General features: G+C 49.9%; 3 protein-coding genes across 3 annotated transcripts; all 3 read left to right on the top strand.

Annotated features, from left to right (window-relative positions):
• The first annotated feature begins 16,470 nt into the window (after positions 1-16,470).
• On the top strand, positions 16,471-51,858 carry LOC136497279 (uncharacterized). Its single transcript, XM_066493078.1, has 16 exons — positions 16,471-17,087; positions 18,393-18,494; positions 18,622-18,688; positions 19,358-19,539; positions 19,640-19,900; positions 38,166-38,246; positions 38,349-38,396; positions 38,497-38,561; positions 46,952-47,000; positions 48,374-48,605; positions 49,466-49,587; positions 49,797-49,877; positions 49,957-50,031; positions 50,952-51,073; positions 51,178-51,328; positions 51,425-51,858. The coding sequence occupies exons 1-16, from the start codon at positions 16,713-16,715 to the stop codon at positions 51,605-51,607; spliced, it is 2,196 nt and encodes a 731-aa protein (XP_066349175.1). The 5' UTR covers positions 16,471-16,712; the 3' UTR covers positions 51,608-51,858.
• A 7,420-nt stretch (positions 51,859-59,278) lies between these two features.
• LOC136495659 (uncharacterized) lies at positions 59,279-61,466 on the top strand. The gene is made up of 5 exons (XM_066491533.1): positions 59,279-59,418; positions 59,737-59,795; positions 60,062-60,176; positions 60,218-60,603; positions 60,916-61,466. The coding sequence occupies exons 1-5, from the start codon at positions 59,279-59,281 to the stop codon at positions 61,464-61,466; spliced, it is 1,251 nt and encodes a 416-aa protein (XP_066347630.1).
• Positions 61,467-61,468: 2 nt separating this feature from the next.
• Positions 61,469-62,576, top strand: LOC136495658 (uncharacterized). The gene is made up of 3 exons (XM_066491532.1): positions 61,469-61,853; positions 61,944-62,062; positions 62,166-62,576. The coding sequence occupies exons 1-3, from the start codon at positions 61,469-61,471 to the stop codon at positions 62,574-62,576; spliced, it is 915 nt and encodes a 304-aa protein (XP_066347629.1).
• Positions 62,577-70,841: the final 8,265 nt, after the last annotated feature.

The following is a 70,841-nucleotide window of genomic DNA, read 5'->3' as shown; positions in this document are numbered from 1 at the left end:
CCAAAGGCACGATGAACCGCCACCTCAACTTAGATCTAATTCCAATTATATAAGTTATATGAATGGTTAAGCATAAAGTCATGTATGTTAATCTCATAACATATAAACTATAGACTAGTTCATATGTCAAGATCATAACATAAGGACTATACTCTAGTTCATGAGTATGACTATAATTATAAGATGAAGGCAAGACTTTGGAAGAACTCATATTTCTATTCATACCTAAGAATCTCTTCTTCCAAGGAGCCAAGCCCTCTAAGGTAGCTTTGCCTTGCTCTAAACAACTACTAAAAAAGTAAAGTGCAAAGGTAGGAATGAGGAGTTGCTCAAGAGGTGTGTGTGTGTGTGTGTGTTGAGATGGGAGCTCTACCCCCCTATTTATACAAGGCTCTAAGGTGGTAAGAAGGAGATATTTGGTGGGAACCCCGGTCTCCACTGCCTCTGCATTCCATTCGAACACCTCCATATGAAGTTGTGGCTGAGAGGTGCTAGGTGGGGTGCGCCTACACCCAAGGTGCGGCCACACCCTGACCAATTTTGTTCACCGCCGCCTTTGCATGGTGGATCGTTGAGTGGACCTAGGCTGCTCCTTGGGTGGTTTTTCGCCCTAATGGTTTGCGTGGATGGGCCTTCTTTATTTTATTTGCATGATTTAGCATTACGCTTTGTCAGAAGCACCCTTTTGGTATATTTTCTCATGTATTTATGTTTATGTCCTGCAAAAAAATCTCCAAATACATATGGAACTTGGTCAATAATAAATGCATATGTGCTTAAGATTGCTAATTTCTCCTCTTTTATGTCTTAATTGGCGGTCAAATTGATCATTAAGGACCGCCAACATTGGGTCTAGTTTTTAAAACATAGGGCTCGTTGTGCTTTGTGCCTGATGGAATTCAGGGCAGGTACGCCCCTCATACTAAGCACGTTCTTACTATCATTAATTCACCTTTGTTGCTTAAGATTACTTGCTCTATCTCTTCCACTCAACTATACTACACTTCTAGCTACCGCTGCTTGTTGTGACATACCCTTTTACTTTTTTCGTCCATCATCCATACTACCTCCATCAACCTCATGTTGCTAAACACATCTACCTAGCTTACCTAACCACAATCCCCAAAACACACCCATCTGCCTTTCCTTGGGAAAATATAAATTCGACACTTGGTTCTCACCAAGCGAAGTGCTACATGATAGTTCTGTGCGCTTATGTAATCCCCTTTCCTATATACACACATACAAACTGTTAACAAGCATTTTCTAGTGCCGTTACTAGGAAATGCAACTGGTGCATGTTACTAATATGTCGTTAGGTTCTGCTAGCTAGGTTCTTAGCCTTTGTTCTAGCAACCTTCTTTTCCCTTCCTATTTTTTTTCATTTACCTTTCCTCTTCCTAGCACGGTTATGGCCAACAAGACCATCCATGAGTTTTTTACCCCTTCAGCTGCTAATGTAGCCATAGGTCCCAACGTCATCAATGCGAACACTCACTTCGAGCTTAAGCCCACATTGATCATGATGGTGCAAGCTAGTCCTTTCTGTGGCAAAGCCCATGAGGATGCTAATGCGCATCTCCAATACTTTTTGGAGATTTGTAGTACCTTTACCATTAACGGAGTGACCCAAGAGGCCATACATCTTCGTCTTTTCCCTTTCTCTCTGTTGGGAAAAGCGAAACAATGGTTCTACTCTAACTACAATGTTGTAGATACCTAGGACAAGTGTTCTAACGCTTTCCTAGTTAAGTTCTTCCTAATGGGTAAGACCAATGCTCTTCGCAACAAAATCTTTAGCTTTCAATAGCGAGCTGATGAGTCGATTCCCGAAGCCTAGGAACAAATGCAAGAGTATGTCATCCTCATAGCCTCTGTGGATCATCATGGACTAGCGTTGCATAGGCTTTCTAGCCTAGAGCTCCTTCGTCGCGTGTAGCTGCTGTTGCCTATTGGGCTGTCGGCCTACCTTGTTGTGGCAGCGGCTCTGGTGGTGGCAATGTCCATAGTGGTGTCGCCATGGCCAGCGGTTGAACCCAGGCTAGAGGTAGGAGCTGCAGTTGGCTCAGTTGGATGGGGACGATGTACACTGGCTCGGTTGGATGGGGAAATGGGAGGCAAATGCAGCTCGCTCCATCGATTGAGTGGTCCCGTAGGCTGGAGATGTTGCTCACCATGGGGAACAAAACCTCCCATCACACGCTGCCATGCGTCGGTCGCCTCTCACTACACCTACATGTCTGAAATTCTTAGTTGTAGCGCTAGATGAACACGCACACGAAAGACAACTAAAGAAACAATGAGAAGATAAGGCCACCATTTTTCTATAACCATGTGGGTCCCATAAAACCCAAACTTAAACCAAAATAAAGCCAAACATGGGATAAGATCAACTCTAACAGCTTGGCTAAAATTAGTAGCCAACCCATTATTTAGTCATTTTGTAAACTAGAAAACTTCTCAGAAAAGAAGAGGTCAACAATAGTCTTGCTATTTTACAAAGTAGCACTCGTGGTTGGCTTTATATGGCCACCAAAAATCAAGGGATAGCCACATTCATATTTCACGAAGTCAGATAGCCTATCTGTTGGAACTTACTTTTGCTATACAAATTCTAAAATAGCCACCACAATAGGAATAGTCCATTGTTGGAGTTGAGGATACATGCCTTGTTGATAGAATATCGTCGGCAGTCCTCTGAGGGGTATCCCACGAAGGTAGATTGATCAACAGAGAAGCGTGTGATCAAGAATAAGAAGGCAACAGAGACACACGAGTTAGACAGGTTCAGACCATCAGTATGACGTAATACCCTACTCCTGTGGTCTGTTGGTTTGTATTAGCTATCGTATGATATTACGTGAGTTTGGAGGGGGTCCCTGCCCACCTTATATAGTCCAAGGGGCAGGGTTACAAGTTCCGGTGTCTTGCAGAAAGTAATAATAGATTACAAGAATCTTGGGATCATACGTATCCTAACAGATCTCATAGTATCTTTAGGATATCTTCCTGGTGTCTTGCGGAAGGCGCCGAGCAGAATTGTGCCCTGCAAGGCCTCATCTTGTGGGCTGGGCCACCCCTGGGGGCATAGCCTATATGGTCTACCATGGGTATCTAGGGTCGTACCCCCATAGCTAGTCCCTGAGCGCCTTGTACCCATTGTGTAACGCCGTCTTGAGCTTGTCTAAGCAGGTGCGAATGAAGCCAAGCAGTCAAACTCATGGTCCAACCACCATAATGAGTTGCCAAGCAGTTGTGAGCAGTTGCCGAGTAGCATGAACCATTGCCGAGCAGCGTAAACTATCGCCGAGCGGCGTGAACTATCGTCGAGCGGCGTGAACAGTCGCCGAGCAGCGTGAACCGTAGCCGAGCAGTATAACCCAAGTATGGCTTGCCATAAGAGTGTAAGGAGCTCAAGTTCAGAATTGAAAATTTCTTCGTAGTGGACCAAGTGTGCCCACTTAGAGTCTGACCATGAGAAAAGGAGATAGTCTTCTTTAGCTTCAAGAGGTGCGGAGTCTTCTAGAATAAAGCAAACACATTCACAGCGAGGTGAAGTGTGCCCACTTTATCCTCGAGCCTGATAGTAGATGACATAGTCATGTGGTGCTAGGGTCTAAAATAGAAGAAAAGTAGAAGACCAGCTGAGTAGGCAACCAGTCCCCGGAGGTAGCCCCAAAAAGCACATTCATCGTAAGGTGAAGTGTGCCCACTTAGTCCTGGAGCCTGATAGTATGTGACATGGTCATGTGATGTCAGGGTCAGAAACAGTAGTCAACTTGAAGAAAACAGAATCACGGACAAAACACCAGAGTAATGGTTGTATAGTAGTAATTACTGAGTCATAACGGTTGGCGGAGTTATTGGCGAATATTCAGTGAGCCATAACAAATGGTGGAGATAAATCAGCAATATAGGCCAGGGCTGCGCGAAGGCCTAGGTAATGGCCGACCTTTAGTTACGGGGAATTCAGAGAAACGCAAATCATGGGAACGGTTTCCCAAAAACCCTCAAATGCGAAAAGGTGGGGGAATGCTTTATAACTGCGCCGCCACACCCCACGCTCATACCTTTGCCCTTTTGCCATTTCATCTTCCTCCTCCACTATCGCATTTCTAGATTCACATCTACTCCTGCTTCTGCCACCAAACCCTAGCCAAATCTGAGGGATGGCGTCGAAGAAGGGAGGTGTGAAACCGAAAAAGATGAGCCCCTAGAAGGCGAGTGCCAAAATCTGGCATGACTAAGAGTGGGTGCAGTCATGGACAGGAGAGGCGGAGCTCAACAGATTGGTGGAGGCGAGCATTCTGCCTAATCACGTCACCATCGGATGGCGACTAGACCTTGGTGAGCCCTTCCCCATGCCTCATACCAACGAAGTAGGTGTATTTGAGGACTATTTTTGGCATGGGTTGAGATTTCCTATTCATCCATTCATGAGGGATCTGTTGGAGCTCTAGGCGGTTAGTCTGTGCAACCTCCACCCAAATACCATATTGCACATATCTATCTTCATCTATTTCTATGAGGCGTATCTCATAATCCTTCCACACTTCAATCTCTTCCGTCACCTGTTCTTGCTGAAGAAGAGAGGCGGTGGTGGTTCCAAGGTGGTCGGCAGAGTGTATCTTCAGCTACACGATGGAATGGCAGGGGAATACCTAACTATTCCACTAGGCACATCGCTGAAGGGGTGGAACACCATGTGGTTCTACATGAAGCAGAGCCATCCTACAGTCCGCTGCAACATCGACCACATACTGGAGAGCTAGAGGAGCTGGTCGGAGATGCCAAGCAGCGCTGATATGGAGCAAGTGAGGGAGCTCCTTGGCTTAATAAAGGGCATGAAGACCAACGGTGGATTAGTGGTGGCAAGCTTTATAGTGCGTCGTATCTAGCCCTATAAGGAGAGGGCCCACCCTGCCTTTGAGTTCAAGGGGGAGACCGATGGTACCTAGGAGAGGTCGGAGATGCTGTCAAGGGATGTTGTGAAGGAGCGGGCCGTAGAGCTGTTCTCTCCACTTGCCTCATTCAACTTGCTAGGGCAAACGAAGCCTTTTCACTACAAGAATCTGCCTTCTCAGGTAAATATCTCAGTTGTGTATTCCTAATGCTTTTGTATCTTTTGTCATTGTCGAGCAGTTGACTGATTTACTCATGCAAAGATCCATTCGTAGGAAAGAGCAGTATACTTCTTGAGTGTGTCGAGGAGCGATTGGCCGAAGGGAGTAGATTCTCGGCCACCGCCGCAGCCTAAAGAGGAAGCCATTGGCATTTCATCAGAGAGTCCATCCTTGGTGTTAGAGAAAATCTAGGGTAAGAGGGCAGCGACAGATGAGCCAGCCCAAAAGAAGAGAGACGGCGGTCACCGCTCCCCTCAAACCAAAGCGCATCTCGCTTGGTGGCGACCAGACCACTCGAACATGAAGGACCATAGTGTTTGAGTAGTCAGATGATGATGAAATTCTGGTGGCTGCTCCACCGAGCACTGAAGCACCTCCACGCAACACGCGCGTAGAGGAACAATAGAAGAGAAGCGAAGAAGTCCCCGAGCAATGGGCGAGGAGAGTCCCCATGTAGCAGACGATGGGGGCCTCCACACAGTAGGCGATAGGAGTCCCTAAGCAGTAGGCGGAGGAAGTCCTAGAGCGGTAGGTAGAATAGAGGCCGATGGTGGACGAGGCAGGACCTCCACCCTAGAGGATGGAAGTTGACCCCACGACTGCGCTTGGGTGCTCGGGTAGGCGTCACCGGTTCAAGAAATTATACTAGCAGACCAAACCATAAGTATCCTTGCCTTAGAGTTACTTTGCTGCCGTTTCTTAGCTTTTTGGCAACTGATGAGATGATCTGATGTAGTGCAAAGCATGTGGAGGAACTGGCCCCGCCAATCTGGACTGTCGAGCAACCGAAGGCTAGTCCTAGAGCAGAAAAGGTGCTGGTAGACCCCATGCCGAAGTCCCTAGTTGCTCGGTGGCCTATGGAGGAGTCAACCACAGCTGCTGATGGGCTTGGCGGTGGCGAGAGGTTGGCTTCGATGGTTGATGGGTCGGCGATGGTGTCGGAGGTGACGACGGAAACCACTGGATCTTCAGGGGCAAAGGCTAGAGCTGCCGATGCCGCGCCGGCATTTAGAGCAGAGGGGCCTGCAGTGCTGGTGGAGCAGACGGCGCTACATAAGGCATCAAAGGGCATGGTCAGACACACTATCCAGCGACTGAGCCCCTAGGTGGTGCCTCCAGCTACAGCGGAGGAGGACGAGGTGGAAGAGATCGAGCGTGCTGAACCTCGACCCTAATCTATCTGAAACCTCCACAAGTGCGGCGACGAAGTGGTGGTTGTCGAGAAGGAGGACACCACCAGGGAGATGAGGAGACTAAAGTCCACCCTTGCCGGAGTGATGAAACAAATCGAGGTCAGTACTGCATCTGGAGAGCTTGTCTTTGATGTTGGAGATCAGAGTTCATCGTTATCATTGTGCATTTGTAGGGGATAACTTGGATTGTCGAGCAGCGGCACCAGTTGATAAAGAGGATGGAGCCCCTCACCGAGGAGAACGAAAAACTCAAAGCAGCGATGAACCTCATGGAGAGAAATATCTAGAGGGCCCAGTGCGAGCAAGACCTTGCGGAGTCCAACATGCGAGACCTAGAATACCAGAAGGGCACCCTATCAGAGCAGCTAGCGGCTACGTCCGAGCAGCTGGCCACTGTCTTCGAGCAACTGAGGGGTGCCTCCGATTAGTTGGAGCAGCTATGGAAAGTCTTCGAGCAGAAGAAAGGTATGTCCGATCGACAAAATTGCTTGTCGTTGTGAAAGTATCATTATTACTAACAACCGTTGTGCTTGTAGAGCAAGATGTGGAGCTCGGCCAGCTATGCTAGGACATCGAGCAACTCAAAGAGGAGAAGACGAAGGAGTCCAGGTGAGCAGACAAACTGGCCGGGGAGCTAAAAGGTGAGTACTTCCTGGTCGGAGTTACTATTGAAGTAGTTTCCTTGCTTAATAGAATCTTGTAATGCTTGCAGACTACCGTCGGAGGTTCAAGGCACAGTTTGATGTGCTGGTGTAGGAGGCTAGGACCTAATGGGAGAAGTTCGACACCGTAGTCGTCAGAGTTAAACCGGTGCTCGACTATGTTGACCTAGAGGTGGCTCCTTAGCCCGACGATAGGCCACTGCGCTTAGACACTATCATCCAAAGGTGTAGAGCGGCATGGGAGAGCTTTAAGAGCTTCAACCGCGACGCTGTTGTTACCGCCATTACGCATGCCCTTGCGGTGGTTTGGTCACACTATCAATCCATTGACCTTTAGGCAATAGGAGCTAGATTTGCCAAAGGGATGGGTGAGGCGGAGACCCAGCAGCTGGAGGATGAGGTGGAGGACACGGTGAAGAAGTTGGCTGGTGACATAGACCTGTTCGGCGAGACAAACGGCGATGGCGGAGCTCGGTGATCTGCTCGGATAATATTGTCTGTAACATCTAGAGAAGGTAGTTACAGCACATGAGAGCACATAAAACATTTATGTATTTGTATAAATGTTATAAAGTGCATGTTTATGCAACTTGCTTGTATTTGTGGTGAAAATCGTTGTAGTAATAACCCTAATGCAATTATACATAGTATAAGTAGCATCCGAGCAGTTAGTTCGTTACTGAACTCTTTGGCCTTAGCTATCCCATAGTCCATAACGTCGAGCGTGGAGCCAATGAACGTATAGGAGGAATAGGCATCACCAAGGAACTATAGCCAACCACCCATAATGCAGAGCGCGGAGCCCGTAGCATGTGTAGGGAGAGACCAGAGACTGAGTCTTCTCCATAGAGCGTAGAGCAGAATGTGTGCTGCTCGGCGGTTGGCGAAATAACTTGGAGATAAACATAGTATAAGTGGCATCCGAGCACTTAGTTCTTTATTGAACTCTCGGCCTTGGCTAGCCCATAGTCCATAACGTCGAGCGCGGAGCCCGTGCACGTGTAGGAGAAATAGGCGTGACCAAGGAACCGTAGCTGACCACCCATAACGCAGAGCATGGAGCCCGTAGCCCATGTAGGGAGAGATCGGAGACTGGGTCGATTCCATAGAGAATAGAACAGAACATATACTGCTTGCTAATCGGCGAAATATGTTGGAGATTTGGAGAAAAGTGCTCGATGATTTGGAGAAACCTATTTGGCGAAATACGATGGCGATTTGGAGAAATGTGTTCGGCGATTCGGAGAAACGTGTTCAGCGATTTGGAGAACCATGTTCAGCGATTTGGAGAAACGTGTTCGGTGATTTGGAGAACCGTGTTCGGCGATTTGGAGAAACATGTTCGGCGATTTGGAGAACTTGTTCAGCGATTTGGAGAAATGTGTTCAGTGATTTGGAGAACTTGTTCGGTGATTTGGAGAACTTGTTCGGTGATTTGGAGAACTTGTTCAGCGATTTGAAGAATTTGTTCGGTGATTTGGAGAAACGTGTTCGGCGATTTGGAGAACCGTGTTCAGCGATTTGGAGAAACGTGTTCGACAAAATATGTTGGTGATTATGTATTGGAGTTCGTTATGGAGTAGCTTAGAGCACGGCAACCGTAAGTGGAGATTAAACCGTAATGGAGAAAAAATGGAGACAAATTATGGAGACCAAAACTTCATTCATCATAAAGTGGAGAGTACATATCTAGAGCGTTTTAAGGATAGAAACATATAAGGTGCTCAATGTGCCATGAGTTGGGGACATCGATTCCGTCTAAGTCATATAGGCGCTAAGACCCTGGTTGGGTAACCTCTTTGACGATGTAAGGCCCTTCCCATGGGGAGGAGAGCTTATGCATCCCTTCGGTTTTTATTTTCTACGGAGAACAAGGTCGCCGATAGCAAATGAATGACCTTTGATGTTGCGGTTGTAGTACCTCCGCAAGCCTTCTAGATACTTGGCTATGCGGACGCAAGTGATTAGGTGTTTTTCCTCGACCCTATCGACGTCCTCTGTTCGAACAGCTGTGGCTTGGTCTTTATCATAATTTTCCACTCTAGGTGCTCGGAAGGCAATATCCGCTGGTAGTATGGCTTCTGAGCCATAGACCAAGAAATATGGAGACACATCGATGCTGTGACTAGCTTGAGTGCGCAGTCCCCAGACTACAGCTGGTAGCTCCTTGAGCCATCTGCCCGGATGCTTTTCTTCTTTCTGATATAGCCTCTTTTTGAGGGCATCAAGGATTATGCCGTTCGCCCGTTCAACCTGGCCATTGGCTCTAGGATGGGCAACGGAGACATATTTGATGGAGATGCACCGGTCTTCGCATTAATCCCAAAAGTGATGACCAGTAAATGTAGTTCCATGGTCGGTGATGATGTTGTTCGGAAGACCAAATCTAAGGATGATATCTTCAAAGAGCTCAACTACTTTCTTTGCAGTAGTCGAGATGAGCGGTTTATACTCGATCCACTTGGAGAACTTGTTAGTGGTGATGTATACGTACCGGAAGCCATCTAGCGCTGGCTTGAAAGGCCCAATCATATCCAGTCCCCAGCATGCGAAGGGCCAGGAAATTGGGATAGTCTGCAATTCTTGTGCCGGCATGTGTATTTGCTTGGCGAAAAATTGGCATCTTTCAAAACATCGGACGAGGTCTTCTGCATCGGAGATGGCCATGGGCCAGTAAAAACTAGCTCGGAAAGCTTTATCGACCAGTGTTCTCGAGGTCGCGTGGTTACCGTAGGAACCAGAGTGAATTTCAAGAAGTAGCTTCACTCCATCTTCTTAGGTGATGCATTGTTTGCAGTATCCCTTCCTTGGCACTTTTCCTCATCAAGTTGTTGACCACCAGCATGTAATGCTTGCTTTGATAGATTAGGCATTCGGTTTCAGTCTTATCAGCTGGTACTTCGATGCTGGAGAGGTACTTGGTGAACTATTCCCTCCAAGCCGACGAAGGTACCGTAAGTTCCAGCTGCTCGGTGGGGGGAACTTCCTGAATTTCCTTATCTTCCTTAATGGATGGCACCAGAAGATCTTGAACAAAGACCCCAACAGAATCACGACGTGAGAGGAGCCTAACTTGGATAGGTGATCGGCGAGCTGATTTTGATCGTGTACCACATGGTGGTACTCGATACCGTAGAATTTCCCTTCAAGCTTCCTGATTTTGGCGCAATATGCATCCATCTTCTTACTGGAGCAGGACCAGTCTTTGTTGAGCTGGTTGATGACTAGCGTGGAGTCTTCGTATACCATGAGGCGTTTGACGCCAAGCTCAACAGCTATATGGAGTCCGTGGAGACATGCTTCATATTCGGCGGCGTTTTTGGAGGTCAGAAAGTGTATCCGGAGAACATATCGGAGCTTATCCTTGGTCGGCGTAATGAACAAAATGCCTGCACCAACACCGTTAATGTTAAGGGCGCCGTCAAAGTACATCACCTAGTGCTCGGGGCAGGTGGCGGCAATGGGCTCTTGGATCTTGGTCCACTCAGTGATAAAATCAGCAAGCGCCTGAGACTTGATGGTGGGCCTGCATTTGAATTTAATGGAGTAAGTGCTGAGCTCGACAACCCACTTGATGATATAGCCGTTGGCCTCTTTGTTGTGGAGGATGTCCCCTAGAGGGAACTCGGTGACCACGGCGATCTTGTAATACTCAAAGTAGTGGCGGACCTTGCGCGACGTAATCAGAACGACATATAGCAGCTTCTAGACCTAAGGATAACGAGTCTTGGGCTCGTTAAGAACCTTGCTGATGAAATATACCAGACGTTGCACCTTATAGGCATGCCCGACCTCCTCATGTTCGACCACAATGGCTGTGCTGACGACGCGAGAAGTAGTGGCGATGTAGATCAGGAGAGTTTCATCTGGCCATGGCGCAGTCATGATCGAAGGCTTTGTTAGGAATGACTTGAGCTGCTCGAAGGCTGTGTCTACCTTTTCCAACTAGGAAAAGCGCTCGGAGGCCTTGAGGAGTTTAAAGAACGGTAGCCCTTTTTTCACTAAGGTGCGATATGAAACGGCTTAAAGCAGCCATGCAGCCTATAAGCTTATGTATATCCTTGATGCATGTTGGCCATTTTTTGTTGGTGATGGCAGAGACCTTGTTAGGGTTGGGCTCAATGCCTCGTGCGCTAACAATGTAGCCCAGGAGTATACCGGATGGAACTCCAAAGATGCACTTTGAACGGTTCAGCTTCCATCGGTACCTTTTAAGGTTGGCAAACGTTTTCTTTAAGATTGGTGATAAGATCATCGATAGTCTTAGACTTGACAACCACATCATTGATCATCGAGGCACATCTAGATAGCCCTTTAATAAGTCACCCTGGCGTTCTTGAGTCTAAAGGACATGGTGGTGTAGTAGTATGCATCGAAGGACATGATGAATGACGTCTTGATCTGGTCTTCTTCCTTGAGGGAGATCTAGTGATAGCCGGAGTAACAGTCGAGGAAGGAGAGCAGTTCGTAGCTGGCAGTGGAGTCTACAACCTCGTCTATCTGAGGCAGACCGAAGGGGTCTTTAGGGCAGTGTTTGTTAAGATTAGTGTAACCAACGCATATTCTCTATTCTTTATTCTTTTTTCGAACAAGAATAGGGTTTGCTAACCGCTTAGGATGATACATTTTTTATGAATTTGGTAGCTAAGAGCCATTTTATTTCAACCCTAATAGCCTCCTTCTTATCTAGTGCGAATCGACAGAGTTTCTGCTTGATCGGTTTGGCGGTCGACGAGACATTCAAGGAGTGCTCGATCTTCTCCCATGGTACCCCCAGCATGTCTGTAGGTTTTCAAGCAAACATGTCAGCATTGGCACGTAGGAAGGAGACGAGCGCGCTTTTTCTATTTGGGGTCAAGGTGAGCCCCAATCTTCACGGTCTTGGAGGGGCCATCAAGGCCGAGGCTGACCTCCTTGATTTCCTTAGACACCGTTTTGGCTTCGGTGACCATGCTAGCCATCTAGATGGAGAGGTCAGTGGCTTCGGCGAGGGCAAGACTCTCTGTCTCATAGGCGTAGGCGATGGAGAGGTTAGCCCATAGAGCCAGGACTCCTATAGGCGAAGGCATCTTTAGCACCAGATACGCGTAGTGCGGTACAACCATGAACTTGGCTAGAGTTGGCCAACCAAGTATGGCGTTGTAGGCGGTGTTGAAGTCAGCGACGTAGAAGTTGATGTGCTCGATGCAGTAGTTGCTTGCCGTGCTGAACTGTACTAGTAGGGTGATCTTTCCAAGCAGTTTGGAGGCCCTACTAGGTACCACACCCCAAAAGGAGGAGTCGAAGGGTGTGAGATCTGCTAACCCGAGGCCTAGCTCCTTTAGGGTTCTAGTGAAGAGGAGATTCAGAGCGCTCCCACCATCGACGAGCACTTTTCTGAAAAAGCACCTTCTAGACAGTTGTGTTGAGGACGAGGGGGAATGCCCTATGTAGGGGATGTCCACCCACTGGTCGACCCTGTTGAAGGTGATGGGGACCTCGGACCATGGGTGATAGCTGGGGTTGGCGGCGGCGTCTTTCATAGTGACGGTGAGCACCCACCGTGCGGCGAGCTTCCGTTCTCTTCTGCTCTTGGTGGAGGCAAGGCCCCCAAAGATGGTGGCAACCACCTTGTAGTGGTCCTAGAAGGCATTGTTATTGCCCCTAGGTGGTCGGCGGCCTCCTGCTCCATTGTTGGTGTCGTTGTCTAGCTTTTTGTCCTAGAACTCCTTAGCCAAGCCGATGTAGTTCTTCATCTTATGTTTGGCATTCTTGTTGAGAGGGCACGGGCCATCGAGGATCTTCTTATATTGCTCATCGTAGTTGCGCTTGGCCCGAGGTTCATTGACGGCGGCGACGATGTGGTCTGGCCGCCGCCAGCGATTTTGGTCAGACTTGGGTCCTTCAGGCCGATCACGGCCTCTATCATGATGGTAATTACGGTCGTTGTAGTGGCGGTCATTGTGACGTCGGTCGTCAAGGCAGTCATCGTAGCGGCATATTGGGCGATGAGTACCCGCATCCTCATTGAAGCGCACCTCAGCTTCCTCGACGTCAGCGTACTGGTTGGCAGTCGTGATCATCTCGCCAATCCCTATGGGTGTCTTACGGTTGAACTTGGAGTGAAGCTCGCGGTGGTGGAGTCTTTGGATGAAGGCGGTGATGACCTCAGCTTCCGTGATATTGGGAATAGAATTCCTCATCTCGGAAAAACATCGGATGTAGCTACAGAGGAGCTCGGACGGCTTCTGATTGATGCTGTTCAGATCATGCTTGGTGCCTGGCCGAGTACACGTAGCCATGTAATTGTCGATGAAGATTTTTTTAGCTCTTCCTAGGATTCGATGGAGTCTGGGGCAAGGCTTATAAACCAGCTCATGGCGGTTAGCGTGAGCATGACAGGAAGATAGTTCGCCATGACACTGGTGTCTCCTCCAGCGGCACGGACAACAGTGGTGTAAGCCTGTAGCCACTATGTCGGGTTCATCCTTCCTTCGTAGGGCTTGACCCCAGTGATTTTGAAACCACGGGGCCACTAAAGTGTTCGGAGCGCCCTTGTGAATGTTGGAGGGCCCTCGGGGTTGTCAGCGCCGTCGTCTGTAGTGTTGCCGTCGACAAGCGGCTCGAGAGCTAAGTCTAGGTTACCGTACTCTTGCTCATACTCCTAGCGGCGGCGTACCTCTTCTTCATGGCGATCGAAGCAGCGTTCGTCGATACATTGTTGTGCATCTCAGAGATTGTTGAGGTGCACTCGGATGTCCTGGTTGACCTCCTGGTCGGGTTGGCGATGATGTTCAATGCGGTTGCCCCTAGCTCTGCCCTAGAGGGGTTGCCTATCGTTGCGGTGCTGGTCGGTGAAGCGACTTGGGCGGCGATCGGATCTTGTGGCGACTGATCGGTGAATCAAGGTTGTGGAGTAAGGTCTCTAATCCTGGCGGATCTCATTGACCTGGCAATGCGTCGCTTTAAGCATTACGACGACCTTGGCGACCTTCGGTGTCTGTGGGAGCCGGATGAGCTCATTGGCAGCCACGACCAGGTTGGCGCTTGGAGTCTTGAAGATGTCATGGCCGTCAACGTGGAGAAACTCATCGTCGAGGTTGTGCTAGAGTGGCCTTCCTTACGAGTCAAGCTGCTGCTCGGCCATCGCAAGTATAATCTCGTTTGCTTGGCATTGTGCGCGGTTGACATTCCAGTTCTCACGAGCAGCACGTTCCTCCTCAGTTTTGCTGTTCTGAGGGGGCTGTCGACGCTGACGTTGAAGATCATGCCACCCTAGAAAGGAGGGAGAGGAAGTTGCTCAGTGAAGGTTTCGGCGAGGGTCTCCGTAGAGCCATGGGACTCGGAGTCTAGATTCTCCTCTGAAATGGTCTAAAGGGACATTCCGGAGCATCGGGCGATGTGGAGCATGTTGACGGCCGGCGGAGGCTAGTCAGCGATCTGGTCGGCGAGAGGATGGACATCTCCAAGCTGGTCAGCGAATCTGCCCTTTAGGGCATCTTGGTAAGCGACAACGGTGTTAGTGAACCCGAAGGGTAGGGCCATAGCTCATAGAGTTTCCTGAGCAGCCTTTAATAGATCTAGATCGGAGGGTGGTCAGCGCCGAAACAGAGTGTCCAGAGTCGATTCAGCGATGGAGAGGCAATCGGCGAGCTTTAGACCAACCTGATCGATAGATGCGATCAGATCATCGTTGTTGATCTACCTCTTCTGGTAGTGAGAAAACGGGCGGCGAGTCATCGATGAAGGCGACCTCAGAGGCGGTTCTAAGATCGTATCTACAATCATAGGCGCAGGGGTGATCGGCGCAGAATCGATCTACACCGGCTCGAGGAGCTCTCCAACTCCGTCAGCGTTGATGATCCACGAGATCGATCCGACCGTGAAGATCTAGCCGGACTGCGGGAGGGATGAAGAGCCTACGAAAAAAACCATCTTGTTCGATAAGGAAACATCACATAATCCCCTACCTGCCGCGCCAACTGTCGACATAATATCGTCGACAGTCTTCCGAGGGGTATCCCCACGAAGGTAGATTGATCGGCAGAGAAGCGTGTGATTAAGAACAAGAAGGCAATAGAGACACACGAGTTACATAGGTTCAGGCCGTTAGTATGACGTAATACCCTACTCCTGTGGTCTGTTGGTTTGTATTAGCTATCATATGATATTGCGTGAGTTTAGAGAGGGTCCCTGCCCGCCTTATATAGTCCGAGGGGTAGGGTTACAAGTTGGTTAGATCTGAAAGATAACCGGAAAGTAATAACAGATTACATGAATCTTGGGATCATACGTATCCTAACAGATCTCGTAGTATCTTCAGGATATCTTCCCGGTGTCTTGCGGAAGGCGCTGAGCAGAATCATGCCCCGCAAGGCCTCGTCTTGTGGGCTGGGCCGCCCCTGGGGGCGTAGCCCATGTGGTCTGCCGTGGGTATCCAGGATCATACCCCCCACATGCCTCGTAACCCGGACCCTATCGTGTCTCAGCATAACCCTAAGCCATTTCCCCTTTTCAATCCAAATTGCTATCCAAATGCCACCTAAACCTTTGCTATTCCGATAAATAGCCATTATGAGCTAAGGGCTAAGGCAGCTAATCAGGAAGCATAGGAGGATTGCTATAACAGGGAAGGGAGCCATTACCAAGCATGTAGCATGTGTTTGGTTGTGGGTTCATCAGGAATGGGTTGAACCCAACCTAGATTTTTGGGATGGGACGAACCCATCTCATGTTTGGTTAGGGGTTGGGGTTTAACCCAGTTTTTGTGTTTGGTTTTACATGGTCTGTTGAGTGGGTTGAATCACTGATGGTGGGCCCCATGTGGCAGCCTCTGAACCCATCCTTCTCCTTCCTCTCGCTCGCGCGCGACTCGCCCAACATCGCGTCACCGTGCCACGCGCGGCTCGCCCGGCCCCGTGCCACGCAACCCCACGCCACCGCGCTACTCGGATGGCTACACGTCGCTGTGCCACACGAACGCACCACCCGCCTCACACGTGGCTCGCCCAGATCTGCGCCGCCACTGGCGGCGGCTGCTGCTATGCGTGGTCGCTGCCGACGTGCGTGGCCTACCGTCGTGCTTGGTCACCACCAGCCCGCGTGGCATCGTTGGGGCAACGCATGGACCGTCGCTGCCGGGGCTGGGCATGACCCACCGCCGCCGCTGCGTGTGGCTTCGCCGCCTTGGCTCGCGCCTGGCCTCCTCGCGGGCCGCATCTACCGCAAGACCGCCGTCATTCCACGCAACCGCCACGACTCCGCCATAGCTCCTCCACGCAGCCACGCTGGACGCTCCTCCATGCTCCCTTGCTCGATGGACACGAAGTGGGTTCGCTCCGGTTTCTTTGATTTGGAGGGACAGTGTCAACCAGCATCTCGAAAGAATATTCCCTTCCTAGGATAACCCCAACGCACTGGTCTACCAACCAAACACAATAAGAAAACATGTCCGATCCGCTCCAACCCACTTCACCCTCTCATACAAACTGTTGGACCGGAGGAGAGATTTCTATGTTTGCATCAAAACAGATTTAGAGAGTTGTTTTATTGTCATCAATCTTTGCTCCACACTGGCTCTTGTCCTCCGTGAAAATTGTTGAGCCTTATTCCAGATCGGACGGTTCGGGGATGTAACGGCATTTTTCGCTAACCCTTGTCCTCTCTTGTGTACCCTCGTGACTGACACCCAACGGGTCAATCCTAGTTTACCTCCGAGCATTCCTAAACCCCTACCTAAGCTAGGGTTTCCACGCATGGCGACCGCGACGCCGCCTCCGGCGATCCTAGGCACGCTTGGCGACTTCACATCGCGGGATAACTGGGACAAGTTCTTCGCGCTCCGCGGCAGCGGGGACAATTTTGAGTGGTACGCGGAGTGGCCTAACCTCCGGGCCCCGCTCCTCGCCATCCTCGGGGACCGCGGCGCCGCGGCGGAAGCGGGGTCGGCCCAGGAGATCCTGGTGCCGGCGTGCGGGAGCTCGGCGCTCTCGGAGCGGCTCTACGACGCGGGGTTCCGCCGCATCACCAACGTCGATTTCTCCCGCGTCGTCGTGGCGGACATGCTCCGCCGTCACGCACGCGCGCGGCCAGAGATGCGCTGGCGCGTCATGGACATGACCGACATGCAGGTATAATCCGTGTGCTACATAGACTGCGGTGTATGGGCTGGGTTGGTTTATGTCGAGCTTGGATTTTGGGTTTAACGGCAATGCTGTTGCTTGTCACGGGAATGATTTTAATTTGGGACATTGGTGGTTTGGTAGTTGTACTGATGAAGTTTGTTAGTTGAAAATTTGAAATTATTTTATATGCTCTGTTCCAAATTATAAGTCACTTTGGCAGCCAAAATTAAACCTCTAATTTTTACTAAGTCTATAGAAAAATGTACTAATATTTATAACATCAAATTAGTTTTATTCAATTCACCATGCATTGTGTTGAGAGTGAATTTATTTGGTATTACAGTATAGATGCCAATGTATATTTCTATAAGCTTGGCCAAAGTTAGAGAAGTTTGACTTAGGACAAAACCAAAGTGGTTTATAATTTGGAACCGAGGGAGTACTAGTTAGTTAGAATGGTAAACTTTGAGCTTAATGATACTGTTGGAGCTATTATTAGTTTCTGCTTTGCAAATTGCAATGCTCCAATATCAGACATGATGGTGTTATGAAGATGCTATTGATTACTGGGTATAGTGTCAATGTAGCGTCTATCTGAGTTTATTGTCTATCACCTAGCATGTCAATAATTGATCCATGAGCTCAATGTTTCTGGGCGATTTGAGTAGGCAACACACAGTTCAGGTACATTTGGTTGGTTCCAGATTTTCAGTGCATGAGTTCCAGTGCGTCCGTACAAGGTTGTCACCCTAAGGTAGCTTTGACAAGGTACTATAGTGTTGATTCAGCTTCTGCGGCATGGTAGATGAAACCAAACCAAGGGAAACTGTTTTGTTTGATTGAGATTCTGGATGACCCTGTACTATACCTGCTGGGCTTTATTTTGTTATACCTCTTTCAATGTATAGTGAACTTTCTCTGTTGCCTAAACTGTTTTCTAAATTGTCATGTCCTACCTATTTATAGTTTGTCTTTGACCCTTTCCATTAATAATTGCTAGGTGCTCCTAATCTTAGTTTGATGTGCTTTATTTTTCAAGCGATATATTTCCAATAAAAAATATCTGACATTGAATTGCTAGTTTGCAACTTATTGATGCCATACTGGATTACTGGTCAGTTTTTATGCTGTATGTATCCACTATTTCTAATACACATGTCTTGTCACAGCTACTTGACATATCTAAATGCCATTTTGCACATGGGCTATTTACCCTCACACCTGGACGTTTTTCGTTAATGATTCATGATAAATCCAGCAATACTTAATACATATTTCCTATTAAAACTATCTGACATATGAAATTACCAGTTTGCAGATGGGTCATTTGATGTCATTCTTGATAAAGGAGGATTGGATGCTCTTATGGAGCCAGGGGCTGGGACAAAACTGGGGATAAAATATCTAAATGAGGTATATCGGTGGATCTATGCTGAATTTGGATGCCCTTTTTTAGTTGTTGTAATGGATAGATCTGTTGATCCCAATGGAAATGCTTTTTTCTTGGTGATATGTATGACTGAGCAGGCATCTTTTGCAGGCCAAGAGAGTTATGAAATCAGGAGGGAAGTTTGTGTGCCTTACCCTTGCAGAATCCCATGTTTTAGGTTATTTTCTGTCAATTCTCGCCTTTTATTTTCCTTCGTATTTAGTTTTTATTGGTCTCTTATACATCTTCCTGATTCCCGATTTGAAGTTTTGATTCTTTTTTTGTTTAAATTTTGTTTTGAAGCTCTCAACCAGTCTTCTTTCATTCTGTTTTCATGTAAATGATTTTACTGAGTTTCCCCCCTTAATTATCAAGGGAAACTCTGAGCATCAACATCTATAATTACATGTAACTACCTCCATTTCAAAATGTAGGGTGCATTAGGATTTGGAAAAGTCTAACTTCGTGAATTTTGACCAATGATTACTCAAATTATACATATGCTTAGGACATCAAAGCAATATCTGTAGATTCACATATCTTCTAATACAAATTGATTTTCCAGCAATTGATGATATATTGTAAGAGTAATTGATGTTCAAAGTATACTTCTAAAGACTTTTCTGACTCTTACTGTGCCTTATAAAAAGAAACGGAGGGAGTAGTATAATTTCAAAGGTTGTATGATCATTGAACTATTTTAAACAACGTCTGGTGTTTTCATGCAGCCCATCAAGATTCTCCGATACTAGTGGTCAAGAAGCTTTAAAAGTTTATATGGAGTTTTGAACAACAATAATAATTGAATAGTGGTACTTACGATGTTTTCCCTTTTCCCTTCTTGCAGCGCTTCTTTTGTCTGAGTTCAGATTTGGATGGGATATGAGTGTTCAAGCTATAGCTAGTGAATCCTCTGAAAAATCTGCCTTCCAGACATTCATGGTGGTCATGGTAAAAGGGAAGATGGGTGTAGCTCAAACAATAAAATCATCATTGGTTCAATCTGCTGAATACTGTAACATGAGACAGGTACTTTTATATTCTTCTGGTAAACTCTATGAATGATTTGACTCTGCTCAGGATATTTGTTCATCTAGTCACTTCTATCTTCTGTGTGTTGATGCTACAGGCAAATGCTGTGATTCGTGCTCTTGGAATCGAGAACATCATCCGGGAGTCATACTTGTCTGGTGTTGATGTACTGCTCTCATTGCGAGATCTTCAGCTAGGAGCTATAGGAGATCTGAAAGTGATTGTCCCAGGACGAAGGAGGCAGTTCATTCTTGGTGAACAGGAAACTTCGCTATATTGCTACAAGGCTATTTTATTGGACGCCAAGAAGCAAACAGAAACATTTGTATACCACTGTGGAGTTTTTATTGTGCCTAAGGTCTGTTATATGTTGTCAATTTGCATTGTTGGTTTTTAGTATTTACTATTAAGTTGTTTAACTGAATCTCCTGCTGATCTTCTCCTTAATCACTTTCTTTCTTGAAAGAATTAAGTCGAATAAGTGGATGCATTAACATGATAAAGCAAGATAGAAAGACCACTAGGAAGTATTGTAAACTATTCTGGAATTCTTTGTTCTTTTGGTGTTGGGGTGGGTTCATTTCCATTTTCTGAATCCACATCTTTTCTGATGAAAGTCTTCAACTTGTGCTCCTTACACCAATTTAAGTGGGAATGCGACCTTAATTAATATCCTAGTTTTGCATGAACATGCTTACTGCCTTAAAATGTGATTAAATGGTTAATTGGTGATACGTGACAAGGCAAGGCAAACACTCAGTTACTTAAAACCATGTAGTATATACAATATACAAAGCCTGGACCATCCAAGCTATACCATCCTATTCAATTATTAAGCGTGATTTCCAGTTTTTATATGTGCTAAAGCACCTTCAATGTAAGTAACTAAGTGGGCAGTGAAAGAATGTCTCAAGCAAATATATCAAGTCGGGCAAGTCAAACTCCCCTGCATGTGCTGGGAAGCCTTTCAGGAAAAGGGAAAAAAAGAGTGGCTTGGGAGAAAAGGAAGAAACTCAGATGTGTATCTGGCCCTTGTTAATTTTGACAGAAGTTTGAAAGGGTAAGAACAATGTGAAACAAACAATAAGCATCAAGGACAACGAGCGATAAACACACTGCCTCACAAATGTGGCAATGCCTTTGTAAGTTTGTAGCAGAAATGTTATAGACGCCTTTGTAGGGCGTCAGTATAGGCGGCCTCCCAGGCCTAGCCGTGGCTAAGGGGCTCGGCTGATTAAGTTAGGAGAGGAAAGGGAGGAAATTTAGGAAATCTATTTTGGGTTGTTAGTAGTGCACCTATTATATAAAGGGCACTTAGAGATTGTAATAGGACTTATCGAAGAAGGAATAAACCTCCCAAGGTGGGCGGGTTACCTTCGACGGTGGCTGCGAGCGATTCTACCGCTGCCGCCGGCGAACCTCCCGCTGCACCACTTCCTCGCTATCCCTTGTGCTCCAATTCTCAATCCAGCCTTCTACTCCACTCTCCCCTGTGATCTCCCCATCGTACCCGTCCACGCTGTAACAATTTGGTATCAGAGACCTTCACGGGTGCATTGATCACCATGTCCGACACCCACGATCCTGCGGCCATGGATGCCAAATTGGATCGCATCTTGGGTCAGCTCACCACCATCACCAATCGCCTCAACTCCCATGACCACCGGCTGGCGCGCATCGAGTCAGGCAAGGCCGATGCCGGCAAGGGCGGTGTCATGGATGATGCTGCGGGTGGCGGTGATGACATCCGTGCCGGCAGAGACAACACCTGCGATGGCGGTGATGCTCATGACGTCAACATGGATCCGGACCGCGCCTGGGAGGAGTTCCGTGCGCAGACTCTGCGCGACCGCGAGCGGTTCCTAGACCCGCGCGATCGTTTCGGTCGTCGCGAGCCGGGTCGCATCGATCGCGACTCTGTGGCTAGCTACGGGCGCAACAGGGACTTCGAGCGCGGCCCCTACGCGCGTGACCGCAGCGGCCACGACCGTGACCGTGGTCGTGATTTCTGTGGCTTCGACCGGGATAGGGGCGGCCGGGAGTTCGATCGCGGAGGCCACGACTACCGTCTCTTCGACCGCGGCGACCGTCATCAAGGCAACGTCGAAGGCCACCGGGAGCCTCATCGCGCACCCAAAATTCTGTTTCCCAGCTTCAATGGAGAGGCGGATCCGTTGAATTGGCTCAATAAGTGTGACAACTACTTCCACGAGCATCACGTGCCAGAGGACGAGAAGGTGTGGATGGCGTCATTGCATCTGGATGGCATCGCAGCCGAGTGGTACTATCAGATGGAGCGCGACTTTGGGATGGTCTCTTGGCCACGCGTCATCGAGTTCGTCAACCTTCGCTTCGGGCCACCCATCCGCACCAACTCTGTTGGCGAGATCAAGGCCCTGGTCCGCACGGGCACCGTGGAGGAGTACTCGCGGCGCTTCCTCGCACTGCGACAACCTCTCCACGCGGACGACCATTGATCTCTACACCGGTGGCTTGGGACAGCCGCTCGCTGCTGATGTGGAGCTGTAGCACCCTGTCAATCTGCAGCAAGCCATGAGCTTAGCGCGGGCCTATGAACAGCGGCAAGAGCAGGCCTCCACCGTTAACAGCTCGACACCATCGAAGTCATCCACTCGCCGTGCCTTGGCTTCGACCAGCGCTACGGACTCTGCTGCTGGTCTGCAGGACGGCAAGACAGAAGGGACACGTTCTCGCTTTCGTCGTCTGACACCGGCCGAGATGCAAGAGAAGCGGCAGAACGGGCAGTGCTATTTTTGCCCGGAACCGTACTCCAAGGATCACAAGTGTGCGGCGAAGGGTGTCTAACTCATGGAGCTTGAGGAAGGCGAGGAGGACCCGCTCGGCGACGACATCTCTAACTTGGAGATCTCCCTGCTCGCATTGACTGGCCTTGGCCATGCTATTTCTATGATGTTACAGGTGATGATCGCGGGTATTCCACTCAAAGCGTTGGTTGATACCGGCAGCACGCACACCTTCATCCATACGGAGGTGGCCGCTCGCCTGGGCTTGCCAGTCTCGTCACGTGATGGACTGTCCGTGTTGGTCGCGAATGGTGATCGTGTCCGCAGCCCCGGCGTGTGCCTTGCCACGGAGGTTCTCATCTATGAGGAACCCTTCTCCATCGACCGTGTCGCCCTCGACTTGGGCGGCTTTGACTTGGTTCTTGGTGTTCAGTGCCTGCGCTCTTTGGGGCCCATCGTTTGGGACTTCGACGCCCTCTCGATGGCCTTTTGGTACCGAGGGCGTGCTCACAGCTGGACCGGAATGGGCAGCAAGGCGTTGGCTGCCCATGCTATTGCCGATCCCCGAACTATATTGGAGGAGCTGCTGCTGTCCTATGCAAACATCTTCGAGGGGCCGCGCGGGCTGCCTCCAAGCCGACGCCATGACCACCGTATCCACCTCGTCCCTGGCTCCCCACCGGTGGCTGTGCGGTCCTACCGCTACCCACAGCTCCTCAAGGACGAGATTGAGCGGCAGTGCGATGATATGTTGCAGCAAGGGATCATCCGGGAGTCGACTTTGCCGTTCTCCTCCCCAGTGCTCCTCGTCCGCAAGCAGGATGGCAGTTGGCGCTTCCGCGTCGACTTTCGCGCTCTTAACGACAGCACCATCAAGGACAAGTTTCCTATTCCGGTGGTTGATGAACTCCTTGACGAGTTTAAGGGTGCTCGTTTCTTCACCAAGATCGATCTTCGTAGCGGGTATCACCAGGTGCGCATGCACCCGAACGACATTGCCAAGACCGCGTTCCGGGCACATCGTGGTCATTTTGAGTTCCTCGTCATGCCCTTCGGTCTCACCAACGCGCCTGCCACCTTCCAAGCACTTATGAATGATATTTTGAAGTCATATATCCGTCGTTTCGTGCTTGTATTTTTTGATGACATTTTGATCTTCAGTTCGACTTGGGCAGAGCACTTGCAGCTTGTGCGGACCGTGCTGCAGCAGATGCGCATGCACCATCTCTTCGCCAAGCGCTCCAAATGTTTCTTTGGCGAACTCTCGGTCCACCTTGGCCACATCATTTCGGCCGCGGGAGTTGCTATGGATCCAGCGAAGGTCGAGGCGGTGGAAGCTTGGCCGCGGCCGACTACAGCTCGCGCCCTCCGCGGGTTTCTCGGCCTCACATGATATTATCAGAAGTTCATCGCTGGCTATGGTGGTGTGGCTGCGCCCCTCACGATGCTTCTCAAGCGTGAGGCGTTTTCCAGGACACCGGCAGCAGAGGAGGCCTTCCTGGCGCTCAAGAGGGCGTTGACGTCCGCCCCTCTACTACAACTGCCTGACTTCGACAAGCGCTTCATCGTTGACTGTGACGCGTCCGGGGCTGGTTTTGGTGCAGTCCTCCACCAAGGAGATGGTGCGGTGGCCTTCTTCAGCTGCGCTGTGGCGCCCCACCATGCCAAGCTTCCGGCCTATGAGCGGGAGTTGGTTGGTCTCGTCAAGGCAGTTCGCCATTGGCGGCCCTATCTCTGGGGCCGTGCCTTTACTGTGCGGACGGATCATTGGAGCCTGAAGTTTATTCTCGACCAACGCCTAACGACGATACCGCAGCACATTTGGGTCACCAAGTTATTCGGATATGACCTCTCAAGTATAGACCAAGGAAGTTGAACACGGTGGTGGATGCCTTATCACGCCGTGATATGGACTCCAGTCCTGTGGCTGCATGTGCACTCTCCGGGCCTTCGTTCGCCATCTATGATGTCCTGCGCGCTGAGATTCAGCGCGACTCTCAGGCCCAGGAGCTCCAGGCGCAGATCATTGCTGGCACCGTGCCTGACGGCTGGGCGATGGTGGACGGTCTGCTGTTGTACCAAGGATGTCCCTTCGTTCCTGATGAGTCGCCGCTTTGGCCGCAACTATTGCGTGAGGCTCACACTGCCGGTCATGAAGGCTCGCAGAAGACACTCCACAGGCTGCGTGCATCCTTCTACAACCGACGCGCGCATAGGTTGGTTCGAGACTGTCAAAGGCTGCGCTGTTTGTCAGCGTAATAAAACCGAACACCTGCATCCCGCTGGTCTTCTTCAGCCACTTCCTGTTCCTGAACATGTGTGGAGCGACATCGCCATGGACTTTGTTGAGGGCTTTCTGCGTGTGGGCGGCAAGTCCGTGATTCTTACTGTGGTTGACCGCTTCTCCAAGATGGCGCATTTCATCACCCTGAGTCACCCCTACTCAGCTAGCTTCGTTGCTCGTGCCTTCTTGGACAACATTGTGCGGCTGCATGGATTTCCATGTTCTATTGTGAGTGATCAGGATACTGTTTTCACTAGCAATTTTTGGGAGGAGCTTTTCAAGCTGGCTGGTGTGACCTTGCTGCGCAGTTCCGCATTTCATCCACAGACAGATGGGCAATCTGAGGTCACTAATCGTATCATAGTTATGTACCTGCGTTGCTTAGCGGGGGATCGGCCTCGTTCTTGGTTGCAGTGGCTTCCTTGGGCGGAATTCTGTTATAATACTTCCTACCAGTCTGCCCTGCGCGCTACGCCGTTTGAGGTGGTGTATGGCCGGTCTCCACCGTCGATGGTTTCCTATCTTCCTGGGTCGGCTCGGGTGGCTGCTGTTGATCGCCAGCTTCGTGACCGCGATAAGTTCCTGCTGGACATCCGTGATCGTTTGGTATTGGCTCAGGACACTATGCGGGAGATCCATGACAAGAAGCGTTGGTTTGTGCAGTTTGTTGTAGGTGACTGGGTGCTTCTCCGCCTTCATCACCGCAAAACTGTTGGTATTACTCTGGCGGCCTCCAAGCTAGGGCCGTGGTTCTTTGGACCCTATCAGATTGTTGAGCGCTTGGGCGCTGTGGCTTATCGTCTACGTCTTCCGCCGAAGGCTCGTATTCATGATGTCTTTCATGTGGCGCTGCTGAAGAAGTATGAAGGGGACCCTCCAGGCGCCATTGTTCCTCTTCCATTCACGCTTCATGGGCGTGTCATTCCTACTCCGGCTGCGGTGGTGCGTGCTTGCTTGAACTGAGGTCGCTGGCAACTCCTTGTTCATTGGGAGGGGCGGACTGCGGCTGATTCTGTTAGTCGCTGAATTCTCACTCTTGGAAGTAGCAGAATTCTTACTCTCATCGAGAGAGGATAACACTAGGAGTTGGGACAATTTTCTGGTTTATTTCTCAATGCCATACCAACCCGAGGGGTTAGGGATACATATTTATAGGCTGCTAGCTAGCCAAGCATATGCCAAGATGCTAGTCTAAGATGCTGTCCTAGATGCTAGTCTAAGATGCTGTCCTCTAGTCTAAGATGCTGTCCTATGCTGTCCTAAAAACACAAAGACCACAACAGCCCCACAAAGACCACAACAACCCCACAAAGACACAAAGACACAGAGACCACAACAGCCCCACAAAGACCACAACAACCAGACTTATCCATCATTCTCCCCCTAAGTCTTGTGCGTCGTCTTGTGAGAAAGTTGAACCATCCCGGTCCTGGAGCAGAGCTCAAGGAACTTGATCCTCCCGAGGGTCTTGGTGAGCAGGTCCGCAAGCTGGCCCTTGGTGTTGATGTAGCTCGCCTTGATGCTCCCTTCCTCAAGACAGCCTCGGATGAAGTGGCACCTCACCCGGATGTGCTTGCTGCGTTCATGGAAGACGGGGTTCTTTGCCAGGGACAGAGCGGACTTGCTGTCCACCCTGAGCTCCATCGCTCTGGTGTCTCTGCCGAGGAGATCACCAACCAGTCGAGCGAGCCAGAGCGCTTGAGTCGAAGCGGTGGAGGCCGCTATGTACTCGGCCTCGCAGCTGGACAGGGCCACCACCTGCTGCTTGACCGACTGCCAGCTAACGAGGCACTTGCCGAGGAAGAAGAGGATCCCGCTCGTGCTCTTGCTGGTGTCGATGTCGCCGGCGTGGTCGCTGTCGCTATACCCGACGAAGTGTGCCGCCCCAGGGCACCTAGGGTAGTAGAGGCCGTGGTCGAGAGTCCCCGCAACGTAGCGGATGATCCTCTTCACAGCCTGCTGGTGCTCTGTTGTCGGTCGCTGCATGAACCGACTAACGTAGCCGACGGAGAATGCCAGGTCCGGCCGTGTGTGGGCGAGGTAGCGAAGGCTCCCCACAAGACGCCGGTACTTCGTAGCGTCCTCCTCCGTCGTGCTGTCGCGGCTTAGCTTCAGCCTCTCCTCCATCGGAGTGAGAACTGGGTTGCAGTCGATGAGCCCAGCTAGCTCAACGACGCGCTTGGCGTAGGCGGTCTGTCGAAGCGTGATCCCGGAGTCATCCTGGTGCACCTTGATTGCCAGGTAGGAGAGAGGCCCCAGGTCACTCATCTGGAAGGTGGCCTTCATCTCTTGAATGCCGCCACCTCCGCATCCTTGGTGCCGGTGATCGCCAAGTCGTCGACGTAGACACCCACCAGCAGAGCATTACCTCCACTGCCCCGTCGGTAGATGGCCGCCTCATGCGGGCTTTGCTCGAAGCCCATCTCCTTTAGCGTGGAATCCAACTTGGCATTCCACGCCCTCGGTGCCTGTCGCAAGCCATAGAGGGCCTTGCGCAGGCGGAGCACCTTGCCCTCCTTGCCGGGGATCGCAAATCCCGGCGGCTGGTGCACGTAGACCTCCTCCTTCAAGTCGCCATTAAGGAACGCCGACTTGATGTCCATGTGATGAACACGTCAGCCCTCCTGGGCAGCTAGCGCAAGGAGGAGTCGCACGGACTCCATCCGTGCCACGGGAGCAAAGGCGTCGTTGAAGTCGACCCCCTCCTGCTGCACGAAACCTCGTGCCACCAAGCGAGCCTTGTGCTTGACGATGGCACCGGCTTCATCCCTCTTCAGCTTGTACACCCACTTAAGGGTGATCGCGCGGTGACCACGAGGAAGGTCAGCAACCTCCCAGGTGCGGTTCTTCTCAACCGCATCCATCTCCAACTGCATCGCGGCGCGCCATGCCGCGTGTCTCTCGGCCTCTGCAAACGACCGAGGCTCGCCGTCGTCACACGCAAGGTGCAACTGCGCCTCCAGGTCGTGAGGCACCGGTCCCGACACCAGTTGGTCGCCGAGAAGGTTCTCCATTGTACGGTATCGCAACGACTCGCCGTCATGGTACGCGTCGATGCGCTCCTCGTCGTGAGAGAGCGGAGTAGCGAGCTCAACCGGGCCTGCTCGACACGAGCTGGTGGTGGAGTAAACGTGCCCGGAGTGGTGCCTGTCGGTGCTGGAGTGCGTGGCGTTGCTGGCTGTGATGGAGCCGGCGAAGAACTCATCGCAGCCGAGGTCCTGGCTGGAGAGCGTGGTGCTGTCGGAGTAGCAGGCGCCGGGGTCGGTGGAGGCTTGGGGACGGGGGTAGACGCGCTCGCCGAAGAAGAGCCGCCTACTGCCCTAGCTCCCTCGAAGTGGACGTACTCGACAGTGAAGTCGTCGTACGTCGGAGCCGAGCCGTCGTCCACCGCCTTGTCCCACGCCCATCCTTGCCCTTCGTCGAACACAACGTCACGCGCTGTGTGCACACGCTGTGTCTTCGGGTCGAGGATGCGGTAGGCCTTCGAGCCCTCCGCGTAGCCGATGAACACTCCTGGAGTGCTCCTGTCGTCGAGCTTGCTGATGTGGCCAAGTTCCTTGGCGAACGCGAGGCAGCCGAAGACTCGCAAGTGGGAGATCGCCGGCTTGCGTCCATGCCAAGCCTCGTACGGCGTCCTACCGTCGAGCGCCTTGGTAGGCGAGCGGTTGAGGATGTAGACGGCTGTCACCACCGCCTCTCCCCAGAAGACAACCAGCATCCCCCTCTGCTTGAGGAGGGCCCGAGCCATCCCCACAACCGTCTGGTTGCGCCGCTCGACGATGCCGTTCTGCTGCGGGCTGTACGGCGCGTAGCGGCGTTGAATGTCCTCGTCAGCACAGTACGACGCGAATTCAGCCGCTGTTGTCGGTGCGCAGCACGCGCAGCTTGCGGCCGCACTCTGCCTCCGCAGCAGCCTGCGTGCGCCTGATGGCGTCCGCAGCCTCTCCCTTGCTGCGGAGGACCATCACCCACATGTAGCGGGAGAGGTCGTCGACGAGCAGCAGGAAGTAGCGTCGTCCTCCCGGTGTGGCCGGTGTCACCGGGCCACACAAGTCCCCGTGCATAAGCTCGAGCCTCTCCTTGGCTCGAAAGCTAGCCCGCTGTGGAAAGGGGAGTCGCCTCTGCTTCGTCAACACGCAGACGTCGCAGAGCTGCTCCACATGGTCGAGGCACGACAGGCCTCGCACCATCTCCGTGGCACTGAGCCGCTTCAGGGCCTCAAAGTGAAGGTGCCCGAAATGCTCGTGCCACTGCCACGTTTCGTCGTCCCGACGAGCAGCGAGGCAGAGGGGTTGTGCCACCTGCACGTTAAGGACGTAGAGTCGATTTGCGCTTCTGGATACCTTGGCAAGAAGGCGACGACGACGATCCCAAATCCTCATGACTCCGTCCTCAACCACCACGCACGAACCGTTCTCATCCAGCTATCCCAAGCTGATGATGGAGTTCCTCAACGCGGGGATGTAGTAGACTCCGGTGAGCAGCCTGTGCTCACCAGACACGGTGGTGAAGATGGCGGAGCTGACGCCCTTGATCTCCACGTCGGAGGCATCCCCAAACTTGACGGAGCCTCGGACGCTAGAGTTAAGCTCGGTGAAGAACTCCCGTCGGCCGGTCATGTGATGGGTGGCACCGGTGTCGAGGCACCACTCGTCAGTCTTGTCGTTGCCGGAGCTGTCGCCGAGGAGGGCGTGTGCTTTTGGCTCGTCGAGGTGGAGAGCCGCTGCGGCCGGTGTCGCTGGAGGTAGCTCAATGCTTGCATGTGCCATGAACAGAGCCGGCTCCTCCGCCTGTGCGACGCGGGCCTGGCCGCGTCATGGCTGTCGGCAGTCCTTGGCCCAATGGCCGAGCTGGCCGCAGTTGCGGCAGGTGTCGTCTCGTGCCGGCTTGTGCCTGTCGGCGGCGACGCCCTGGGCGCCTCCGCGGGCATCACCCTCGGCACGTCCACGCGCCCAGGCCTGGGCGTCTCTGCGCGCCTTGCGTGGCTTGCCACGCTTGCGGCCGCCTGTCGCGGAAGAAGGCTCCCCCTTCTTCCGATCACCTGGGCTGGCAAGCCACTGCTCCCGAGTGAGAAGGAGCTTCCCGCCAGTGGTGATGGGCCCCGAGAGAGACTGTGGCTCATCGCTGTCGACGACCTTGAGGCGACCTATCGCCTCCTCGATCGACATCGTGGAGAGATCCAGCAGGGACTCGATCGAGCGAGCCATCTACTTGTACTTCTCGGAGACGCAGAGAAAGAGCTTTTCGACAGCTCTCTCCTCGCTGTAGGTGTCATCGCCGAACTGCATCATCTTCTGCAACAGAGTGTTGAGACGGTGAGCAAAGTCATCAACGTCCTCACCTGGCTTGAAGGCCAGGTTCTCCCACTCCTTGCGAAGTGCCTACAGTGTGGACTTGTGAGTGCGGTCGCTGCCGATGCGTGCCGCAGCGATGGCGTCCCAAGCCTCCTTGGCAGTCCGCTTGTTGGTAAGCGAGAACTGCATCTCAGGCGGGACTGCAGCGATGAGGGCATCCAGTGCCCGTCGATCTAGGTCGTAGTCTGATGGATAAGTCTCATGTGTGGCTGTTCTTTGTGGGGCTGTGTGGCCCACATGGTCCTTGTGGCTGTTTTTCTGTTTTTAGGACAGCATCTTAGACTAGAGGACAACATCTTAGAGGACAGCATCTTAAACTAGAGGACAACATCTTAGCTAGGACAGCATATTAGCATCTTAGACTAGCACCTTAGACTAGCATCTTGGCATATGCTTGGCTGGCTAGCAGCCTATGAATATGTAACCCCAACCCCTTAGGTTGGTATGGCATTTGTGTGAGTTTGTGTGAGAAATAGACAAGAAAATTGCCCCAACTCCTAGTGTCATCCTCTCTCGATGAGAGTAAGAATTCTCCTACTACCAAGAGTGAGAATTCAGCGACTAACAATTGGTATCAGAGACGTATTATCCTGTTGCCTGAGCATCTCTTGCTCATCTTCTCTCCCAGCCCCACAACAGCTCCAGCTGTTGGCAGCAGCAGCTCCTCCGGCCGCTCCTGTTCACTCCTCTCACAGCTCGTCTGAAACAGCCCTCTCCCCACGCAGCAGCCCCCCGGTAGCGCGTCATGTCCGCAGGGCAGTCTCAGCGCTCGGTCGCCTCGAGCACGCGGCGTCGGCAGGAGGCCGAACTTGCCACGGCAGAGGAACGCAAGCGAGCGGCGGCAAGGGCGTCGAGGCTGGCAGCGGCGGAGGTGGCAGCAGCCAGAGCGGAGGCGGAAGCAGCGGCGGCGGCGGATGCAGTGCGTGCGGCGGCAGCGGAGGTCGAGTTTCTGCATGGCAGCGTCAGCAGCTCCGTTTGTGCTGACGACAGTGCTGACGCGGACCTCGAGCTGCTAAAGAGGGAGGCAGCGCGAGCGCGGGCGGCGCAGTGGGCAGCCGCGCACGCCCACGAGCGTGGCGGCAGCCCAGACAGGCGCGACGCGCTGGCGGCGCTCCTAGTGGAGGCGCGCACGGCGATGGCGCTCCCTGGGCCAGCCGCGCACGTCCACGAGCGTGGCGGCAGCCCAGATAGGCGCGGACGCGCTGGCGGCGCTCCTGGTGGAGGCGCGCACGGCGGTGGCGCTCCTGTGGCAAGCCGCGCACGTCCACGAGCGTGGCGGCAGCCCAGACAGGCGCGGACCCGCTGGCGGCGCTCCTGGAGGAGGCACGCACGACGGTGGCGCTCCTGGAGGAGGCACGCACGGCAACGGTGGCGGATGGGTCGATGGAGATCGCGGCCTTCACAGGCAGCGTGGCTCTCTCCCCGGATCGGTACCGTGGTTACCACGGGTTCCAGGCTGTTGTCAGGGACGTCGGCCCCGGCGGTGGGTGGCTTACCCTCACCAAGACCAACTACGTCGAGTGGGCTGCGGTGATGAGGGTAAAGCTCCAGGTGCGGCACATGTGGGAGGCAGTCCGGTATGGCGACGTCGAGTACGACCTAGATCGACGGGCACTGGATGCTCTCATCGTTGTAGTGCCGCCCGAGATGCAGTTCTCGCTTACCAGCAAGCGGACTGCCAAGGAGGCTTGGGACGTCATCGCTGCGGCACGCATCGGCAGCGACCGCGCCCGCAAGTCCACACTGCAGGCACTTCGCAAGGAGTGGGAGAACCTGGCCTTCAAGCCAGGTGAGGACGTTGATAACTTTGCTCTCCGTCTCAAAACTGTTGCAGAAGATGGTGCAGTTCGGCGACGACACCTACGGCGAGGAGAGAGCTATCGAAAAGCTCTTCCGCTGTGTCCCCGAGAAGTACAAGCAGATGGCTCGCTCGATCGAGTCTCTGCTGGATCTCTCCACGTTGTCGATCGAGGAGGCGATAGGTAGCCTCAAGGTTGTCGACAGCGATGAGCCACAGTCCCTCTCGGAGCCCATCACCACTGGCGGGAAGCTCCTTCTCACTCGGGAGCAGTGGCTTGCCAGCCAAGGTGACCGGAGGAAGGGGGAGCCTTCTTCCACGACAGGCGGTTGCAGGCGTGGCAAGCTGCGCAAGGTGCGCAGAGACGCCCAGGCCGGAGCGCGAGGACGTGCCGAGGGTGATGCCCGCGGAGGCGCCCAGGGCGGCGCCGCCGGCAGGCACAAGCCGGCACGAGACGACACCTGCCGCAACTGCGGCCAGCTTGGCCATTGGGCCACGGACTGTCGACAGCCACGACGTGGCCAGGCCCACGTCGCACAGGCGGAGGAGGAGCCGGCTCTGTTCATGGCACATGCCAGCATCGAGCTACCTCCAGCGGCACCGGCCGCAGCGGCTCTCCTCCACCTTGACGAGCCAAAAGCACACGCCCTCCTCGGCGATAGCTCCGGCAACGACAAGACTGACGGGTGGTGCCTCGACACCGGCGCCACCCATCACATGACCGGTCGACGGGAGTTCTTCACCGAGCTTGACTCTAGCGTCCGAGGCTCCGTCAAGTTTGGGGATGCCTCCGGCGTGGAGATCAAGGGCGTCGGCTCCATCATCTTCACCGCCGTGTCTGGTGAGCACAGGCTGCTCACCGGAGTCGACTACATCCCCGCGTTGAGGAACTCCATCATCAGCTTGGGACAGCTGGATGAGAACGGTTCGCGCGTGGTGGTTGAGAATGGAGTCATGAGGATTTGGGATCGCCGTCGTCGCCTTCTTGCCAAGGTATCCAGAAGCGCAAATCGACTCTACGTCCTTAACGTGCAGGTGCACAACCCCTCTGTCTCGCTGCTCGTCGGGACGACGAGGCGTGGCAGTGGCACGAGCGTTTCGGGCACCTTGAGGCCCTGAAGCGGCTCAGTGCCATGGAGATGGTGCAAGGCCTGCCGTGCCTCGACCATGTGGAGCAGCTGTGCGACGTCTGCGTGTTGACGAAGCAGAGGCGACTCCCCTTTCCCCAGCGGGCGAGCTTTCGAGCCAAGGAGAGGCTCGAGCTCGTGCACGGGGACTTGTGTGGCCTGGTGACACCGGCCACACCGGGAGGACGACGCTACTTCCTGCTGCTCGTCGACGACTTCTCCTGCTACATGTGGGTGATGGTTCTCGGCAGCAAGGGAGAGGCTGCGGACGCCATCAGGCGCGCAGGCTGCTGCGGAGGCGGAGTGCGGCCGCAAGCTGCGCGTGCTGCGCACCGACAACGGCGGCTGAATTCGCGTCGTACTGCGCTGATGAGGGCATTCAGCGCCACTCCGCGCCGTACAGCCCGCAGCAGAACGGCGTCGTCGAGCGGCGCAACCAGACGGTTGTGGGGATGGCTCGGGCCCTTCTCAAGCAGAGGGGGATGCCGGCTGTCTTCTTGGGAGAGGCGGTGGTGTCGGCCGTCTACATTCTCAACCGCTCGCCTACCAAGGCGCTCGACGGCAGGACGCCGTACGAGGCTTGGCATGGGCGCAAGCCGGCGGTCTCCCACTTGCGGGTCTTCGGCTGCCTCGCGTTCGCAAGGAGCTTGGCCACATCAGCAAGCTCGACGACAGGAGCACTCCGGGAGTGTTCATCAGCTATGCGGAGGGCTCGAAGGCCTACCGCATCCTCGACCCGAAGACACAGCGTGTGCGCACGGCGCGCGACGTTGTGTTCGACGAAGGGCAAGGATGGGTGTGGGACAAGGCGGTGGACGATGGCTCGGCTCCGACGTACGACGACTTCACTGTCGAGTACGTCCACTTCGAGGGAGCTGGGGGAGTAGGCAGCCCTTCTTCGGTGAGCGCGTCTACCCCAGTCCCCGAGGCTCCACCGACCCCGGCGCCTGCTACTCCGACAGCACCACGCTCTCCAGCCAGGACCTCGGCTGCGATGAGTTCTTCGCCGGCTCCACCACAGCCGGCAACGCCACGCACTCTAGCATCGATAGGCACCTCTCCGGGCACGTCTACTCCAGCACGTGTCGAGCACAACCCGGTTGAGCTCGCTACTCCGCTCTCTCACGACGAGGAGCGCATCGACGCGTACCACGACGGCGAGCCATTGCGGTACCATACGATGGAGAACCTTCTCGGCGACCAGCCGGTGCCGGGATCGGTGCCTCACGACCTGGAGGCGCAGTTGCACCTTGCGTGTGACAACGGCGAGCCTCGGTCGTATGCAGAGGCCGAGAGACACGCGGCATGGCGCGCCGCGATGCAGTTGGAGATGGATGCGGTTGAGAAGAACCGCACCTGGGAGCTTGCTGACCTTCCTCGTGGTCACCGCGCGATCACCCTTAAGTGGGTGTACAAGCTGAAGAGGGATGAAGCCGGCGCCATCGTCAAGCACAAGGCTCACTTGGTGGCACGAGGTTTCGTGCAGCAGGAGGGGGTCGACTTCGACGACGCCTTTGCTCCCGTGGCACGGATGGAGTCCGTGCGACTCCTTGCGCTAGCTGCCCTGGAGGGCTGGCGTGTTCATCACATGGACGTCAAGTCGGCGTTCCTTAACGGCGACTTGAAGGAGGAGGTCTACGTGCACCAGCCGCCGGGATTTGCGATCCCCGGCAAGGAGGGCAAGGTACTTCGCCTGCGCAAGGCCCCCTATGGCTTGCGGCAGGCACCGAGGGCGTGGAATGCCAAGTTGGATTCCACGCTAAAGGGGATGGGCTTCGAGCAAAGCCCGCACGAGGCGGCCATCTACCGACGGGGCAATGGAGGAAATGCCCTGCTGGTGGGTGTCTACGTCGACGACTTGGTGATCACCGGCACCAAGGATGCGGAGGTGGCAGCATTCAAGGAAGAGATGAAGGCCACCTTCCAGATGAGTGAACTGGGGCCTCTCTCCTTCTACCTGGGAATCGAGGTGCACCAGGATGACTCTGGGATCACGCTTCGACAGACCGCCTATGCCAAGTGCGTCGTTGAGCTAGCTGGGCTCACCGACTGCAACCCAGCTCTCACTCCGATGGAGGAGAGGCTGAAGCTGAGCCGCGACAGCAGGACGGAGGAGGTGGACGCTACGTAGTACCGGCGTCTTGTGGGGAGCCTTCGCTACCTCGCCCACACACGGCCGGACTTGGCATTCTCTGTCGGCTACGTTAGTCGGTTCATGCAGCGACCGACGACGGAGCACCAGCAGGCTGTGAAGAGGATCATCCGCTACGTTGCGGGGACTCTCGACCACGACCTCTACTACCCGAGGTGCCCTGGGGCGGCACACTTCGTCGGGTACAGCGACAGCGACCACGCCGGCGACATCGACACCAGCAAGAGCACGAGCGGGATCCTCTTCTTCCTCGGCAAGTGCCTCGTTAGCTGGCAGTCGGTCAAGCAGCAGGTGGTGGCCCTGTCCAGCTGCGAGGCCAAGTACATAGCGGCCTCCACCGCTTCGGCTCAAGCGCTGTGGCTCGCTCGACTGCTTGGTGATCTCCTCGGCAGAGACACTAGAGCGGTGGAGCTCAAGGTGGACAGCAAGTCCGCTCTGGCCCTAGCAAAGAACCCCGTGTTCCACGAACGCAGCAAGCACATCTGGGTGAGGTACCACTTCATCCGAGGCTGTTTGGAGGAAGGGAGCATCAAGGCGAGCTACATCAACACTAAGGACCAGCTTGCGGACCTGCTCACCAAGCCCCTTGGGAGGATCAAGTTCCTTGAGCTCTGCTCCAGGGCCGGGATGGTTCAACTCTCTCACAAGACGACGCACAAGACTTAGGGGGAGAATGATGGATAAATCTCATGTGTGGTTGGTTTTTGTGGGGCTGTGTGGCTCACATGGTCCTTGTGGCTGTTTTTTCTGTTTTTAGGACAGCATCTTAGACTAGAGGACAACATCTTAGAGGACAACATCTTAGACTAGAGGACAACATCTTACCTAGGACAACATATTAGCATCTTAGACTAGCATCTTGGCATATGCTTGGCTGGCTAGCAGCCTATAAATATATAACCCCAACCCCTCAGGTTGGTATGGCATTTGTGTGAGTTTGTGTGAGAAATAGACAAGAAAATTGCCCCAACTCCTATTGTCATCCTCTCTCGATGAGAGTAAAAATTCTCCTACTACCAAGAGTGAGAATTCAGCGACTAACATAGTCGACGTCACCGTATCGGACTGCCTCCCACATGTGTCGCACCTGGAGCTTTACCCTCATCACCGCAGCCCACTCGACGTAGTTGGTCTTGGTGAGGATAGGGCTACCCACCGCCGGGACCGACGTCCCTGACAACAGCCTGGAGCCCGTGGTAACCACGGTACCGATCCGGGGAGAAAGCCACGCTGCCTATGAAGGCCGTGCTCTCCATTGACCTGTCGGTACCGATCCGGGGAGCGAGAGCCACGCTGCCTGTGAAGGCCGCGCTCTCCATCGACCCGTCCGCCACCGTTGCCGTGCGCGCCTCCTCCAGGAGCGCCGGTGCGTCCCGCGCCTGTCTGGGCTGTCGCCGCGCTCGTGGGCGTGCGTGGCTGCCGCAGGAGCACACCGCCAGCGTGTCCGCGCCTGTCTGTGCTGCCGCCACGCTCGTGGGCGTGCGCGGCTGCCCACTGCGCCGCCCGCGCTCGTCGCTGCCTCCCTCTCTAGCAGCTCGAGGTCCGCGTCGGCGGTGTCGTCAGCGGAAATGGAGCTGCCGATGCTGCCGCGCAGAGCCTCGACCTCCGCTTGCCGCCGGCACGCGCTGCATTCGCCGCCGCCGCTGCTTCCGCCTCCGCTCTGGCTGCTGTCAGCCTCGACACCCTTGCCGCCGCCGCTCGCTCGCGTTCCTCTTCCGCGGCTAGTTCGGCCTCCTGCCGACGCCGCGTGCTCGAGGCGACCGAGCGCTGAGATTGCCCTGCGGACATGACGCCCTACCAGGGGGCTGCTGCGTGGGGAGAGGGCTGGGTCTGCGCGGGGGAGGAGTGAGCAGGAGCGGCCGGAGCTGCTGCTCGCAGCTGGGGCTGTTGTGTGGCTGGGAGAGGAGATGAGCAGGAGATGCTTAGGCTACAGGATAGTACGGCTCCGATACCACTTGTTAGTCGTTGGATTCTCACTCTTGGAAGTAGCAGATTTCTTACTCTCATCGAGAGAGGATGACACTAGGAGTTGGGACAATTTTTTGGTTTATTTCTCAATGCCATACCAACCTGAGGGGTTGGGGATACATATTTATAGGCTGCTAGCCTGCCAAGCATATGCCAAGATGCTGTCCTTTAGATGTTAGTCTAAGATGCTGTCCTCTCTAAGATGTTGTCCTATGCTGTCCTAAAAACACAAAGACCACAACAGCCCCACAAAGACCACAGTAGCCAGACTTATCCATCAGATTCTACTTGGGAAGATATTGATGACTTCATGGAGCGCTATCCAGCATTCTAGCTCGCGGACGAGCTGTTTGTTGGGGAGGAGGGAAGTGTTATAGACGCCTTTGTAGGGCGTCAGTATAGGCGCCGGCCCAGGCCCAGCCGTGGCTAAGGGGCTCGGCTGATTAAGTTAGGAGAGTAAAGGGAGGAAATTTAGGAAATCTATATTTAGGAAATCTATTTTGGGTTGTTAGTACTGCACCTATTATATAAAGGGCACTTAGAGATTGTAATAGGACTTATCGAAGAAGGAATAAACCTCCCAAGGTGGGCGGATTACCTTCGACGGTGGCTGCGAGCGATTCTGCCGCTGCCGCCGGCGAACCTCCCGCTGCACCACTTCCTCGCTATCCCTTGCGCTCCAATTCTCAATCCAGCCTTCTACTCCACTCTCCCCTGTGATCTCCCCATCGTACCCGTCCACGCCGTAACAAGAAAGGACTTCTGTCTTAAGGACAGATTCTCTATAGCCTGGGGATAATGCAGCAGAACCAATGATGGCATGCCAGAGAGGCCAAATTAAATTAAACTGTGTTGTGCCGATTGAACTAATGTCACAAATATAGGGCAAGGGTTGCTTTGGTTTCTAGGCGAGTCTGTTTTCTTACAACCCAGGGGTGACTGTGAATTGTGGTGTTGTATGAGGTTCTTCCACTTTTTTTATTCTTTGAATAATGATGCGCAGCCCTCCTGCGTGTTTGAGAAAAAACATGTCACAGATATGCTTGATTTAATGTAAATGAACTGTTGATCTACAGATGGATTTATAGTAACGCTGCGGCAATAGCTAGCTATAAGTAACAGAAAACTGTAGTTCCTTGAGCTCGAAAATCGCTAAGGAGCACAATTGATTTCAGGCTCGGGCTCAGGAATGGCTATTTTCTTCAGAAGGACAGTGGCATGTTGTTGAATGTGCAAGGGCTGCCCGTCTAATTATGGTACAGTTATTATGAGTGCAAACGCAGTGTTATTATGACATTGCTATTTTGGGTTTATGTTACTGGATTTCTATTCAACTGCTCATATCTATATTATGTTAGGTTTTCTTGGACAGCAGACATGCAAATATCGACATGGATATTATTAAGGTGGTGTTTCTGTTATCACATTGTTTAGACTTGAGAGATTGCCAAAGGCTCCTATATTAATACGATCCCTGTCCTGATATTATTATTTTGCTATTTCCAGAAGGATTTATCTCCCCTTGTTAAGGATTTAGAACCTGGAAATCCTGAAGAGGAGGCCCCTATACCGTATGTCTTAGTGCTTTCTAACTGGACATTCATCACCTTTTGTTACTAAAAAGTTGGCATTTGCAATGTTCAGACCATAATGAAAATTCAACAAATTATTAAACCACGCTCTTAAGAGTTAAGAGTTTGTAGTTTGAGCAAATACGGGTACTATCCAAGGACTACGATAAGGTTTTAACTTTGATTATTAGGATTAACAGTTGCATAGTTTGAATGGAGGTCTGTAGATGCTAAATCAGTTTGGTTTGTCTATACATATTTTTTTTTTGTAAAGATAGGAACTGAACTAGCTCAGTTGGTGGGAACTGAACCCTTTCGAAAGAAGTTGCTTTTCAATTTCTTGTTTTTTTTTGCAGTGCCACCTAGTTCCTTGTAGGTTGGTTGAGCTTTTTTTTTTGTAGAATACGCAGGAGAGCTGTGTATCATTGCATTAAGGGGAAACGAATAAATTAAAGCACACCCACCACACTCACACAAACAAACTTGTACCGGAAACAACAGTGCCTTTTACACCAAACCACGACAACCGGACCCAACAAACACCAGCATCTTATTATCTATTAGTGGCCTCTAGATGGGCAAGACCTCTAGTGCCTGCAAGGCCCCATAGGTGTGGCTCTTCAAGGATTTGCCTAACAACAAGCTGGATGCTAGGGTGGTTACCATTGAAAACATAATCAATCTGCACACCTGTTATGTGCAGCAAGCCAAAGGAAGAACTGACATTTTTTAGGTGCCCAAGTCCAAGTTAACTCACAAGGTTCAAAAGAAATTGACCTGATAAGCAATGCTTTGTAGGCCGACTTTGTTGAATAGAGATTCAAAGAACATGAGAAACGCCAATGGCTGATCAAGTGTATTAGGATGAAGTTGGACTTCCAATAATAAATCCTAGACCTCCAAATATTTAGCAAGAGCCGTAGCTGATAAAGCCCCCTGAATATCTAGCACCCAGCTTATTTTTATATATTTTAGGAAAAATATATACTATTATAACACCATCTGCTATTTGTTAATACCGCATGCCCCCAGTTCTGCTGCTTACATCCCCCCTTCTTTTGTTCACATTTGCCCATTACGACTCCCCATAGTCTAATTGGATGTTATATTAGGGTCTTCTCACATACTCTAGTGGTAATTGAGTTTTCCCTATGTTATGGAGACTTGAAAGGATGGAATATACCCAAAGACTTAGCCTTAGATAGGAGTGCTTGGAAGATAGCTATTCACGTGCCTGAACCTTGATTGCTTCTGATGGGTTTCAACTCTAGCCTACCCCAACTTGTTTGGGACTTAAAGGCTTTGTTGTTGTTGTATGGACTCGGGACTCCTTCGTTGGCCACCAGTATAGGCGCCGGCCTGGGCGTCCACAAGGACCCAACTGTGGCTAAGGCCCGGGTTGGTTAGGAAAGGCAGAAGGGAGGACTTTTAGGAGATTGATTGGCTTTTGTTAGGAAAGTGCACCTGAGATATAAAGGGCACCTTAGATTGATTTGTAATCATCGAAGAAGGAAATGAACGTACATTAGGCGGGTGGGGTTTAACCCGTCGACGGTTGCTGCGAGCAGTTCTGCCGTAGCCGCCGGCGACCAACCTCCACTGCCGTTGCCTCGCTATCCTCTGCGTTCCTATTCTCAATCCCAGCTGCTCCTCCGATCTCACCTACGCTCTCCACGTCGCCCACGCCATATCACCCTATTGCCATTTTATGAAAGATTTTGATTTCAACTTCAAATACTGTTAAATAATGGCATTCTGCATATTCTCGGCATAGGAGTCAATTTGACATGCCATACAAAGCCAGCCAATTACATAATCACTAAAGTATATTTGATATAATGGTAGATATGCATGCACAATCATTTTAGGTGAACATTGCATAGGCATGGATCATACATCGATGCATTGCATAGGCATGGATCATACATCGATGCTAAATAGTAGATAGGGCATTTCCAAACTCTAATACGCCCTACATTTTGAAATGGAGGGTGTATCCACAATTAGGGAACACCTCACACCCAATTAGGGGGGGGGGGGGGAGGGGGGGTGGCGCTTGGATTTCATATATATAGTCAAGTACAACTTGGAATACAAGTATACATGTGTTAGACTATACATATCTGTAATACTTTTATGTCAACTTTAAAGAATAAGCTAGAAGAGAGAAGACCAGAAAGTCATAGAAATAATTATTTCTATGATTCAAAAGCATGAAAATGAGGATATCACATATAGTTTGTCATAAGTATAACTCTGAATTTAACAGTTAGATATTGTGAACTAATAAATTTGGCAAATAATTGTTTTTGTAGAATAACAGAGATTGAAGGGAAAACACCACACACCCAACGTGGGGGGGTGACCTTGATATATATAGCCAATACATGGCAGGTTACATGCAATACATGGCAGGTGCTAATCATACTAAATATAGACTTGCCTAATATACACTTTCCTAATGTACATATCTATCAGCCGCCCTCAGTCGAAGCGTCAGGATTCCGGATGCACAGACTGGACCGAAAATCCTCAAAGAGCTGAATCGGCAGCCCCTTTGTCATGATATCAGCGAACTGATACTTGGACGGCACATGGAGAACGCGAACCTCGCCGAGAGCCACCTTCTCACGGACGAAATGGATGTCGATCTCAATGTGCTTGTACGGCGGTGGTGGACCGGGTTGGCTGTCATATAGACAGCGCTGACGTTGTCACAGTAGACAACTGTGGCGACCTTCAATGGAACGTGAAGTTCCTGAAGAAGCTGTCGAAGCCAACAGCACTCTGCGACCACGTGAGCAACAGCCCGGTACTCGGCCTCCGCACTGGACCGGGACACCGTGGTTTGCCGTTTGGACGACCAGGACACCAAGCTGTCGCCGAGGAAGACGTAGAAGCCTGAAGTGGAGCGGCGGGAGTCGGGGCACCCTGCCCAGTCAGCGTCGGAGTAGGCAATCAACTTGTCGATAGGCCCAGTACCGATGTGGAGGCCAGCCGACAGTGTGCCCTTCACATACCGAAGTATGCGCTTGATCAGCGCAAGGTGAGCTTCGCACGGATCATGCATGAAGAGGCACACCTGCTGCACAGCGTACGCCAGGTCGGGGCGAGTGAGCGTCAAGTACTGAAGTGAGCCGGCGAGACTTCGGTACGTGGCGGGGTCGTCGACGGGAGCGCCCTCCGTGGCAGAGAGCTTGGCACGAGAGTCGATAGGCGTCGATGTCAAGTGACATTCGGCCATGCCCGCCTTCTGAAGAAGATCCACCGCGTACTGCCTTTGGCTGAGAAAGAGCCCGTCGGAGGAGCGAGTGACGGAGATCCCCAGGAAGTGATGGAGCTCCCCAAGGTCCGTCATGGCAAACTCAGAGTGAAGGCGACCGATGATGCGGTGGAGCAGAGCATCCGAGGAAGCCGTGAGGACGATGTCGTCGACGTACAGCAGCAAGTAGACACTGGCGCCGCCCTCAGTGTAGACGAAGAGGGAGGTGTCAGTGGCAGAAGCAACGAAGCCGAGCTGTCGAACGTACGTGGCGAAGCGCTGGTGCCACGCCCGCGGGGCCTGCTTGAGGCCGTAGAGGGAGCGCTGAAGAAGACAGACGGCGTCGGGACGCGCCGGGTCGACGAAGCCGGGGGGCTGCTGACAGTAGATCGTCTCGTGCAGGTGACCGTGAAGAAAGGCATTCTTCACGTCCAGCTGGTGGATGGGCCACTGACGGGAAGCGGCGATGCTGAGGACGACCCGAATGGTGGCAGGCTTGACGACGGGGCTGAACGTCTCGTCGTAGTCGATGCCGTGGCGCTGGGTGAAGCCGCGAACGACCTAGCGAGCCTTGTGACGAGCCAGGGTGCCATCGGAGTGGAACTTGTGCTGGAAGATCCACTTGCCTGTCACCACGTTGGCACCTGGGGGCCGGGAAACGAGTCGCCACGTGTCGTTGTCGATGAGAGCCTTGTACTCCTCAGCCATGGCCGCGCGCCACTGGGGGTCGGCAAGGGCCCCTCTGTAGTCGCGGGGAATGGGTGAGGCAGTGGAGGCGGCGGCGACGTGAGCAGATGATGGGAAGCCGTAACGATCAACAGGCTTCAGCGAGCCTGTCTGGAGGCGTGTCACAGGTCGGCTCGAGGTAGGAGGTGGCGGAGAGGCCGCCACAACTGGAGCAGGAGCCGGCTGTTCTGGAACAGCGGGCGCCGGCGGGGGCACCTCCACGACTGGTGCAAACAGTGGTGCAGGAGCCGGCTCAGCAGCCGGTGCGGGAGCACCAACACGCCGCCGAACGTAGACTCATAGAGGTGGACCGGTCGGAGCAGGAGTAGCCGTGCCAGGAGTAAGGACCGGGCCAATCTGTAGGATGGCGGGGTCCTCAGCGAGCTCCTCCAGTTGAGCTCGGCGTCGCGGCTGCTCAGCGGCGACTGGCGACGGAGCGACCGCAGGTGCACCATGGTGGCAGTGTGGTGCACTGGCGCGGCAGGACCTGGAAGAAGAAAATCCAGAGAGCTTGGGGGCTCACTGGTGGGGTCAGTGCTGAACGGAAAGTGAGTCTCGTCGAAGACAACATGACGGGAGATGATAATCCGTCTAGTAGTGAGGTCGAGACACTGATAACCCTTGTGAGAGGAGGGGTATCCGAGAAAGACACAGGCTGTGGAGCGAGGGGCCAGCTTGTGTTTGGAAGTGGCGGTGAGGTTGGGATAGCAGAGGCAACCGAAGACACGAAGAATAGTGTAGTCTGGGGACTGCTTGAAGAGTTGCTCATAGGGAACTCTATGGTGAATGGCTGAGCAGGGGCGCCTGTTGAGGAGATATGTGGCTGTAGCTAGCGCCTCTGCCCAATATTTGGGTGGCATGTGGGCGTGGATGAGCAGCGTGCGACATATGTTGTTCAGAGAACGGATGATACGTTCAGCCTTGCCGTTTTGAGGGGAGGTGTAAGGGCAGGAGAGGCGTAAGTGAATGCCGCTAGAGGCGAAGAAGGTGGCGAGGGCATTGTTGACGAATTCAGTGCCATTGTCGGCCTGAACAGCCTTGACAGGAAGGCTGAACTGTGTGTGGACGAAGGCGCAGAACTGAGTGATGTGAGTAGCTACCTCGGACTTGTGGACTAGGGGGAAGGTCCAGCAAAAGTGGGTGAAGTCATTGAGGATGACAAGGTAGTACTGTGCACCAGAAATACTAGCGACCGGGGATGTCCAAACATCACAGTGTATAAGCTCAAAAGGTAAAGAGGAAACTGAACTGGAATTGCCAAAAGGCAGCCGCACATGCTTGCCAAGTTGACATGAGTGACAGAGTATGAGCTGATTTATTACAGGAAATGGAATTATTTTGTCTAAGCAAATGTAGGGCAGCAGCTGGAATTACCAAATGGAATTACTACTCGGGAGGAGGAAGATGTTAGTTTGGAAGGTCAAGTAGTGCCTAGGAAGGATACCTTTCGATATTTAGGATCAATGCTACAGAGGGACGGGGATATTGATGAAGATGTTAGCCATAGAATCAAAGCAGGGTGGATGAAGTGGCGGCAAGCGTCTGGTGTCCTATGTGACAAAAGGGTACCACAGAAGCTAAAAGGCAAGTTTTATAGGACGGTGATTAGACCTGCTATGTTGTATGGTGCAGAATGTTGGCCTACGAAAAGATGACATGTTCAACAGCTAAGTGTCGCGGAAATGCGTATGTTGCGTTGGATTTGCGGTCATACAAGAAGGGATCGAGTTTGGAACGATGATATACGTGAGAGATTAGGGGTAACGCCAATTGAAGAAAAGCTTGTCCAACACCGGTTGAGATGGTTTGGACATGTGCAACGGAGACCTCTAGATACACCGGTGCATAGTGGAATCCTAAGTTAGGATAGTAACGTGAAGAGAGGAAGAGGAAGACCAAAGTTGACTTGGGTAGAGGCAATAAAAGGAGACTTGAAAGGATGGAATATACCCAAAGACTTAGCCTTAGATAGGAGTGCTTGGAAGACAGCTATTCACGTGCCTGAACCTTGATTGCTTCTGATGGGTTTCAACTCTAGCCTACCCCAACTTGTTTGGGACTTAAAGGCTTTGTTGTTGTTGTTGTTGTTGTAAATGTAGGGCAGCAGCTCCTGGATGACCAAGACGATGATGCCATAGGTCGGTGGAGGTGGCGAGGTTGGCTTGTGGCGTGACAGGGATGGTGTAGAGGCTGTCGGAGCTATTGGAGCGAAGAATCACGCGTCTGGTCTGCAGGTCCTTAACAGAAAAACCAAATGCGTCAAATTCGATAGTGCAATTGTTGTCACGAGTCAATTGGTGAACTGAAAGTAAGTTGCGCACTAGAGAGGGGACAACTAGAACATTGCGAAGCGAGAAGGGAGACGCGTGGCCTGGTAATGTGGAGCTGCCGGAGCAAGAGACAGGAAGATGATGACCGCTGCCAACAGTGATGGATGGGATAGAAGAGGGTTGACGGGAGAGGAGTATACCATCCGAGTTGTGCATGTGGGAGGTGGCGCCGGAGTCCATGACCCAGCTGGAGTTCTGGAGCGCCATCTGGTTCAAGGCGGCGATGAGGCTGGCCTGATCCCACAGTGGAGCGGATGGAGCTGGCGGAGGGGGAGCGAAGACGGTGTGGGCCTGCGGACTGGCACCCATGATGCCCTGGCCGCGCCCGCCCTGGTCACCGTGAGGGGGCCAGCCGCCGGGGCTGTTGCCCTGCTGCCAGCTGCTGCCTGGAGGAGGAACGCCGCCCTGGAAGGCCCATGGGTTGTAGCAGAACCAGGGCCCCATGGGGCGGTTGCCCCCTTGCTGTCCACTGCCGCTGCCCTGCTGCCAGCCAGCGCCGTTGCCTTGGCCGCGCCAGCCGCCCTTGCCTTTCTTGCTGCCCCCAGAGCCCTTGGGAGCAGCGCCAGTGGCCACAGAGGAGGAGGGGCGGCACCTTGGAGAAGTGCAGGTGGAGCCAGAGGCGGCCACCATGGCAGATGCAGCCGTGGTCTTCTCGTCGTTGGCGAGGCGTAACTCTTTGAGGGAGAGCATTTCTCGCGCCCTGGAGAAGGAAGGCAGCGCGGGTTGAGGCCGCGTAGGAGGCTGAGGACGAGTTGGGAGTCCTCGATGGTGTGGCCGACGTCCCGAAGAGCGGCGGCCTTGATCTTGAGGCGCTGGCAGTACTCGTCAATCGTCGAGTCACCCTGTTTCAAGGAGTGAAACTCCTCAAGCAGGAAGACGGCCCGGGGCGTGCGGTTGGAGCGGAAGAGGCCCTCAATCGCCACCCACAACTCGCGGGCGGACTGGTTCTCGTCGGTGATGGCAAGATCAAGAACCGAGTCGTCCACGGTGTTGAGGATCCAGCCGCGGACAGTGCACTCGGCAATGTCCCACGATGGATCAGCAGCCGGAGGAGCTGGCCCGTCGATGTGGGGGCGAAGGCTGAATTTCCCACACAAGGCCTGGAAGAACGAAGCCCACTTGGTGAAGTTGGGATTCTTCATCTCCAGGGTCACCGGAATGTGAGTCTTCACGTTCACGGCGGTGTAGGGGTGGACGACGACGGCCTGTGGCGTTGGTGGTGCAGCAGCGGCTGCGGCCGAGGCATCGGCGTTGGGAGACATCTCGCCACAGGGAGGAGGAGCGCCCAGGAGAGAGGTGGGGAGGAAGGAGGCGGAAGCAGAAGGTCCGGGATCTAATTGATCTCGGTCTCTGATACCATGTAGAATAACAGAGATTGAAGGGAAAACACCACACACCCAACGTGGGGGGGTGACCTTGATATATATAGCCAATACATGGCAGGTTACATGCAATACATGGCAGGTGCTAATCATACTAAATATAGACTTGCCTAATATACACTTTCCTAATGTACATATCTATCAATTTTTCTGTTTAGACTTCAGAGATTGCAATTAATTATCTATGATTCTCACAATTTTGGCACTGGTTTAACAAGAATGAGAAGGCATTGTATGGTAAACAAGTGGAAGTAAATTATGGAAACAGCCAACAGGTGTGAAATATACAAACGAATAACTGGGAGAGAGATGCTTAGTGTCTCTTATTTAGCATTTGAGAACTATGTAACTTCCATTAGCTGACTTTATAGTTGCAGAAGTATATGCCAGAATATCATACTATGGATACTTAAGGGAGATACATGATTGTTCCAGACTGCAACAAATATGCAGTTGCATTTTTACTAAAAAAAATGACATGAAATTCGTTTTGTCGTCTTCATTCAGTGGAATAGCCAGCCACTTTTGCAGATGATATTAGTAAAGCAAACACTTAAGTGCTTGTGTACAATTGTTTGCATGACCAAATTGAATCCCAATGAGCACTGTTGAACCTTTTTTTTTTCTTTAATTGATTTTTTCTTTGAAAATTTAATTGAAATATTTGATCTTGTGGTTATGGTATGCCAGGTTCATGATGGCAGGTGATGGTGTTAAACAAAGACATATTCTGCAAGAGGTATAATTTTCTCTAAAAGCCATTGTTTAGTTTAGCTAATTATGGAGTTGATTAGAAGGGGCTAATTGAATCTTCTTATTGTATTTCCTTCATTTAATTCTACAAGGTGTTGACACATTTTAATAGTCTGACCTTGCAATCTTCAACCATGGCCTCACATGATGTAAATTTAGTTACTCAAAAAGTAGCATCGCTTTGGTCACATTAGGAAGGTTAGAATTTGTTGTGACAAACATTGTAGTATAATAGAAATTAAAAGTCAAAGTCTAGTTTTGGAGACTGTACTGAGTTGAACCATGCTTTATATTTTGAAATGGCGTAGTATATACACCAAAAAATTGCCAAAACTTGAGTCCCTAAACCATGAAACTCCAATCCAAGCCAGTTATGGAATGAATCAGAATATTCAGTGTTTGGGCATCATTAATTGATGACTTGACCCAATTTGGCTTTTTGTTTGAGTCCACTACATTACACTGTCTTGTGTAACCTGCCTCCTGGAAGGATCAATGTTATGTGAGTAGCATACTTGCTAATGTTTGATGTTACTTACCTTGAAGGTTTGAGAAGATAATGACTCCAGTAATGGAGATTAATGTATATAGAGAGCGTCATGGGCCTATAGTAGATGGGCCTTTATACTCTTAACATTTGACATCCCTGTTATTAGTTTTCTAGATGAATAGAAGTGATGCAGCTGCAACTGAGGGCACTTTAAATATCTTGTTGTTTCTTGGGTTTGAACTGCACCTTACTGATTGGTATACTCTGTATGATTCTGGAATTTTCTTTAAATTTCTAAAAGTCACATGGTTCATGTTATGGTGGGCCTCAAGTAGGATGGCTCCTGTTTCTTTGTCCGCTAAGTTTGGGGGTCTTATTTTTATCAAGATATATCTTGTTTTTAAAGTTAAGCTAATTGATTGGATTGCTCTCTATTCTTTTTTCTTCGAACAAACAGGAGAGCTGCATATCATTATTTTAAGAAAAAAAGGAGTCTAGATGACTCATACAACCCCTTAAAGTGCTCTCTATCTATAAGATCTTATTGTTAGGATGCTTTATATAAAGAGGAGTCAATGAGTAAAGGCCACTAAGAGATTACGTGGAACCTCTCCCCCCCCCCCCCCCCCCCCCCCCCCCCTTCCCTTTTCCTTCTTTCTCCTGTGACCTGGGTGCTTCTTTCCTGGCTACTTGTGAGGTCCAGAACCCTGATGCCTGAACAGCCACGTCTCATTCTTTTTACTAACCCTCACAGCCTCAAGGCCATACCATCACAGTTAACTTCTTAGTTGTAATGTCTAATTATAGCTGAGTCGCATACCTGCGTAAGCATAACCTTGTCAGCTGATTTTTTGTGTTGCATTTGGAAGGCAACTTCAGAAATAACTGGTCCAATGGTTGTGGAAGATGTTGTCTATGAAAATGCTGATGGAGACCAAGGTTCCATGTCTGCGAAAATGTTCCGGCGCCTTATTTTTGGAAGAAGTTCTGGTTTAGTGCAATCTGAAGCGTTGCTAATCAGTGATCCTCCCAGTGATGAGATGGACAGAAAGAACAAAAGTGCATCCACAACATCTAAAAAAAGAAGGAACCAGAAAAAGGGTCTGCTCTATTTCTTTTTTTGTGTGTAAATTTTAATGTGCATTTGTGCAAGGTGCTTTGCAGTGCTTGCTTGCCATACTCATTGGTTTAATTGACACTAGTTGATATCCTTGCTCTTAGTACCTTTTGTTGATGTCATGTGTGTGCAGTGTGCACAGTCTAATACTTGTGTTGCAGAGTTTGGTTCTTTTTAAAAATCATATATTCATAATTAAAGTGTTCTGTTTAGCTGATAACGTAGTTTTACATTCCAAATGTTGCTCATTTTCTTAGATTTTATGGAGAGAGCACGCCGTATATCACATATTTCTATATGGCAGATGTGTCACTTCTAGTTCTTATTCATTGCTATGGGTTGTAGCTAAATTTCTGTCTATGTAGTTACTTTGTGAATATTTGTTCAGTTTAACTGCTCACTGGGCTGCTCTACATGCAACCACAGTTGTCTGAAAGCGAATCCATCTATTTGTAGGGGCACGATAGACGTGTGATGTGCGTTAGTCTTTTTTAATCTATTGCTCCCTAGGATCTTCTGAAATTTTTATCAAAGTAATTGTAATGCTTGCCCATAATCTACAGTTGTTGCAGAATCTATATGTGTTCTAACCAGAATTGTAAACACCATCTGATTTACTTGGATAATAGAAAGAATAATAATAAATATCTGGAATGATAAATCCCCTAGTTCTCTTCTTTATTGAATGTTGGAACTACTACTACAGATACCTGATTCTTATTGTTTCAGCACCTGTTGATATCTTATATTCACCCATTCAATAAGCTATTCAAGATTAGGCAGTAAATTACATTTGTTTTTCTTTCATGGTTTTAAAATCAAATTGTTGGTTACTGATATGCAGGATCCAAGAACAGTCTGAGAATTGACCATAGATTTCTTGGTAGCTCATATCACAGCAGTATCATATCTGGGCTTTCTTTAGTTGCATCTTCTCTGAGTGCTGCTGCTTCATCTGGAGAAAAGGTAAGTACTGTGCTATTATTTTCTATGTGAATGATTCAACTTTTAAGAGTATGAAGCTATGAACCCAGATTATTAGGGTTGGTCCCTTAAAGTAGTTGAATGCCATGAATGTTGAATGCCAGCTTTGTTGTGGTACAAGTGGTTCGTAATCTATTGTTATTATAGTGTTCGCAACAATTCTGTATGTTAATTCAATTTGCATTTTGTAGGTCAGCACCACTGTTGTAGGCCTTGGTGCTGGTTGTTTCCCAATGTTTCTCCGTGGATGTCTGCCTTTCGTAGATATTGAGGTAACAGAAAAAAGGGAAAAAAGACTTTCATCTTCATCTATTGATTGAATGAGGTGCTCACACTTCTCAAAATTTGCAGGTGGTTGAGTTGGACCCCTTGGTGGCTGAGCTAGCAAAGAAATATTTTGGCTTTTCAATGGATGAGCAATTGAAGGTTGGTTGCCATACTCCTAGAATAAGAGAAAGCCCATTGACACCTTTGAGTAACTTGGACTTCAACTATTTTCCATTGATGTTTGAAAATTTTCTTCTGTACTGCTTGTTAATTTAAACTTTGACTGGCCAATTGAAAAATTATTTGCCTTTGCCCCTGTTCCAGCAAAGTACCATAAGGGCACAGTGTTCTTCTAATGGCAGACAATAGAAATTTGAATTATTGAATACTATGGAAGATGCCAAAAAGCAATGGCAAGCATTCCGCTGTGAGAGAATGATTAGTATATCATGGGTGCAGCAATTATTGAAAAATGTTGGAGGATTTGCCTACCTTTTACTTTGGAATCTAAAGTATAAAATTTATGTTGTGTACATAATGTTGTACTTGTACATAATATACATGCCAACATGCTAAGTTCCATTGCAAATTATAACATTTTTACTCTGGTCATACAAAAGTGGCATTTTAGGTTACCTGCCAATTAAAACTTGTCATTGGAAGGTGATGGCCAGGTTTGTCTTGAAAAGTAGTATCGTAGTATTACAATTTCATATGTTTTACATATACATGAGAAAGTAACAGTAATTAAACTTAAATTTGAAGACCATATCAATGTCCAAAATGACATTTTGTTGGGACTTCTTACTGTGATCTCAATATGCAATTTGTTAATTTCTAGGCAACATCTAGTGACCGCAATACCATGGAATGATAACTTCATTAGTAAAGCATGACGGATGTTCTGATTTCTTGCATTTATGTCATAATATAAGAAAGGATTAACCTAGTTCAGATTTCAGATGTCCCAATTTTCTTATGATGTGTCCAGTGTTAGTAGCATGAATTATTTTATTTTTCGTTTTGCTTTTATTTTTATCATTGAGTTTCATTGCATTTTACCATTTCTCCCATGTTAGGTGCATTTGGGGGATGGCATCAAGTTCATTGAAGACAGTGTTGCTGCAAATCATTCAGTAAATGGCAGTGCCAGAAATGCAATCAAAATACTTATCCTTGATGTTGATTCATCTGATCTAAGGTATTTGTTTTCCATATCTCCCTCTATCATTTGGATTGCCATTATTTTACCAAACAATTTATTCTAAATAGACTCTGACGTGAAGCTGATGGTTCTTCCCACAGCTCTGGGCTGTCTTGCCCACCAGAAAACTTTGTCGAAGATCCTTTCCTTCTGAAAGCAAAGGAATTCCTTTCGGAGGGCGGCCTTTTTATCATCAATTTAGTTTCGCGGTCATCTTCAGTGAGGGAAATGGTTGTTTCAAGACTTAAAGCGGTGAGATATGTGATGCCCTTATGTTTTGACTGCATAGGACACCTTAGATATCCAAATACTGTACTCACTCCCATTAACTGCAACTTTCTTCTGTAGGTCTTTGAACACCTATACTCACTGCAACTTGAAGAAGACATAAATGAGGTTTTGTTTGCGTCGCCGAGCGAAAGATACCTAGAAATCAATAACCTTGATGCAGGAGCTTACAAATTGCAGGAGTTACTCAAAATTCCGGTGGATGTAGAATCAGATATACAGAAGTTGCAAAAGCTCCAGTAACACCTGATACCGAACACCATCCATTTGCATCCACTAGATTTAGGTGTGTTCAGTTCCGGCCCCAGGAGGGCACACCAAAATTTAGTCCCCCATTTGGCTCGTGGAAGCCAAATTGGGGCCAGCTGTTTTGGCCACCAGAGTTTTCTCCAACTGTGCTATAGAAAAATTTTGGCCTTCCTACAACCAGAGTCTAAAATTTGTCTTGGCCCTGATTGGGCCTAGAACAGGACAGGCTAGAGCGCATCTCAAACTTTTACCCTCCACAATTTAGGCGTGTTTTCCCATATGTTTGCCTTGCCAACTCTGCATGGGCAAAACAGTGCACTGTACATATTTAGAGGATGCGAGTGGAGGAAACAGAATGTGCATCATGTTCTCTGATGGTTTACAAATTTTGTCGAGTATATTGAAGATCAGAATTCAGGCTTGTGTTATGATGGAAGCGTGTTTGGCAGTGGGAGTGTGGGAGTCTGGTGTCGGGTAGGCTCTCGTGACGGGCTGGACGGCAAGGTCACGCCTCGTAAGCATACGCACTGTGACATGTCTCCCGTACTCTGCTGAAGTACGGCGCTGCGGTGCACGAAGCTCTCCCTCCAGGCTCCGCAGCCGCTGGGGACTGGGGTGGCCACCGTGAGAATGACAGACCTTTCACCGACCTTAACAAGTGTGGAAGCCAGGACGGAAACGGAGGCGATGCAAGGTCTTGGGAATGCCTTGGCGTCCGTCGTCGTGCCAGAGACGACTTCTTGCAGGAGGGCGATACGTGACCCCCCACCATCATCAACCACCGCATAAGGGCACGAGCAGAGCAATGCAGCTAACAAGACTAGTGGTTTCAGTTACAAATGAACCGGTCCATTTAGGATGCGTTTGGTTATAGAGAAGGAACACGCGAGTGGCAGCGCATGCTGCGGAAGGGCTACGCGAAAGAGGAAGGAGAATTGGTTGGATAATGAGCGGACCCCATTATGATGTTTGTTAACAAAGTTGGTGTCAATCCACACTTGTTTCTCCAGCGAAACAACAAACGGAACATTTCATTCCGCTAACCAAATATTGGACATCCTAAAAACAAAGTCGGTGCCAATCCAAACTTGTTTCTCCAGCGAAACAACAAACGGCACATTTCATTCTGCTAACCAAACACTGGACATCCCAAAATTAGAGATGAAACAGTTCCATCCAACCTCGCTCTCTAACCAAACACACTGATGTTGAGATCATTATTCACACAATGTAAATTACCAATATCTTTTCTATTGGTGGTCTCCATCGTCTTTTTTTTTTTCTTTCATCATGCGTTGCTTTCATTCTTCTCTCTCTCTTTTGCATGGATGGTCTTTTCTCTCCTTAAGTATATATGTGTAGCTTTTGCGAGTAACTATAACAACTTTAGAGCACCTTTTTCATGTACAACGCGGTGTTCGAACCTATCCGGGATACTAGAGTCACTGAGTTGGGGAAGCCCTAAGTTGCACTGAACTCGGTTTGCGATCGTGCAAGGTCAGTTTGGTGTCACTGTCAGCCGTCACTCGGAACATGTGCGACAGGGTGTTAGCCACGATATTCAAATGGCCTGAGGCCTTGAGCGATATACATTCCACAGATAAATCAAAACCCTAGTGATTGTTTGTTGCAGAGCCTTCGATTTAATGGAGCATGTCTGCATTGTCTATGTTAGTTTCAAGATCTACCGACCTATTCTTTCGAAGGTATTTATAGTAGTAGTATGTGCGCACGTATGTCTATAAGAGTGGGTATGCGTGTATGTATGTGTGTACTATGTTTTGAAAAACGACGCTTCTAGCGTCCAGACACCCGGATTCAGGGGTGCCTCCGGACGCACCTCTGGCCCCGTCCGAGTATCCCGCCCCTACGCACGAAACCATGCCCGCGCGCCATCGGAACAGTAGACTCGTTTCGATCCCCGACCAAAACAACGGAGCACATAGCGCCCGCCGCCCCATGGAACAGTAGACTGGTTCCGTCCCCGCGGGTCCTGCCATCCCACCGCGCCGCCCGTCCCCCCCCCCCCCCCCCCCCCCCCCCGCGCGCCACGCCCACGCTTGGTGCGTCGCGTCCTCACCGTGCTCCCATCAGAAGTATTACTTGTTTGCAACATCAAACAAAAGCACAATGCGAGATGCAACATTAGAACAAGTCTACTGCAACATTAAAACAAAGCGACTGCAACAATAGAACAAAGCTACTGCAATACGAGATGCAATATCAGAAAAAAACTAATGCAACAAAGAAATATTACTTGTTGCAATACCATAACAAAGCTACTGCAACAAAAATAGAACAAAAAACAAATGCGAGAAATCAACATCAGAAAAAACTGATGCAACAAAGAAAAATTATTTGTTGCAACAGCAAAACAAAGCTACTGCAACAACAAAGAAACAAAGCGCAATACGAGATGCAACATCAGAAAAAAAGACTAATGCAATAAAAAAAGAATACTTGTTGCAACAGCAAAACAACTACTGCAACAACAGAAACAAAAGCGCAATGCGAGATGCAACATCAGAAAAAAGACTAATGCACCAAAAAAGAATACTTGTTGCAACAACAAAACAATGCTACTACAACAGAGCTCACCGGAACCCTAGCCACCGCGGCGTCCCTCAGATCCAGATCCAGAGGAGGAGGAGGAGAGCTTAGATCCGGAGGAGGAGGTGGAGGAGGAGGGCTCAGATCCAGAGAAGGACCCACCTACCTCGCCGGAAACCGCCGCCATCGCCCTCCTCTCTGGTGGCATGGAGGTCGTGGAGGGAGGGAGGGATGGAGGGAGGGATGGCTCGTCGAAAACCGCTGCCGTTGCCCTCCTCCCCAGTGGCATGGAGGTCGTGGAAGGAGGGAGGGAGGGAGGGGCGCCTCACCGGAAGCCGCCGCCGTCACCCTCCTCTCCAGTGGCATGGAGGTCGCGGAGGGATGGAGGGATGGAGAGAGGGGCGGCGGCGCGCGAGCGCTGCGTGCCAACAGCGAGAGAGTGGAGGAGCGGGCGAGCAGAGCGAGAGTGAGTGTGGCGGTCACGGGACGGGATGGGAGGGAGTCGAGGGGATAAGGGGCGCCGCACGATCGATTCGTTCCTGTGCGTGCTCCCATCAGAAGTATTACTTGTTTGCAACATCAAACAAAAGCACAATGCGAGATGCAACATTAGAACAAGTCTACTGCAACATTAAAACAAAGCGACTGCAACAATAAAACAAAGCTACTGCAATACGAGATGCAATATCAGAAAAAAACTAATGCAACAAAGAAATATTACTTGTTGCAATACCATAACAAAGCTACTGCAACAAAAACAGAACAAAAAACAAATGCGAGAAATCAACATCAGAAAAAACTAATGCAACAAAGAAAAATTATTTGTTGCAACAGCAAAACAAAGCTACTGCAACAACAAAGAAACAAAGCGCAATACTAGATGCAACATCAGAAAAAAAGACTAATGCAACAAAAAAAGAATACTTGTTGCAACAGCAAAACAACTACTGCAACAACAGAAACAAAGCGCAATGCGAGATGCAACATCAGAAAAAAGACTAATGCACCAAAAAAGAATACTTATTGCAACAACAAAACAATGCTACTACAACAGAGCTCACCGGAACCCTAGCCACCGCGGCGTCCCTCAGATCCAGATCCAGAGGAGGAGGAGGAGAGCTTAGATCCGGAGGAGGAGGTGGAGGAGGAGGGCTCAGATCTAGAGAAGGACCCACCTACCTCGCCAGAAACCGCCGCCATCGCCCTCCTCTCTGGTGGCATGGAGGTCGTGGAGGGAGGGAGGGATGGAGGGAGGGATGGCTCGTCGAAACCCGCTGCCGTTGCCCTCCTCCCCAGTGGCATGGAGGTCGTGGAAGGAGGGAGGGAGGGAGGGGCGCCTCACCGGAAGCCGCCGCCGTCACCCTCCTCTCCAGTGGCATGGAGGTCGCGGAGGGATGGAGGGATGGAGAGAGGGGCGGCGGCGCGCGAGCGCTGCGTGCCAACAGCGAGAGAGTGGAGGAGCGGGCGAGCAGAGCGAGAGTGAGTGTGGCGGTCACGGGACGGGATGGGAGGGAGTCGAGGGGATAAGGGGCGCCGCGCGATCGATTCGTTCCTGTGCGTGCTCCCATCAGAAGTATTACTTGTTTGCAACATCAAACAAAAGCACAGTGCGAGATGCAACATTAGAACAAGTCTACTGCAACATTAAAACAAAGCGACTGCAACAATAGAACAAAGCTACTGCAATACGAGATGCAATATCAGAAAAAACTAATGCAACAAAGAAATATTACTTGTTGCAATACCATAACAAAGCTACTGCAACAAAAACAGAACAAAAAACAAATGCGAGAAATCAACATCAGAAAAAACTGATGCAACAAAGAAAAATTATTTGTTGCAACAGCAAAACAAAGCTACTGCAACAACAAAGAAACAAAGCGCAATACGAGATGCAACATCAGAAAAAAAGACTAATGCAACAAAAAAAGAATACTTGTCGCAACAGCAAAACAACTACTGCAACAACAGAAACAAAGCGCAATGCGAGATGCAACATCAGAAAAAAGGCTAATGCACCAAAAAAGAATACTTGTTGCAACAACAAAACAATGCTACTACAACAGAGCTCACCGGAACCCTAGCCACCGCGGCGTCCCTCAGATCCAGATCCAGAGGAGGAGGAGGAGGAGAGCTTAGATCCGGAGGAGGAGGTGGAGGAGGAGGGCTCAGATCCAGAGAAGGACCCACCTACCTCGCCGGAAACCGCCGCCATCGCCCTCCTCTCTGGTGGCATGGAGGTCGTGGAGGGAGGGAGGGATGGAGGGAGGGATGGCTCGTCGAAAACCGCTGCCGTTGCCCTCCTCCCCAGTGGCATGGAGGTCGTGGAAGGAGGGAGGGAGGGAGGGAGGGAGGGAGGGGCGCCTCACCGGAAGCCGCCGCCGTCACCCTCCTCTCCAGTGGCATGGAGGTCGCGGAGGGATGGAGGGATGGAGAGAGGGGCGGCGGCGCGCGAGCGCTGCGTGCCAACAGCGAGAGAGTGGAGGAGCGGGCGAGCAGAGCGAGAGTGAGTGTGGCGGTCACGGGACGGGATGGGAGGGAGTTGAGGGGATAAGGGGCGCCGCGCGGTCGATTCGTTCCTATGCAGGTCCATCTGGATGGGACGGACGCCCGCATAGTAGCGTTATCGTTTGAAAAAAAACATACAAACTAATATAATGCATAGTCTCTTGCTACTTAGCAAACGTTCACGAGATGGCAAATTCACTGGCCGGAGCAATGAGATTGGTGGACGGGTTTGCCCTGCTTGCTTGGATGATTTTTGAAAACTCAAGGGAGAAATTTGAATTCTACGATTGATTGGAACCTCGTAAAAATAAATTAAGGGGAGGTTTCACATGTGATGTGTTGAAGAGTTAGTCATTTTAGGGCATTCTTTAATCCATAAATACGACCTCGCATATGACATGGCACATATGAACTTGAGCAATCCATTCATCGCATATGCATATCCGCTACCGAACCAAGTTGCGGCATATCCTAACTACACATGGTCATGTACACTAGAGATGAGTTGAGTTTGTACCCTTGAGTGGAACCCGAGCCATAGCAGGGGGAACACTGTTGCAAATACCAGCACCAGACCGGGTCTAGGTCATGATGGCCTGCTCGAAGTAGCCGACATACAGTCGATGCAGGCAGAGGTATGCAGTGCAGTCCCACGAGTCGTCGATTGTCGACGTAGTTGTTCGCTCGGTGAAGAATGCAGTTGCTGGATCGGACGAGGAGCAGTCGCGTAGATGCGCTCCCCAAAAATTTGATCGGGGCCGGAGATCGCAGAGAGCAGCGCAAAGGATAGGATGGTAACTTCGTGTTTGGCCCATCCATTTAACCGTTGTGCCCCTCTTGACCATTGCTTTGACTGTGTGACCATTGTGGTGAGATTCAAAAGGTGGCCCAGCACATCACATCCAACCAAGGCCGCGCGGCACGGCACGACGACGTGCGTGCGTGTGGTCTGCCAACTCTCCCTCTCATGTTGTCTATAGGAGCCCAAACAAGCTTTCTATTTAAGTTGAGCACCTTCTTAATGAGTGTGCCATATGGTACTAATCCTACTCTCCCTTAGCACTTATTGTGTATCTTTGGAATTCCTTTGATTAACTGCTAGACTAATCATGGACCAAGCCCAATTGATCCACCATGACGATCCCACTCCCACTTAGCACTTATCGTGTACTTTTGGAATTCCTTTGATTAACTGCTAGACTAATCATGGGCCAAGCCCAATTAATCCATCTTGACGAATGTTCAATATGACTTCTGGTGGTAACTTGCTTTTTTTTATTGGGTATAACTTGGATGGACACAACCCACACACCGCACGCATATACACGCGTGCACATCCAAAGAAAGAGATTGGGAGACTCTTTAGTAGTTTCTGCTGAAAAAATCTAGAAAAATATGCGACACCAGGACTCAAACTCTGATGGGTAGTATCACACTGGCCTACCACTGGACCAAAGTCCTGCTTTCGTTGTAGTAACTTCGTTGGCTGGACACTGTCCTTGATCGGCAAAAATCTGTTCATTTTATTTTAGGCCATGGATAAATCTTAGGAGATATTGCTGGAACAGTAATATATATTTGTGCACACCGTGCATGGAGACGACCATAATAATAATTTATTCAAGCGGTGCAGTTCCACACGAAAGCTCTCTGGCCCTACCTACTCTTCTCACAGCCTGTTCGGTTGGCTGGTTCGTTTCGTTGCTGGTTCGTGAAGAAGTACTGCTGGCTGATTTATGTGAGAGAAAAATACTGTTCCGGCTGGAAATTTACGATCGTTTACGACAAGCCACAGCCAAACGAACAGGCTTCGCTTACAAAAACAATATCCATGGTTTTCACACACATTACGCCACGAATCATATTCATATTGATCAGTGCATTAAGAAATGAAATACTTTTCTCGGATTTGAAAGGTAGACACTATCGGCTGTTTGTAGTTCGATAGATGAACCTGTTCTAGATGGGATAGCCTTGGATAAATTTATCCCAAGAATTTCAGTGGGGGCGACCCAATCATTTATGTTTATACTAAAACTATTTGTAGGTTAAGAAGTGAGGCAGCCATGAATAAAATGTTACAAATGATATAAGCATGGATCAAATCGTTCCTCGAACAAATATTCCATAGATACATTTTCGCTTGAAAACACTTCATGTCCAATGACACGCTTGCCACTAATTGTATGATGGATTTTTCCTCTTAAAAACAGTGCCAAAGGGTCATGTGTGTCTTTATAAAATACTTAAAATCAGCATATTACTCTCGCAAAAAAAGCATATTACAGTTCATAATGGACAATATATTTTTCCACGAAAAAAATAGCGCGCTATTTCGACGCTATAGCGGCGCTATAGCGGCCCACAGGAACTGGCGCGACGCAATTGCTCATTTTTGCGCTATGCGCGCTATTGCCGCTATTGCGCGCTAAAGCGCCGCTAAGTGCGTTTAGCGCCATAGCGCCGCTAACCAGCCGCTATTGCTGGATGTCCCAAAATTGCCAAATTGAATAGCCCGGCCCGGTCATTACCAAAAAAAAAAAGAACAGCCCGGCCCGGTCCAATTTGGCTTGACCCCTTGAATCCTAGCATCCAGCTTCACGGGTCATGGCACTCACTACACTCGTATCGTATCCCAGCTTCACGGGTCACGGCGGCGGCGGCAAAGGAGCGCTGCGGCTAGGCGACGGCGGCGGCAGGCGAGCGCAACGGCTGCGCGACGTCGGCGGCGGGCAAGCGCGGCGGCTGTGAGACGGCGGCGGCGGGCGAGCATAGCGGCTCGGCGACAGCGGACGCGGGCAGCGGCTGGGCGACCGCAGCGGCTAGGGGAGAGCGAGCGCGCGCAGTCACTTGAGGCCGCCAACGAGCTCCTGCAGTTGCTGCGATGGGCGAGCGACCTCGCGCAGTCACGCCCAACAATGGCTTCTCCAAGTGACATCAATCCAAGTCCAGTTGGCAGTGCGCCAACAGTAGGCAAGTTCTTCTCCCCTATGGCCCTGTTCTTCTCCAATCTCTAGTTCTCCACAGTAGTGACTAGTGACTGAGATTTGATACTGTGATTTCAGTTATACACAAGTTAGTGATTCTGAATTTCTGATTTCTGAGCTACCAGCTATGTCTATGTGTTGAATTTTGTAGCTGAGCTGAGGCCATGAGACTAAGTGCGGAAACTATTTGAAGAGTGTCCACTAGTTACAGTCCATGATAGTTACCTACATACAAGTGAATTTTGTAGCTATGTCTATGTGTTGAATTTCTGATTTCGATTGATTCATCATTAATGCAATCAGTGATTATCTATAAAGTTAGTGATTTCAGTTATAAACTTATAATTCTCAATGAAAAAATCTTATACAGTCAGTGATTTGAATCTGTGTGTGTCTACTGTAGGCTTATCTAGCACTGCATCCACAGGCCAGCAATCAAAGGATACTGTTGCTGAAGCATCTGACCCAGCTTGGAAGCACTGCACAATGCCAGATGTGAACAAGAAAAATTCTCTCAAGTGCAACTACTGTAGCAAACTTATCATGGTGGAATAACCAGAATCAAATACCACCTTGGTAAAGTTCCTAAATGTGATGCTGCAAAGTGTACTAAAGTTCCATCTGATGTGCAAGAAGAAATGATTAAGTTGCTGTCAAAGAAGTTGGATAACAAGCAAAGGAAGAATAGGGAGAAAGAAGAAGATAGAGCTGAAGTTGATTTGAGCCATTCTGAAGGAGAGGAACGCAGTGATGCAGATGGCAATTCAGTTATTTTGTTGAAGAAGGTGACAAGCAAAGGTGCTTCTTCAGGTGGTACTATGGATAAGTACTGTAAACTGACACCAGAAGAAATAGTGGCTGCAAGGAAGGGCAAATCTAGTGTTGCTGAAAAGGTCCAATCCAAGCTATCAACTGAAAAAAGGGAAGAGAAAAGAGACAGAGCATGTGAGTACATATGCCAATTTTTTTATGAAGCAGGTATCCCACACAACACAGTTACACTCCCTAGCTTTGATCTTATGCTTGAGGCTATTGGACACTTTGGCAGAAACTTGAGAGGGCCAACTCCATATGAGAGGAGTGGGAAATTCTTACAAAAAAGGAAGAGGAAAGTGCAGGAGTCATTGAAGTCTCACCAAGAGTCTTGGGAGCTAAATGGATGCACAGTAATGACACATGCTTAGACAGACAAGAGAGGTAGAGGTGTGATGAATTTGGTAGTTCATAGTGCATATGGTGTTTGTTTTCTTGATTCAGTGGATTGCTCAGCTGTGAAGAAAGATGGTAGGTACATTTTTGAACTGGTTGATAGATGTATTGAGGAAATAGGGGTGCAAAATGTAGTTCAAGTTGTAACTGACAATGCAAGACCCAATGAGGCAGCAGCAAGTTTGTTGAAAGCAAAGCATCCCTCTATTTTTTGGAATGGTTGTGCTGCCCATACCATTGATCTAATGTTGGAAGATATAGGAAAGATGCCAAGAGTTGCAACAACAATTAGCAAAGCAAAGTGCTTGACTGTTTTTCTATATGCCCATACTAGAGTTTTGAGCCTGATGAGGAAGTTTCTTTCTAGAGATTTGATAAGGTGTGGTGTTACAAGGTTTGCAACTGCTTATCTCAACTTGAAGAGCTTGCTAGAAAACAAGAAGCAATTGCAGAGGCTTTTTAGGGAGGATGAGCTCAATAAACTAGGCTACCTAAATAGTGTCAAAGGGAAGAAAGCAAACAAGGTTGTGAGATCTGAAACTTTCTGGAAAGGAGTTGAGACTGCTGTTAATTACTTTGAGCCATTAGCTACTGTGTGAGAATGGACAGTGATGTTCCAGCAATGGGGTTCTTGTATGGGAGTCTAGTAGAAGCTAAGAATGAGATCTCTAGGAGGTTCAACAGTGACAGGAACAAGTTTGAGGAAGTTTTTCACATCATTGACAAAAGGTGGGACAATAAGCTGAAGACACCTTTGCATAGGGCTGGTTACTACTTGAACCCTTTCTATTATTATCAAAACAAGTTGGCTATAGAGGAGAATGAATCATTTAGAGATGGTGTAATAACTTGCATTACGAAGCTTGTTCCAAATGAAGACACGCAGGACAAGATTATTGAAGAGCTTCAACTGTTTCAGGATGCTGAAGGATCCTTTGGCAAAGAAATTGCTAAAAGGCAGTGCAAAAATATCAATTTTGATCCAGGTATAAAAAATTGAAAATTTAAAACTTTTGAGTTTTCTGTTGGCCTTGGTACCTTATATGTTACGTTGTACTATGTTTTTTGTAATTTAGCTAAGTGGTGGCTGAATCATGGAAGTAGTGCACCAAACCTCAGAAAGTTAGCTGCGAGAATTCTAAGTTTGACATGCAGTTCATCAGCTTGTGAGAGATGCTGGAGTTCGTATGAACAAGTATGAATCTGAATTACTAATTAGTAATTTCTATGTTCATTTATGCAATTCTTCAAGTTCAATCCTCTTTTGTTATTGAAATAACAAAATTAAACCTATGCAGGTCCACACAAAGAGACGCAACATGCTGCTTCATGACAGAATGAGGGATCTTGTGTTTGTCAAGTTCAACTCAAAGCTGAGGCAAAAGAAGGACAAGGTTAAAGATCCCATTGAGAAACATGTTGTTGATGCTTTAGAAGATGAAGACAATGAGTGGATCACTGGCATTGAGCCAACAGAAGTAGATCCAGAGCAGGAAGGAGAAGAAACTAGAGCATCATCACAGGGAGTTGCAGCTGCACCTCAAGGACAAGAAAAAAGGAAGGGAGGTAACCTGCAGAAACATAGGGACAGGAAGAGAAAGATGTTGATCCCTACTATTGAGGATGATGAGTTATCTGCTTCATCTTCTGATGGAGAAGATGACAATGATATGCCTTCTGAAGATAGTTCTGATTCTGAGGCTGAATGATCAAGATCATTGCTCTGCCTGTGCTGTGGATGTGGAATGCAAAGTGTGTACTTCATGAGTTTATGGCTTTATGCATTTAAACTTTAAAGTTTAATCCCTTTATGATTGTTTGGCTTTGCATGTATGAACCTCATGTGGTTATGTTGTCTGTTTGGCTATCTGCTACTTTGCTCTTATGATTATTATGGTGGATGTTATCAGTTATCACTTATGACTTATGAGTTATGAGTTATCAGATTGAGACATTGAGTGATTGAGGATTGAGTGATTGACAGATTTTTATGTTTTCTGGAATTGTAAACAAATAGCGCGCTATAGCGTGCAAATAGCGGCGCTATAGCGTGAGCAGTCAATTGACGCTACTGCATTTAGCTGCCGCTATAGCGGAGCCATAGCGCCGCTATAGCGTTCGCTATAGCGCCAATAGCGCCCAGGACAGCCTCACGCTAAAATTGATAGCTCGCGATTTAAAACGTTGATATTTTTTCAATTAATTGGTTCCATTTGAAAATTTGATTGATGTAGGTAGACAAAAGACCATTGATTTTTTTGAACTGGAGGTTTCCCCCATTTCCATTGATCAAACGGAAATGCAGCATTCGAACAGAGTAGCAAGAGCCATCAGGACAAAGACAAGACATCTAAGAGAACTGCCACTAAAAGGTTACCACTGCGCTTCTAACTAACCTGCCCGGAGTCTAACACTGCTACCGTTTAGAACAAAAGTACCAATGAACGTAGAGCTTATTACAGAAATTTAACACGAGATACACAAGAAGCTTAGTCTTCAGACATGCTGCACAAAAGGAGGACCTCCACCCCCCAGAGCGCACGTATGACTTCAATCCTTGTGATGGCTGTCCGAGTCATCCTTCAATAGCAATGTCGTGTTCGGCCTCACCTTCTTGTTCAGCAGCTTCAACGCTATCTGCAACATCGTGTTGATGCCGGCTTCCAGAGTTTCCTTATCATGTTGTTGTGCCATCTTGACTAGATCAGGGAACAGAGAATTAAGAGGTTGATCATATAACCATCTATCTTTCCAGAATAGGATCTTTTTACCATCCCCAATAATAAATTTTCTTCCCTGCACATATATGTCCCTAACTTTCAGCAAATCAGCCCAAATGGGAGAATCTGATTGCTAAAAATTCAGTAATCAAAAGCTTAGATCCTGGCTCATTTATTTCCAAAACATCCTCCTATCCTACAGCCTTAAAAATGTGTTTAAATTCAGTATTCATACCTGTGGCTTGCAGTAGGGCTGGATCGTAAGCGGGAGTGAGGACGAACCTCTGGGTCTTCAGCTTCTTGTAGATGTGTCCTTCTCCGTATCGTCCCAGAGCTTGAACTACTTCTCTTGCAAGAGAACATTTCTCCCCACGGGGGATAAACGGGACGACGCTACGGCAGCGGGAGATGGAGGATCGACCTCCATGTCGGTGCTTGCCAGGGACGACGAACTTCTCGTTGAGCGGAACAACACTGCACGCTTGAGCTTTCCAACGATCCTGCTCATTTTCCTGCAAAATAGACAAAAGACAACATAACTCGTGGAACGGGATTAGAAAAATAAAAATGTTAGCGGTTAGCCATCCAAAAGTCAGTCGTCCAGAGCGTTAGTCATCCGAGATTGCCTAAAGATTTTTTCTAATCAATATTTTGGGATGACTTCCAACCTAATTCTTTTTCATTTTCTCTCTTAATTTGGACAACACTACCACTCTTAAACCTTCTCTTTCTTGCTCAAATTTTAATGGCACCTCTCTATCTCTTACTCAAGATTTTAGCAACACTTTCACTCTTAACTGTCGGTGTTTGATGACCGGCAACTCGTCACAAGGTTACCCGGGACGACGTTTGATGGGCTTCGGCGTACGCAGAACTTGACAATAAACACAAAGAGACGAACAATTTATACAAGTTCGGGCCCTCTTGTCGAGTAATAGCCTTTACGTCCAGTCGGCATGTAGCCTTTTGTGTTGTATTAATTGTATGATTATTAGGGTTATAAGGGGGTGTAGGGTCGAGACTAGAGGGGGTGTGAATAGTCCTTTCTATAACTTAATCACGTCAGCTAACCGATACAAGTGCGGAATTAATACTATTAGTCTAGCCAAGACTACACCCCTCTATCTAAGTTCACAAGCACCTTATAAAGATCCTAATTAGGCAACAAAAGTGTTGGGCTAGCTAGAGCGCACCAAATTTATTCTAGAGCAAGGTCGCACAAACCTATGCACTAGTACTTTGGCAACTAGGGAGCTCCTACACATGCTAGTGATGCAAAAGCACAAAGCTCCTAAACTCACTAGCAATGTTCAAAAACAAGGTTACACAAGCCAAATTAGAGAGCGCAAATCACTTAGCTACACAAACTAAGCAATGTGACTAACAAGGTTACTAAAACCAAATTAGCCACGCAAGAGAGCTACTTCTATGCTACACAAGCAAGAAGGTAACTAGCAAGCTACACAAGCAAACTAATTACAAGAGAAACTACACAAGCACAATGTATGAAATGTAAATACAAGCTTGTGTTGTGCGGAATACAAACCATCGAGAAGATGATGAAGATAATGTTGACACAGTGATTTTCTCCTGAGGTTCATCTGGTTGCCACCAAGCTACATCACCATTGTGTCGACCGCTCACTTGGTGGTTCGGCGGCTAATTGGCATCACCCACCAAGCCCACACATCGGGCACCGCAAGAACCAACCCCAAAAGTCAGGGTAGCTCAATGACACGCTCAACTAGAGTTGCTCTTCGTGATCCCCGCGGGGTGAGCACAATCCCCCTCACAAATCCATGTCTAGAGCACTGCATAATCTTCTCGCGTGATTTAATGGAGTCACAAGCCACCAAGCCGTCTAGGAGGTGGCAACCTCCAAGAGTAACAAGCACCACTGGCTTGCAACTCGATCACCTAGTGCCACTCGATGCAATCTCACAATGCAACGCACTAGAATCACTCACTCATAATGGATTCACACTTCTCGCAAGCACAAGTGAGGTAGAGGCTTATCAAACCAAGCACACACAAGGGCAACACATCCCCAAGGTGCTCAACCAGCCAAATGCCTAAGCTCCACCTCTATTTATAGCCCCAAGCCAAATAGAGCCGTTGGAGCAAAGCTCCACTTTCTGTGAGGACACCGAACACGATGGTGCGGTCACTGGACATGGGGTGGCGGTGCCCCCCAACGGTAGAATCCAATGGCTAGTTTGACTAGCCGTGGTCACCAGACATGCGGTGGTGGCACCAAACAGGGGAGGCGGTGGCACTGCCCTAGGGGTGGCGGTGACCACCCAGGCCAACCCCCAAAACACTCCCTCTCTGGTTAAAAGGGGCGGTGCACCAGACATGGCACAACAGTGCCCATGGCGATGCCCCCTTTCCTGTGGTGGCACCAGACAGCACCCCGACGATGCAGATTTTTTTTTAATTTTAACACTTTTTGATAACTAATTTTAAATCTAACACTGCAAGTTTTTTTTAAAAAAACTAACACTTTTGGCCGCGCCTATTGCCCTAGCGTGGCCAAATGCCTGTGCCGCGCCATGCATGGTGGTGCGGCAAAGCTCTGACGTGGCGACGACCGGTTTCGGTGACAGGTGACGTGACAACTCTTGCCGCGCCACCGCCCTTGGCGCGGCAGTGACGCGCCCTGCTCCGTGGTGCAGCAGTGCCGCGCTCTGACCCGTGGCACGGTAGAGCCAAATAAATACCGCGTCCAGTCCCGCCTGCCCGAGCAGCAAGCCCGCCTGGTCGCCGTGCCCGCCGCCCGGCCGGCGATACCTGAACGGTTTAATCCGAACGTGTCGCGCCGATACTGGGAGTTATTCTAAGTATTGCTTGATGTAAAATCAATAGTAGATTTGTTTCTGTCTTTTGTTGAATTTTTTTCATGGCCGAATAGAGAATTTGATAAGCCAATGATTTATTTTCCGTCTTTCATAATACGGTTAACCACCAATTTAACTAATTAATTATGAAAAATTGCCACCGGCGTCGAGATACGCCGGGACTGTCGGTTTCCAAACTAGTTGGTACTTAATCTCGCCGGCAGTGCTGCCGCGACGCAAAGAAACGAATATGAAATAGATAAATGAAGTCCGTGCGCAAGTTGACAAGCTGCCACATAACATTTTCATTGTTTTGACATAAGTTTGACATAACATAACCAAATAACCCGCAAGTTTCGGACGTCAATATTCATTTGACCTAACAAACTAAGACCCAGGAGTGTAAGGATCCCTCGGACGCCTCTGTCTCTTCGGATTTGTTGACAACACATTAGGAGTGTAGCCAACGTCGGTATGGTCGCGTCGATGGTGCGTATGGCTCATACCCTATAAGTATATGATACGCACGATTACTTATAATTCTTTATGATCGTTAGTTCATGGAGCCTATGTATTTAAATAAACTATCTTTGATAGTACCTGTGAGGTTCCTTGGGTACTAAGCGGGGCACCACCTAGCTGAGACATGCCGATCTCGTGCTGCGGCCAATCGTCCCACTGGTCGTGCTGTCTGTGGAAGCTCAGGGGGTCGTCGTCCTCATCGTCCTCAGTTGCAGGGTCCTTCCCAGCGCTATGATGTAGTGGTGTACGCACCGCAGAAGTGGCACCTGTCATCTGCTGAGAAGAGCCGACTGGTGTCCTCAAAGAGGCTGAAGACATGGCACCCGACCGCGCCGGGAGTGGTGGTTCCTCATAAGGAGTGTCCATGCCGCTCAGCTTCTGAGCTAGCTTCCTATAGCTCTTCTTCGCCTTCTACATAAATAGATGTTAAAGTTAGTTCATTACCCAAATGCATATACACTAAAGAAACATTTTTAGAATGGACAAGTTTATGTTACCTCCACAAAAGCCGCGAGAACGTCTGGCCCCTGACCTCTAGACTTGTGAAGCCGGAACACTGCTTCGTTAGACAGCCTTGACAATTGTGTCGCCTGGGTACAGAAATGCGGTTGGACAATTTTAGTACACATACTTAATACCAAAAGGATAACAAATTGTACCATTCAAGTATATTACCACGTATCTTTGAAGCGGGGCTCTCTCCAGCTGTGTGTCCTCCCTAGTGGTAACGTCGTACACATCTTCGATGACATCTTCCTTCGAGTCCTCGTCAATCACCATGTCAGTGTATGGGGGCTTGATATGTGTCCTCGTAGACCTATGAAGCCACCATAGGTACTCGTCAAAGGTGTGCTGGTCATGTGGAGGACCCACATGGACCGGATGTCGTACCCTGTTCTGCCACAAATGGATGCGTGAGCTGTGTGTCACGCGCCAATCCTTGGTCTTGTACCTCTTCCTATGGTCATACCTGCAACAAAACGATGTTAGTTGTACCACACACCTCTGGATTGTAGCATTGTTATTAATCAATAACGCACCTGTGCAATTCTTGGTTGGTGGAGTAAAGCGGTGGTGGATAGCCTGTCATTCTCCCAAACTATCTGTAGACCTGGATGGACAAGTGGATCTCAACCACATGAAAGAAAATAAGAGGGACATCGCAGCGATACTCGTCTAACTCATCCCTAGTGATAGGACTGAGATAGTACTGGAGCTCCAGAGCATCACAAGGACACAAATGCACCTAAATTTTATAATTGAGTTAGGTTGTGATATAGTGTACATCAAACAAGACACATGTATGATAGTAAACAGAGCGTAACCTGGTGTTGTGTCAGGACGTTGAGACCGTCCGTGTACTCTCTGTACTTTTGCCTCGCATTCCCTCTAACTAACTCTGCTTCTGTCCAAATATACAGAGCTATAGGGAGTGTATCCAACCCGTTCCATTACTGCATTGAACAGATAATGAATTAGCCATTAATAACGAATTCATATGTAACTGCCTCCAAGAATATAGTGAACTGAAGTACTTACCGGTAAACCATTATTAAGGGGCCTCCCAACGGGCCATCGTTCCCAACACCACACCTAGAGTAGGTACGAGCAACCCCCAAGGTTCGCATATCCTGAGGTGCGACAACAGGCAATGCATAGCTGTCGATACGTCCATGCTAGGACTGCGCTGCCCCAGCTGTATGCCACTATATTCTCCCACGGCCGTCATAGTATGTCAAGGAACATCCAGCTGATCGTGTTGCCCAAGGCATTTGGGAAGAGGAAAGCACCAAGAAAGTGCCAGAGCCACACACGAGCAAACCTGTCGATCAGAGCCTCCTCAGCCTATGGGTCCAAGTAATTAAAGCGCTCCATGATCCAGGACGACGAAACCCCAGAACTTTTCCTAAAATTGACCAAAGAAAATGAGACCCCATGGCTGCAGGAAAGCAATGCAAGTATTAAATAGGCTAGAATTACTCACTTATTTTTCTTAGAAGCATCATCGTCCGATGGAAGAAAGCCAGTAAACTGAGCCACTAGCTCCCTCCAGTGATCGTTGTCAACTATCCCTGTCACTAGAAGTCCCCCCAACCGAAGTCCTAAAATAGCCTTCACGTCCTGCAACATCAAGGTCATCTCGCTACAGGGTAGGTGGAACGTGTGGGTCTCAGGCCTCCACCTGTTATAAGAATAGAATGACTGTTAGTTGCCTCAAATTTGTTAGAAGAAAGTTTATGTACAAAGAATGCACTCACACCTGTCTACAGCTGCAGTAAGTAGTGATGGGTCAAGGGGTGGAAGACCGTGGTTGACAACATGGACAAGCTCGAGGAAGCCAGCACACCGTATGTATGGCGCATAACGCTCGTCCCACTGGTGCGCCCTGGTGTGCGTGACCTCTGCGTCATTGTCACTCAAGATGTGTGCTCGGTGCTGGTCGTCATACTCCACCTCAAGAATGGGGTACAACGGGTGCTGCGTGGGAGGAGCCATCCTGTTACAAATTGATAAACAAAGTGTTAGAGTATTCAAATTAACAAAATTTAAATTAACATTAGTAAGTTCACAAACAAATCACTAACCTAACTATCCTAAATCCCTAAACCCAAAATCCTAACTATACTAGATAATAAATACATAATCAATCCCTAAAATACCTAAACCCTTTTGGGTTTAGAGTAAACTAGTATCTATACCCAAAATCCCTAACTAAATAACTAACTATAAACTAAATAATAAATACATAAACAATCCCTAAACCCAAAATTCTAACTAAACTAGAACACACAACCTCAAACCTACGTAAATCACAAACAAATTCACTAACCTAACTATCCTAAATCACTAACTATCATAAATCAATACCAATCATAAAACCCTAACTATCCTAAATCACTAATTATCCTAAATCAATAATAATAAAAAAAATGAAATCAACCCTAACTATCCTAAATTACTAACTATCCTAAATCACTAACTATCCTAAATCAATAATAATAATAAAAATATGAAATCAACCCTAACTATCCTAAATTACTAACTATCCTAAATCACTAATTATCCTAAATCAATAATAAGCAAAAAAAAATGAAATCGAGAGGAGGTACCTTAGGAGCGGGCGGCCTTGACGCGCCGATGTTTGTGGCGCGGCTGGCGCTGCGCGCCGGGAGTGGCCGGGCATGGCGTGGTCGGGCGGGTGAGGCTGGGCGAGCGCAGGCGCGGCGTGGTCAGGCGCTACGTAGCGGCTGGCAGCGCTGGCGGCTGACGGGCGACTGCAGGCGCTGGCGACGGGCGACGGGCGGGCTGGTGCGTGCGGGCGGGCGACCGGGCGAGCGATATTTATTCGGCTCTGCCACGCCATGGATCAGAGCGTGGCACTGCCGCGCCAAGATCGGTGGCGCGGCAAGAGCTGCCACATCACCAGTAACCAAAACCGGTCGCCGCCACGTCAGCCCGCTGCCACACCACCATGCATGGCGCGGCATAGGCATTTGGCCACGCTAGGGCTATAGGCACGGCCAAAAGTGTTAGTTTAAAAAAAACTTGCAGTGTTAGATTTAAAATTAGTTATCAAAAAGTGTTAAAATTAAAAAAAAATCGTGGTGCACCGTCATGCATAGGGCGGTGCACACCACCACTGATGGTGCTACAACCCAACACCCACTCCTCGGACTTGTCCAACCGGGCACCGCCACACGGGTGGCGGTGCACCAGACAGGGGGTGGCGGTGCCACCCAGGCAGCACCCTAAGCCCTGTTTTGCCTCCTTTTCTTCACCTTTGGCAACATCTTTGTAAATGTGCCAACACCGTCAAGTGTTCACCAACTCGTGCACGTGTGTTAGATTTTCACAAACATTTCCCAAAGGATTAGCACTCTTTTCACCATGCCAC

This window comes from Miscanthus floridulus, chromosome 12, assembly GCF_019320115.1.
Source record: "Miscanthus floridulus cultivar M001 chromosome 12, ASM1932011v1, whole genome shotgun sequence".
Classification (NCBI taxonomy): Eukaryota; Viridiplantae; Streptophyta; class Magnoliopsida; order Poales; family Poaceae; genus Miscanthus; species Miscanthus floridulus.
The sequence above is the reverse complement of the archived record's forward strand: the minus strand, read 5'-3'. Positions and strand labels throughout refer to the sequence as shown.

Excerpts from the sequence above, each read along its gene's own strand:
- LOC136495659 (XM_066491533.1), top strand. The coding sequence starts at position 59,279 with ATGGCACTCACTACACTCGTATCGTATCCCAGCTTCACGGGTCACGGC. Across the intron at positions 59,419-59,736 it reads GGCGGGCAAGCGCGGCGGCT|TTATACACAAGTTAGTGATT; the intron begins GTGAGACGGCGG and ends CTGTGATTTCAG. Across the intron at positions 59,796-60,061 it reads GCTACCAGCTATGTCTATGT|GCTTATCTAGCACTGCATCC; the intron begins GTTGAATTTTGT and ends TGTCTACTGTAG.
- LOC136497279 (XM_066493078.1), top strand. The coding sequence starts at position 16,713 with ATGGCGACCGCGACGCCGCCTCCGGCGATCCTAGGCACGCTTGGCGAC. Across the intron at positions 19,901-38,165 it reads GAGTTTTTATTGTGCCTAAG|GCTCGGGCTCAGGAATGGCT; the intron begins GTCTGTTATATG and ends AATTGATTTCAG. Across the intron at positions 47,001-48,373 it reads AAAGACATATTCTGCAAGAG|GCAACTTCAGAAATAACTGG; the intron begins GTATAATTTTCT and ends TGCATTTGGAAG.
- LOC136495658 (XM_066491532.1), top strand. The coding sequence starts at position 61,469 with ATGGACAGTGATGTTCCAGCAATGGGGTTCTTGTATGGGAGTCTAGTA. Across the intron at positions 61,854-61,943 it reads AAATATCAATTTTGATCCAG|CTAAGTGGTGGCTGAATCAT; the intron begins GTATAAAAAATT and ends TTTGTAATTTAG. Across the intron at positions 62,063-62,165 it reads GCTGGAGTTCGTATGAACAA|GTCCACACAAAGAGACGCAA; the intron begins GTATGAATCTGA and ends AAACCTATGCAG.